Here is a 72,089-nt window from a genome sequence, read left to right on the forward strand (position 1 = left end):
AACAGAAAAGCGGCCTACACGGTCGGGAATCGAAACCGCGACCTTGTGCTCGAGCCCGCTCGTCGCGAACGTTTGCCATTTGAGCAAAACGTCCCAAAAGATTTCCCGCCAAATTAGTTGGTGTATAGGCCACGTGAAACACACCTCCCCAGAGGGCTCGTTCGCTGGGAGGAGGTGTTGCTGCGGAGGCTTCGAGTTGTGGTGGCGTTATTCCCAGCAGTTACTCACGCTTGGCCTGCCCGTAACTACGCCCAGTTTGCAGACACCTGTCCCTTCTGTGTGACTCCTGTGCCAGAAGCAGACCTTGAACACCTGTTGTGGACTTGTTCAGGTCTTAGAAACCGCAAAATCCAACACCTCCGAGGCACAGGGCTCCATCCTGGGAGACCCCCGATCTTAAAGGGACCCTGCAACACTTGCCATCGACTACTAGTGATGTATTTTGGGATAACGTCTATTGTCCCAGAAATCTCCTCCCACAAGAATTATGAAAATCCGTTCAAAATTAACGAAACTACGCGCGATGAGAAATCGCGCATAATCTTTCCCTCTCAACTCGAGCGCGGACAAGGCGACGAAAGCTGCGCGCTCTCTCCCGGAGAAGGGGGCGGCTCACGGTGTTCTCTTCGGCGGCCTTCGATATATCACATACCGGGTAGTTTTCTCCTTTTCTCCGCAACGCGGAGGCGCCTATTTCCGGTCTGGTGCCACAAAAAAGCAGGCATGGGTTCCTGCTCGCAAGTGCGCGCTCGGGCTCGTAGGGCATTTTTGAAGCAATAAACGTTTGTAGTCGAGTGGTCCCGTTGAAAGGGAAGTATTGAGCTCATCACTCAAACTCCGCGCGCACTCAAAACACAAAAAAGAACGGCAAAATTGTGCCTATTGGTTCAGGCATAGAAGAGGTTCGTACACAGCGATGACGACGACGGAAATGGGAGAATCTAGCCGCGAAGTTGACCACTGACAGCCGATCGGGCAGCCATGGCCTATGTGACGTCCCTTAGGCCATGCATAATGAGGACAACTGAAGAGAGAGCGGTTTGTTTTTCCGCGTCTTTCACATCGATTTGCGCGCTCATCGCTTCACGTGCACGTGTAATATTTGGCTCAGGTATTCCTGGCAGTGTAATCTAAACGTCGCGCAGGTTTACTTGTACTGCTCAAAGAGTGTTGCAGGGTCCCTTTAAGCATTGAATATGGGGACCCCAGTACCGGTCTTTTCTTGGCTTTCTGCGTGCAACTGGTGCAATGTTGTACCTACATATAAACTTCTTTTTTATGCCCTAGGGCAATCTATCGCATTAAAAAGAGAAAAAAACCATCACTTATTATTTAGATCTCTAATTAGATAACACAATATGTGCTGATTATGTTCTCTTCGTTTGGTTGCTTGCATTTTCAAAAGAGGGAACGAGCCAAATTTCAAGACTGAGTCCTGCAAGCCAATTAGCAACCTTTGCCATTCCGACAACTGTGACAATGAATATGACCTTTGGCGTAAGCCATTGAGAAACACGGACTTCGACGGAAACCTGACCGATATTCTGGCATTCGGTGGATTTATCCCACTATCAATCGCTCTCTGTACACGGTTCTAATATTCCTCGTGACGGCGTGGTGTCCCTAAAGCGGGTTTCACGAGACGGAGAAGCCCTCTCTTTCTGGCACGCGGGACCCGCTCACGTGACCGGTTTTGGCTACGCCCCTCAGTGGGGATCGCCCGCGGATGCGCCGGGAAAGAAAATGCATCCGCGTGTTTTCACTCGATGGTGGTGGCCCTCGGCCGGGAATGGAACCTCTTTCCCGGCGCTGTCGTCTGCTAGTCACTCCGCGTAGCTCCGCACGTGTGGATGCGCCGCCAAGCTGAATAATCCGCTCACGGGCTGCTGACGTCACATATCCGTCCGCCTCCACGTGCCTCTTCCTCCCTCGTGTGAATCCCGCTTATCGAGCGTTCGGTTACGCGATTCGCAAATTGTGAACGTGGCTTCGTTTGATGGCGTCCGACAACTATCAGCCTGAATTCGGCAGGCCGCCACTGCTTTGGAAAAATGCTAACAAAGAAGGGCAACGAGCGTTCCCGGAGATAACTTGCAACGCGCGTGACTCTAGACGCATGGTGATTTAATCAGGTGGCTACGTGCAAGGTTGGGTTTTGCGAAGCAAACGAATCTTAGTTGTCCTGCTCGTCAAAGTATTTAACTTTGCATGGTTTTTAGGTCCTCACAAGACTGTGTCTTTGATCGTGCTTGTATAAAATGTTGCCGTTGTGTATTGAGGTAGTTTTGTTAATAAATATTTTAAAACGGCCTACCCTTCAATGCAGAAAAGTGCTGTCTGTGCTGTTCCATATGATATCCCTTGAATGCTGTGAATGAATTTTTTATGTTATTATAACGCCCTCCCTCCCCACCTTCCCGCCCCACCTGCAGCCGACGCTCATGCTCTGGCGATGGCGATGGATCACACCCCACCCGTGATTATTGTCGGAGTGTGACCCAGCGCCAGTGAGAAAAAGTGCGTTCGCATGAAGCACTCGAATTCAGATTTGGGTACATTCGATGAGATGTAGATTACAAATTAAGATTTCATCGTTTCTGCACAACCTCAGTCGACTTTGCCTGATTGCAGTTGAAATGCCTATCCCACTCGCTTCGCACACACTATTCCAGTGTATCCGTTCACATTGTAATACGCATCCGACCACGTTTGCGAATGACGCAACAAAGGCACCTCGTTAAAAAGGAAGTCGTAAGTCAGATCCCTCGAGTGCAAAACTAAGGATGGAAAATTGAAAGTAGCAAGTGCAATCCATTGCGGTTCTTCTAACATCACTGCAATCTTTACTGAAAAACACGCGCGGGGAGAAAGAACGTGCTTCGCATTGCTCGCGGACGCCGTTATCATACATTATGCGGCTTGAGCTCCACACGAGGAGTTTGAATGAGCGCAGGTTCTAGACAGAGCGGGCTTGACCTGGTTTGGGAAGTGAGCTTGAGTATTCTCTTACCGCACATTGTTCATGCTACGTGGAGACGTCGCAAGTCCCACATAAATCCGCAGAGGAAATGTTACGTTAACGAACCGGTCACGCTTACCTCTACCCGAGCACCCGCGTGTATGAATTCTGACGAATCGTCATGGGGTGCGAGCTGCTGCAGGCGGAGGATTTCCGGGTAGTGGGCCTTTTCCGCTTCTCATGACCAGGTGACTCAGTCTGATGACGGGGTAAACCTACCCACTCCCTGTGGGTCGACCTAGCCTTGATGGCTTGCCAAGTCGATTCAGACGATTAAAAAACCCTCGCCTCAAATCAAAACGCGTTCGTCGAATCTATTTAGCTATAGGGGAAATGTTGCTATGTATGGCAAGGCAGTAGCGACTGTGAAGTATCGGTTTGGGACTGTCCATTTCATCAAACGTTCAAAGGCGGCCCTTGCATGACAAAAAGCATTAAATAAAAACGGCAATTTTATGCACAGTGCCCAGCGAAATCTAAAACGTATCCCGCTACTGTTATTTAAGTAGATGTGGGTTCATGTATCTACTTGCAATATTTTTGCCTTGTAACTGATTGTCTTTGGCCTGATGTCCTGTTTTCGTTTCGGCATTTTAGACTCCCAAGTTGATACCGATACATGTTCCCTCCATACGCCAACCTACGACATTTGCTGGTTCTTTGAGGAGCGGGCTACTTTTGTTGTCTGTTACGCTTGCTCTGCCGGTTAACCATTGATGCAGGTTAAGGCCATCCTCATTGTCAGATAGGGGTGTGCGAGCTGGCGTCCGTATATGTGCGAGATGGCGTCCTCTACTGTCTCGAGGCCACTGGTTGGCTTCAACTTATTAGGTTGAAGCAGGCTGTGTCTGGCACGCACCAGTCGTAGGCATATGTCGTACACTGGGTCTAACACTATTAGGGATGCTTTTGTGGCGGAACGATGCGTCTCACACGGTTATTATTAGAACCAATACGTACTACATGCCAGTATCTTATCAGTTGTGCGATAGTACTAGTACTATCAGAATATTTAGTTTATCCTACCCTTTATTGTATCACTATTGAAAGGTTGAATGAATTAAAGTTGAGTTCGTCGTCAGTTACACCACGGAATCTGCGCTCTTCTTTACAGGTACAATTCTTTACCGAAGTGTAACAGAAGGGGTGGACAAAATCCATGCCGTCTAGAGAACGTCGTTGATGAGTTCTTGACACAGTCACCCAGTGTACTTTCTATAGGCGATTTCGCAGTGACATTCTCTTTAACCAGACTGGCGAGATGGCATCGTTGTGAGTTTGTGCACCTGGATAATAGGCGTGCGAACCTGAGTTCGAAAACCTAAGCGCCGGTTCTTTTGTTAAAGTTGTTTTTGTTATTGTGGATGTGGTTTTATTTTAAATAGCGTATCTTGCTAACACGGATATTTATTCATAAAATCGCTGTGGATTATAAATGTGATTTTGGCTTGTTTTGTTGTCTTAAGACAGTTTCAGCTATCGTTTTTCGGCGCCTTCGTGGGCTTTTTAGGGGAAGGGAACAGTACCAGCTGTTCACATGTCAGCAGTTTGTGCTGGCCGACCTAGATTCGGTAAGCATATGTGAACGGTATTTCCTTCCAATAAAATCAGTAAGAAGCCTTTTCGTCTGCGCATATTGTTGTCGCTTTCAACCCAGTTGGCCACATCACCAACATACAGAGAGAAATAGATGCGGGTGCAGTATTTCCCCAAGAATTCAGGAGAAGAATAAAAAATATTGTAGCTCAGCACGCCACCTTCAGGCACCACATTTTCTCGAAATAATTTCTTGGGTAGAACATTTCGCTCTTCTTGTAAGTTGTCTTTCATCCGTATAGCATGATTTCCCAAACTCAATACGCCGCACATCACGAATGGTACGTTGAGGACATTCCCTCTCAAAGGATGTCTGCAGATCGAATGAAGGCATAAAACAGCGCTGCTGGTGTACAACAGCATCTTTGACGAAAAATCTGGTAGCTACTAAGTAGTCTATTTGGGACCTACCAGAATTAAAACGTGCCTGGCGATTGCCAACGCTGCGATGGCAATCCGAGAGATGATTAATCCGAGAGATGATTAATCCAAGAGATGATTAATCGTCTTACTACAGAATTCACGTGAAAATAACTGAGATTGGCCAAAGTCTTCTTGCAAGCATCGGCTCTTTCCCTTAGTTTTAAGTATGCTATAACATATTTTCTTTCCTGGCAGTTGTAAACTGCCCGGCACTTCGTATGAACTTAATCAAACGGAAGCGAACAAAAAAAACTAAGGCAACACCCTAATTCCAAAGAAATCAAGGTACACATATCCTTACAGCATCTAGCTCAGACAGCCCCAATTGCTTACATTTGTTCACAGCTCGTACTGATCCCGTCCTAAAATGGAGACTAAGGTGTAGAAAAACAAAAGCTCAAACGGCCCAAGGAGAACAAGACAACCCAAAACCACATTTGTAATATCCAAGGTTTCCCAAATAGGATATTCGCGGTACCAAAATACGGTACTTTGAACAAAAGAACAACGATAACAACAACAAAGGTACAATAACAAAATACGGCATTTATTGATTTCGTATTAAGCTTCGCACGCCCAGCAGCCAGGGACGCATCCTCTCACCACGACGCCTGAGAGCAATTTCGTGAAAAACAGTGTCACAAATGTCAAAAGAGAACCGCTCCCTTAGCGGACACGCTGTGTCACTCGGCTGGGCGTAGTAACAAGCATTTATGCGGGACTTGGCGCGTGTTCGCTGTTCATATGCCGTAGAGGAACGTGCGTGGCTTTGTGCACCCTTAACAAAAGAAGCTATTAAAGCAGGTAAAGAGCACCCGTGGTGTAAAAACCAACCTAAGAGACCGCAAAAAAACCCCAAAACAAGCAAAGAAACTCTAATTAAGAAAAAGAACAATCAAACACATATGGCTACCGCGTCTAGCCTTGCTGACACCATTGACACCGACATTCAAATGACAAGACCAACCAACTTGCTAAAAGATGTTTTTAAACACTCCACAAAAATTGCCCATAGCAGTATAAAAGAACCCAACGACAAAAATCTGCACAAAGAAGACCTAATATAGACCGTGCTACAATGTCGGACACCACCGCTGTAGCGAGGCCGTTTGTCGGCGGAAAGAAAGCAGAGGAGGATCTTTCGAAGGGTGAGACAGCGGAACGAAACCATCATAATGTGCTGGCTCGGGGCTACACAACCGCGCGACAGAAGTGCAGACTCCAAAACAATTTGGCATGTGAGCTTAGTGATTCCTATATATACCGATTTAAACTAGTTAGCTTTGGAAGTTCGAGCTATTGATCAGATCCACTTGGCCCTTTCGCATTTTTTAAATCCTCTTAAAACACCTCCGAATTGGTATTTACTCATTTAAAAACGGAGTCCCCTTCACGGGAATCAGTTCGCAGAAGGTTGCGTTTCTTTAGCTGCCAGATGCCTCTACGTTTTTTTTTCCCGCCCTACAAACCAATCCTTAACGTATCTTTGCCGTATGCTCACTTAATTCCGTCAGGTCCGGGTTACCGAGCAGGTGCTGTCAAAAAAGTTAATCAAGCCATGCGAATAAAGCGAGCAATGGAAGCAAAGCAGCGCCAAAACAGGCCTCAAACATGTGTTGCTAAAGCAACAAGGACCATCGAAAAAAGCCTGCACAGCAACAAGGACCATTGTGTGTACATATTTGGTGTTGTGAATTGGAAGAAATTATGTTTTGTCAGTAAACATTTTGGAACCCTAAAGGTTAGGCCATGTTGCATCGAATCATGACAACATAGCACGTATGCATACAGCTCCCTCGGTTCAGTGCTTGATTCAGAAACTTCTAAAAGGAATGTAACAACCTGAATTTCATAGCTGTTTATCTGGGTACAAGTTTTAGAATACCTCCTTTCACTCTTGGAAATTGAAAAGGTTGCTGCCTGCCGGCTTCCTATCATTGTTGCCAGTATACTTGGGGCAGAGTTCTATCGAGGGCGCTGTCAGCAAACGATTTAGGCCTAAGTTACTCCTCCGAATGTCCTTTCATTTGAGATTGAGAGTTTATACACCACAATATTAGAATGTCTGCTGCATTAAAAAAAGGCGCTGCAGTTTCCGCTGTTGCTTTATATTTTGTATATGGTTTCAACTCAAGGTAGTCATTTACCGCAGTGGCGCACTGACCACGCTTAGCCCAATGACGCGGCCTTGTGCTCGGCCACGGTTGCTGCTATTGAAATGGAAACCAAAAGCGAAAATTCCCGTGTGCCGAGATTACAATTCGCGATAAAGGTCACCAGGTGGTCGCAATTACTCTTAAGCCCTCCACAAGGGAGGGCCTCATAGCTCAAGGGTAGCAGCGCATCAAAGCGCACCCTAAAATGAATTCTACGCCGTTGAGATAGTAACTTCAGAAGCAGCAATTTCGTTCTTACTGTAGTACCGTTGTATTATGCCACTAAGTATGTTTAAAAACTGGTGCATAGCTTCGACCCATATTAAACTGCGCTAGGTTAGTTTTACCAGCTGTCAAACATGGGTGTAATCGCAAGTGGCCTTTTTTAGTACCACGGCAGGATTTGTACCTTAAAAAAAATCTTCATTATTATTATTGCTTTGGAAAATACAAATAATAGTAACATAGACTTGTTGTTAGCTCTATGACAACACGCTGGCCGTGATGCGTAGTACAAAATTGCATAGTACAAAAATTAGGTTGCTTTTAGTGATGCCCGTAATACAGACAACTCCAAATGGGCTCCCTGCGGCTAAATGCACATTCGTGTAAAGCGCCCGGGAAGGCAGTGCGGAAATAGAGGAAGCTTTACGGAGAGTTGCTGATTCAGTGCGGTCTTCACAGAATATATAATCTCAATTATCTATACAGCAAAATATCATGATAAAACTGCATATTACGGGCGACGTAAAGGAGAAAAACTCTGTTACTTATCTAACTTCGCCCGTGTATCCTAGTTTCGTGTCACCAACAAGAGCTTATAATAAATAAAAAAAGAACACGCCAATGTATTGCAGAAATTCGAAACAAAAGTAGAGAATAATAGGGCTAAGAAGAAAGAATTGCGCGGCGGTCTGTGGTTGTTTTTTTAAGGTCAGTTATGCCCTATGCCTTTGTTCCAGATGAGGCCCATTGGTGGAATTCTGGTACACAACACAGAAAGAATGAAGCATCGAAACAAGAGAACCCATCCACACATGAGCGAACACAAGTTGCGGCTATATTACAGCAGAGCGCAAATCCGACGTGGAAATGGTACATTTGCCGCATAAGTGAACCATGAGGATGTGGCAGCCCAAGCGGACCACCCCTACACCACGGAAGCGCAGAATCCAGGAGAATTCGGCGTGCCCCGGAGCTGGTGCAGGAAAGGGTACCACGGCTTAGGACTGCTATCCGCTCATCTTCCCGTACTCTGTCCTGTAGAGGTTGCGGAATTTCTTGACACGATCGAAGGGACCTCCGGGAAGGCACTGTGACGTGAAGTCTGTCAGGTGTACGTTCCACAAGAACCAGGTGAAGTTTGACCGGATGTTCTTTTCGCTCATTATGCGTTTGGCCTGGGGCGAAAGAAGGAATTGATTTGAAGCTTACATCGCAGAATAGCCGAAAGATCTCAGCAACTCCGTACAGTGCCGTGTTTCAGTCGCAAGTTTAGTAGCTATCGTCACGTGTGTTGAGCACACAATGGAAAAGCAAAGAAACGCTACAGCATGTTTGTATGCAAGGTGCTGGCGAAAGCTATATTCCAAGCAAAGCAGGGTCATTGATAGATTTTTCCGCATTTCGTTATTTGGCAAAATATACAAATTGTACTCCTGGAACAGTGTCCCTTAGGAGTGTTGAAGGGTCTGGAGTCACCCTGACTCCTCTGGTATTGTTAATATTGAAAAGCCGCAGACTACTAGGTCTCTGTTCCCTTAGAAAAACGGCTATGAAAGCAAACATAAATCGGCTGGAGGGGTCAAAGCGAGTAATTCTGAGAGAACACCCGTGAAAACATCCGAGGTAAAACGCTATGTAATTGCCCACTTTCCTCCTATTCTGTTTGTCCAATTTCTCAGTGACACGTTGTTATGACTGTGTTTTTACTTACCAAAATGTTATTCAAGAATTCAAGTGTATCTCGAACTTAAAGCACCACAAATTGTGTTCGATTGCTCTTTCCTAACACACCACTACTAATAGTTCAAATTTATAATTATTACATTATGTGAAGTTTTTGTAGTGCAAAAATTCCTGCAACTGGAATCAGTGAAGCTATGTTGAAGAAAGGGTAGATAAAGGCGGAGTCAACATTTATAAAAAAAATTCTACTCTAAAATCAAATGCTCTTTGTTTCCATCACCACAACGATATCACAGTGATCAATAATAAAAGCAGTGGTGGCGACAGCATTTTGGGTATTTTGAGCTTTCGAGTTTTCAGTTTAGTTATTTTCGAAAACGAAGCGTCTCTTTCAAACCAGTTCTGTTGTTTTTACCAAACACTTGCAAGAGTATTGATTCAAACGGTAGTAGCACAGAAAAAACATAACCAACAAAGAAAAAAAATTTTGGCATCTTAAAATACTCACACCACTTTGCGTTACGAATTCGTGTTCGCAGAGGTTAGCTACTCGTGAGAAAATAAAGGTGATTTACGTGCATTGCTTCTAGAAGTCTTAAGAAAGAACTATAACGCAAGTGGCCTTTCCAAGTTCAATACCTTTGTTTCTAGGAGCTCGAAAGTGTTCCAAGTTCTCAGTATGGTTGGAGGGCCCCGACTAATGTCAAACACTGCATCTTCGATGGTCACAGTCGCTGTAGGTGGCTGGCACACCTGAAAAAGGGCATACACAAAATAAAGTACAAATATTGCCTTGCGGCTTTAAAATTACGTCAATAATGAATGAACAATAAAAAATGATAACGATTTCAAGAGGATGCGTGGTTTTGGTCGTGATTGCCAATATCTTTGCGTTCTGGGCAGTGGTATCAAGGAGCCGTGGGTTTACGGCCTCAAATTATTGCGCTGCATTGCTCGTTCAGATCAATAAGACCGGCTACACGAAGGTAAGTGCACCAGCGCGCTGAGAATAGGAGGAGGAACGTGTTTCTGTGGCTACTTAAACAGATAATTGCCTGTCGGACGTCTCGTATGTCTGTCCTGTATTAAGACTTGCGGAATAAAACTTGTTTGTATAGCAATCCTTCTCTACATCCGTAGATGTGTAAACGCACTCAATCTTGCCAGCATTGTTCGGGAAAAATACAGCATTACGGCTACACTTCACTACGCCTATACTTCAATACGCATAACATCCAGACTGCAATACATGTGGTATTTGAAATAACCTTTTCAATAAATGCAGATACGACTACTTTGTTATCGCCATATTAACAAAAAATAGGCGTTAAAACGTGCTGCACTGCAACACCCAAATAGCGCTCGCGCGATGCTGGATCTCGTGTGACGGTTTCAAGTTTAATTGGAAAAGAAGGTTTAATAAAAGGGGCGAGCAGTGGAACGCGGAAAAATTGAATTGACTTTGGAAAACCTTCGAGAATGGAATAACATCACAGAGGTGAGGTGGAGGGGCGACTGGTATTTACGTGGAACGGGCGGCAGAAGGCTATCGGGATTTGACGATATTTGCCGCAAATTCAAGAAATACGTGTCGAGTTGTTTTTTATAGCTGCTCGCATTCGCCAAGACTATATTCCTGCAATAGCCTGGACCAGTGCATGGTTTAGGTGATGCTCACGAAGCAAATGCTCGGCATAACAAAAAAACACAGTGAAGCAGTTTTCACTGCCTGTATATACACTTTGACAAGGTGTATGCCACGTGTCAAGGGCAATTCCTTGAGAAGGGATGTACCAAGAACCTCATGAAAAGAGAACAAAGCCAGGGAAAATGAACTGCGCGCCAGGAACGGACAATCCACGAGCACCGCGACGGAGCACCACGGCATCATGACCAAATATGGTACTGAAATGGGGAGCCAATCCCAGAATGCCCTGAAGGAGCCCAGCGGTGTTGTGAGAAAATACAGAAGTGAAAAGGGAGAGATCCAATCCGGTAGTACCGCAATGGAGCCCAGAAAATGTAAAAGCGAGGAGTCCAAAGAAAGGAGAAGGAAGAAACAAGGAACCGCGAGGCGGAAGCAGTATCCGAGCTTCAGGAAGCAGGCAGAGTTACAGGGCCAGGCCACCGGCAGAAGCGGGCCGACCTCGAATCGGCTGTGGAGTTCTTGTCACAGCACCAATCTGCGTATTGGTGGCCCCAGCAGCGACGGTCGGGAACCTGCGGCCAGCGCTCACACCCCGTCGACTTTCCCTTCGACAACCCGCAAGGCTACGTTCGGCATCCCCCTGGGTACATCCGGTGGTTGTGGCCGCCAGAATGGTAGCCTCCGAGGAACCATTTCGCGACGAGCGGTGCCAAGGCTGTCAACACAAAAACAGCGTGGAGACACCGGCCCCTCTAAGAGAGGACTACAGCTACCCCCGTGTCACGACCACGCAACGGGTACGCCACGCCAGCACCGACGACCGAGATAGGCCACTCCAGTAGGGACACAGTTTGTAGAGGACAACTAGGTGCTAGTAGCGACAATTGATAGGACATGATGACGTATTATTAGGTGATGGATAGGGTTTCTTGCTTTCTGGCGGTGGGAGGCAGCCCCTGGTTTGGTTTGAATTGTATTTTGTTACATTTAATTAGCGGTTTTATGGTTGATCAGTTTGGTGCTGTGTATTATTTGGGTCGTTTACTTCACGTTTTTCCGTGTGTACAGAACAAATGCGCGTTTTCTTAAACCCACCAACTGCTCTCTTGCGTTCATCTTTGTAAGCTAGTCGACGCACATCACCCTGACACTGGAAAGCTAAGCTAATAAGAATACACAAACATTACAACATCCAGAAAGAAGGACAGCCTGAATTATCCGTAGTATCCAAAATACTATCTCCTCAAATATTTCGGGGCAAAATTCCTTATAATCACTGTTACGAGATCAGGGGGAAGTAAAGCGAGAACAAACGTCAGATGTTGTGTACTTATCTTATTTGTTAAAATTTGGTTGTATTTATGTCCAATTCTCGCACGTAATACCAAGTTTTCCATTTCTTTTCGATTGGAAATATAAAGTTAAAATTCGAAGGTATATTTTACAAGTTACACAACTGAGGTACTGGAAGGGTCACCATTCTAAAAGTCCATGTAAAAGAGGTGGAGAATTTCTTACGTTGCGCTTTCAGCTGGTGTTTATGTAAGCTGCGTGGCAGAAATTCATTCCACGCAATATGGATAGTTTAATAAAGTGTGAGCATCAGGGATGTGCATTGAGACTGTTCCCGGTGAACCTGGCATCATCATCATCCATTCTGGTTACCAACGGGTATGCTCCTCAATCACTCACAGCTAGCCGCCCATCGTTATTATCATCTGCGGATAATCATCTTCATCCTGGGTTCGGCCTCCTCGGAACGGTCGGAGTCAGTAGCTCATAAACGCGGCCTCAAGGAACAACCCGTCTCTCTCAAGTGGTGGAGGTTGCTTTTCGCCCCACTGTCTACCTCTCGCCGTCGCACCACTGGAGCTCCGTTCCGGTCGGAGTTTGCTTCTGCCCACCACCCCCATGCAGCACGAGAGCAGCCAGTCGGGCAGCACTGCTGCGGCCCCGGTCCAGCCAGTTTTTGCCCTCACCGGCCGTGAGCGCGAACCTCCGTTTTTCTCTGGTCTCCGCGGTGACGATGTTGAAGACTGGTTTGAACAGTTCAACCGGGAAAGCGCATTCAACCGATGGGACGGCAAATTGAAACTTCAGATCGTCTCATTTTCTCTGATCGAAGTGGCGAAGACCTGGTTCCGCAATAGTGAGAAAGACATGTCTGATTGGGCCTACATTGTCTCAGAGCAGCGTCGTATTTTTGGGACGTCCTCGAACAGGTCGGATGAAGCCAAAAGGCAACTGGCGGTCCGTGTGCAGCTCCCGAACGAGGCATACGCGTCGTACATCGAAGATGTCATCGCACTGTGCCGTCGGGCTGACAGTAACATGTTCGAAACAGACCAAGTGCAGCACATCATGAAAGGGATCGCCCCTTTCGCCTTTAATGCTCTGGTGGTTGAAAACCCTACCACCATTGCGGATGTACGCACGATCTGCCAGCGTTTGGACCACCTGCAGTCTATTCGCCTCCAACATGATTGTACGCGTTCTTGCTCCCTTCCGGATTCAGAGCTTCGTACTCTAATCCGAACAATCCTACGAGAGGAGCTACAGCAGCGTGACACTACCTGCTCCCGGAACACTCACGTACAAGGCCGTGGGCTGCGTGACTTAATAAAAGAGGAGCTAGCGTGCATGACCGACGTTCCACAGCCTTGTCCTGCTACTACGCACGTCCATTCGTACTCCGAAGCTGTTACGAGACCATCCCAGCCCATGGAGCGAATTCCTTCTCCTACTACTCATGGCCACTTGACGGCTATTTCTGCGCCTTCGCCGTCGCTCCCTCCATTCCTAGCGTGGCGACCACCGCGTCCAGCAAGCGAGCGACCAGTGTGTTATTACTGTGGCATCAGAGGGCACATTTCGCGGTTTTGTCGGTGACACCAGCTGGCCGAACGCCGGCGCTATGCACCGTATGAGCGGTACGCCTACTTTGGATACGCCCCTCTTCAGCTCCTGTACTCGCCACCCTTGTCTCCCTGTGTGATGATCTCAGTGTTCGGTGGTGTGAAGCACGAGACGTGCACACAGAGTCAATGACGACAGAGTCGCAATATGAAGGTGAAGCGTAGATGCAGTATATTACAGAGAGCGGGAGCACGGGGATATTCAGAACGGGACGGAAAAAGAACAGAACAAAATTGAGAAATAAAAAAATGAAACACCAAGGGAGAGGAAAGCGTGAATAAGTCCTTCCTTGTCGCAGTTCGGTGGCGATTCGTAAGACGAAGCACAAGCGTGAAGAAAATCAGAACAGTCTCACTCGTGCAGTCCGTTGTGACTCTGTCGCGAGTGGCTCGATGCCTCCACGCTGACTGGAACGAAGGCGAAGCCACCTGGCGCAGCGAAAACATCAGGACAGGGATCCTGGCGCTGTTGCCCGGTGCAGTAACGGATCCGGCTGGAGACCAGGAGGTACCTGGCGATGTCCCGGCGCGGTAACACGGGCGCCGTCGATGGGTGTATTCGCAGCTGATGCAGGCGCACCCCGAACGCTCGTCCGCCCAGAGCCCGGTCGCGTTCCTCCTCCTCTTCCTCTTCACTGGGGGCGCATACCCATTAGCGAGTGATTGCCCTCGTCTCCTTCCGCTACTGTCTTTTCTGCGCCGGTTTCCTCCCTGGAGCTCATCACACTACCCCCGGCTTTAGAAAGTGTTTTAGGGTGACGCCACACACACACTTTCAGAAGACTCCGGTGGGCAAAGGGTGCTGCAGGAAAAGAAAATAAAGCACTGTTCGCACAGTCAAGAGATTTCGCGACCCGGCCGTAAGCATCGTCTGGAGTCCACGACACCTCAGTGCAGAGACGCCAAAACAAGGACAAAAACTTTGACTTCAGAACGTAGATGCTTCTCTTCGACGTGGCCTGTATGTGCAGTATGGGCTTGTTGTTTTGCTTGAAAACAGGCTTTCAGTTACGCACAGGCCAACGATAGGCACCTCTCTCGAAAGAGCAATGCCCCCTTCGCTTTTCGGATTTCCCGTCTTGCATCGCTGACAGGTACTAAGAAATCGTCGGAGGTCGGCGTCAATGTTTGGCCAATAAAACTCCCGGAGGATACTTTTAGATGTTTTTGAAAATCCATGATGACCTGAAATTCCTTCATGAGCCTTCCTCATGACCGCGTGTCTGAAAGGATGCGGAATAACAAGTTGCTGAATGAAGCGGCCAGATGGTAAAGCGTACCGATGGTACAGCAGCCCCTTTTGCCAAACAAACTTGCAGGGGTTCTCTTTATCGAAAGAGGACTCTGCCGACGCCATCTTCATGCAGTTGTCTAGCGTCTTGTCCAACTGCTGCTGTTGGCGCATCTCTTTTGTTGTAACACCGGCGAACATGATGGGACTTGCTGGCCGGTTATGCTGTGCCTTGTGATGTACGTGGCTGGTGTTCTTGTCGGCCGAAGGAAGATGTGCTTCACCACCGAGCAACGCTGGAGTCGCGGGATGTCTTGGTTGCTGTGGCTTCCATGCGGGGTTAGGGCTATTCCGGTCCCTAACGCCTGGTACGTTTCCAAGTGTGAGGTCGTACAAGGGATTAGCCATGCATTTGGCCAGGACATTTCCAGTGAAGTAAGGTGTATCCACGTGGAGGGAAGCCTCTTCAAGTCTCCTTGTGGTATTGTCCACAAAACGGACGGTTGATGCACGGCCTGTAAGGCAACTATCCGGGACGAGGTCTCGTCGCACGATGACGGCGTTGCTGCCGGTGTCTCTCAGAACGGAAACTTGTCCGTAGATCTCACCGGTTACAACAGGCATACGCCTTGCAGCACTTTTCATTTGGAACTGGTGTTGCTTTTTACGCTGGGAACGTGTTAAGGCCAATGTGCCTTCACTACCATGGTGCTGTTGCGGTATGTCGCGACGACACTTCTCAATAGCGCAAGCCGACACCTGCTCTTTATCAGGAGGCTTAGAGCGGCAGCTGTCTGCGTGATGCCCTTGTTTTCCGCAGCTTCCGCAGTAGATGTTCAGGCCTACTACCCTGCAGTGTTGCGCGCTGTGCCCAGTCTTTCCACATAAAAAACAGGTGGGAGCTCTCTTGGAACGGAGGTCTGCATGTGGCTCTTTCTTTTCATCCCTGACCTTTCCCAAGTTTGTCAGGGCTTGGGCTTCAAGGAAGCGGTCGCAAGCTTCAGCCATTTCTTTGGTCGACTTGCAGTCCCTTTCCCTAATGAAAATGGCCAGCTGGGATGCGCAGCACTTGGAGAATTGCTCCGCGATCATCTTGTCGCGCAATGCTTCGAATGTCTTGGGAACCCGAGACGTTTCGAGCCATCGGTCGAAATAACCGGAAAGTCGCTTTGCGAACTGAGTTCCGGTTTCGCCGTCCTCAGCTTTTGCCTGGCGGAATTTGTCATTGTACCCTTGAGGGGTAAAACGAAACCGCTGAAGGAGCGCCAGCTTGACTTTTTGGTAGTCGAGAGAATCTTCTGGCGTCATCCTCCCGATGACGGAGAGCGCGTCTCCGGTGAGGCATGTGCTCAATCCGACGGCCCATTTATCCTCCGGCCATTTTTGAGCTGCAGCGACCCTCTCGAACCTTAGGAGGTATGCGTCCAGGTCGTCTCTGCGCACATCAAAAGGGGGGATAAAGGTTTGCGGGCTCGTCGACATGACAGGCACGGGGTTAGGTTGGGCTGCCACGGAGACCTCAGCTTGTGGGTTGTTTTGTGCGCCCTCCTGTAGCCTTAAACTGAGTCTCAGGCTCTCCTGCTTAGCGCGTTCCAACTCTGCTGCGGCCTTCAGAGCTTCCCGTTCGGCCGCCCTCTCATCGCGCAACCGAGCCTGCTCCGACTTAACCCATTCCCGCAGCTCTGCATCGCGGAGTCCCAGCTCCTTTCCGCTGGCCACTAACTTTTCCACCTCCATGTCGGTTCTCTGTCTCCACGCCTCTTGGACAAGCCTCGTGACCTCTTCGAGATGTTATTGAAGAGGTCCTGTCGCGGACGCCAATTGGGATGATCTCAGGGTTCGGTGGTGTGAACCACGAGACGTGCTCTCGGAGTCAATGACGACAGAGTCGCAATATGAAGGTGAAGCGTAGATGCAGTATAATACAGAGAGCAGGAGCACGGGGATATTCAGAACAGGACGGAAAAAGAACAGAACAAAATTTAGAAATAAAAGAACGAAACACCAAGGGAGACGAAAGCGTGAATAAGTCCTTCCTTGTCACAGTTCGGTGGCGATTCGTAAGACGAAGCACAAGCGTGAAGAAAACCAGAACAGTCTCACTCGTGCAGTCCATTGTGACTCTGTCGCGAGTGGCTCGATGACTCCACGCTGACTGGAACGAAGGCGAAGCCACCAGGCGCAGCGAAAACGTCAGGACAGGGATCCCGGCGCTGTTGCCCGGTGCAGTAACGGATCCGGCTGGTGACCAGGAGGTACCTGGCGATGTCCCGGCGCGGTCACACGGGCGCCGTCGATGGGTGTATTCGCAGCTGATGCAGGCGCACCCCGAACGCTCGTCCGCCCAAGAGCCCGGTCGCGTTCCTTTTCCTCTTCCTCTTCTCTGGGGGCGCATACCCATTAGCGAGTGATTGCCCTCGTCTCCTTCCGCTACTGTCTTTTCTGCGCCGGTTTCCTTCCTGGAGCTCATCACACCCTGCATCAGCTCCCTGCATCAGCTCTTGCGCACCAACGTGCCCTTTATATTGACGGATGATTGACAAGCCGCATTTGAAGCTCTGAAAGATTCACTTACCTCTGACCCCGTCCTGTGTCATTTTGACGACTCAGCGCCTACTATATTACACACTGATGCCAGTGGGTGTGGCATTGGTTTCGTTCTTCTCCAGCGCGATGCTCAGCTTCGAGAAAGAGTCGTAGCGTATGCCAGTCGTTCGCTGACGCCCGCTGAGAAGAATTACACCATCACGGAACAGGAATGCCTCGCTGTCGTCTGGCCTATTCAAAAGTTTCGCCCGTACCTCTATGGTCGTCATTTCACCATCGTTACGGATCACCATGACCTCTGTTCGCTATCCACGATGAAAAACATATCTGGGCGCCTCGGCCGATGGATACTGCGTTTGCAGCAGTTTGACTTCACGGTTACATTCAAGTCCGGCAAAATGCATTCGGATGCGGATGCCCTTTCGCTATGCCGTTATCCTCCCCGTCGCAAGCTGCATCTTCCGGGCCACGGCCACAACGTTTACTCATGGCACCCCTCAACCGTGCTGCAGTAGAGACGGCCACCTAGCTTCCTTCGCTTCAGCGGGCCGATACATACTGCCGATCTTTAATGGACTACCTGAGTGGCTTGGCGCGACCACCCAATAGCCGGCTGCGACGCCAACTGAACAACTTTGGGGTCATTGATGGCGTGCTCTACCGCGCCAATCATCATCCTTCCGGTCATAAATGGGTGCCTGTCATTCCTCGTCAGCTCCGCCTTCGCCTACTCGAGGCTTTTCACGATTACGCAACAGCTGGGCAACTTGGCTTCCAGAAGACTTATGACCGTGTTCGGAGTCGATTTTTCTGGCCCGGCCTCTCCACGATCGTCGCCAAGTACGTCGCCTCTTGCACGTTGTGTCATAAGCGCAAGCGACAAACGACACCTCCTGCCGGTTTTCTGCAGCCGGTTCCTTGCCCTTCTGTTCCATTCGACACAGTAGGCATAGACCTGTAGGGGCCGTTACCTTTAACATCGACTGCATGTCGCTGGGTCGTGACTGCTGTCGATCACTTGACCAGGTACGCAGAGACCGCTCCTTTACAGTCCGGGTGTGCTCACGAAGTCGCCGACTTCCTCCTGCGCAACATTATCCTGCGACATGGAGCGCCTCGGGTTTGCTCAGTCACCGCAGCAAGACGTTTCTTTCACAAATAGTTGCAGAAGTTCTTCGCACTGCCAATAGCATCCACAAAATTTGTTCTAGCTACCATCCGCAGACGAATGGACTTACTGAACGGTTCCACCGCACGCTCTCTGATATGATCTACATGTACGTCAGCCCCGACCACCGAAATTGGGACATCATTCTTCCCTTCGTTACATTTGCTTATAATACCGCTGTCCAGCGCACCACTGGTTACTCGCCCTTCTTTCTCGTTTTCGGCCGCCTCCCCTCTTTTGCGCTCCATACCGTTTTTTTCTCTGCCCCAGTCTCCGCTACTTCGCCACTTTATGAACAATACATCGATCGGATCGCCCATTATCGACGTATGGCGAAACAAAACATAGATGCGAGCCAGCAAGACCGAAAGGGCAGATATGACGACACCCATCGCACCGTTAAGTTCTCGAAAGGTGAAGAGGTCCTGCTTTGGACACCTGTTAGAAAACTAGGACTTTGCGAGAAGTTCATGCACCGGTACATTGGTCCGTACGTCGTCATCGACCAGACTTCTCCAGTCAATTATTTCGTGTCACCAGTTAACCCTTCTTCAGACCGTCGCTGTCGTGGGACAGAGGTAGTGCACGTCTCCCGCTCGAAACCGTTCAACCATCGCCAAACGTAACCTTCTGCTGGCAGGTGCCCGATTTCAGCCGCGGGGGGGGGAAGTGTGAGCATCAGGGATGTACATTGAGACTTTTCCCCGTGAACCTGGCATCACCATCATCCATTCTGGTCAGCAAGGGGTAGGCTCCTCAATCACTCATAGCTAGCCGCCCATCATGATTATCATCTGCGGATAATCATCTTCATCGTGGGTTCGGCCTCCTTGGAACGGTCGGAGTCAGAAGCTAATAAACGCGGCCTCAAGGAACAACCCGTCTCTCTCATAAGAAATAAAAAAAACAGGACGGTTTTCTAGTACCATTCATAAAACCGAAGCTTGAGAAACATTATTCCCGTAGGCCCATTTTTCTCCATAAAGATGGAAACATTCAGCATAGTACGGACAAATATTTAGTGCGGCAGCGATTCAGATGCTGGCGCTGAAGAACACGCAAACATAGTGGCATACCTACAAACTTCGCAATGTTCAGTTTCGAAGCTCATGCTGACCCTATGCAGTTGGGAACAGCAGTCCACTGTTTGGGAAAGGGGGTAACATTTTCAATTGGTTTGGCCGACATTCACTGCTACTCGAGAGTTTTCATTCCTCATTAAAGGCATATACTTGCACAAGCTCGTAACCGCGATTTTACACCCACGACGATGATTTCGACGCGTCTTCGTAGGTGTAAACGCGGAACGTCAATCTTCTTCGGAGTAACCTGACAATGATTTGCCTGGTAATAACGTGGGCGTAAAGTAAAATGTACGACTGGCTTGAGGTCACATGTGATTCGCTTCCCCAGGGGGAGACTGCGCCTTTTATCTACATTGTTTTTTTTTGTTTGGAGAGTACTTACCTCCGAGTAAGGAAGGAAAGTGGCACCGTTGCACTTCTTGTTCACTGCGCGTTGCACGTTCCGGTAAACGGCATGCATCAGGTATCTGGCCACACCCATTTGCAAAGATATGGCCACTGTCCTTGAGTAGTTGAAATTGCGCGCTTCCTTCGGTATATATTCCAAGGCACGTATCTGCAGCACGCGGTCGCCTTAGATCAAACTTGCAATTTGATCAATCTCGTACTTTTATTGATTTTGTGTGCAGTCATTTATTAGTACACGATGGAAGGTACCCTGAAACATTTTGTGTGCTCATCAAGCGTAGTGAGAAGGAAATTTACCAACATGCCCAGGGGCATACACGAGTCAGATGTTACTCCTCTACGCAACGTAACGACTGGTGTACACATTTTTGTTCTTTTTCTATCGAATATTTGTTTTGTTATTTTTGCTCGTGTTAAACGCCGCACAACAAAAATAAGCGCAATAGCGGATTTTCTTTCTGCTGCACAGTGTGAAGACAAATGCACCACTTCCCTTAAATGCGCTTGAAAAGGAAAGCCATTATTAAGAAAGGTATCAAGCAAGTTTTCCAGCCAATCGAATGCTGCGCATCGAACGTCGATACTCACTAGCCGGTTCACCATGCGCCGCTTCAATGAACGCCGTTTGATTGAAGAAGATTTCATCTGAACATTTTACAGAGTCGTGGAGTGCACATTATAGCAGATAATTTGTCGTGCATGGTCAGAAAATAACCTGATAATTGTTCTTCCGCTAACTACGACCATCCGGCTGAACGGGTTTGATGTTTAATTGCTGTGTTCGAGCATGTACTTGTGTATATTTATTTGCCTCGAAATGTGTACGGGTGTTTGCAGAAGCTTAAACAGCATAAACATTGTAAGGTTACTCTGATTTTTTGGCCTCTGTCCGACAACTATGTTATTTGTGGCTTTGCAGTCATCAGAGAATTCGAGGAGTACATCACATTGCTTAACATCTGCAGCTACCAGGTGTTCCAAGAACTGAAAGAGGAGTTGCCATCAGCTCCGAGGTGTCGTTATGCTTTTTGGAGATGATTTACGTAATGGAAAAGCCATGCCATACTCCTGGTATACTGATGTTCTACGCGCCACTTTGGTATTCCTTATCTTCGGTCGGTGAGATTTGAAAGTACAAGGGGTGCCAGAAAGCAATAAATCAATAAAACGCTGGTACAGAGGCTTCAGAAGTTGTCGGAATCGCACATCCTGGATGCCTGCCATTCTAAGCTGATTGCAGATTGTTTCAAATAGCCGTGGGAAGCACTTTTAGGAATCAAGCTACCGTGAAAGTACAGACAGGCTGTGTTATCCAAAATAGGACTCTAATAACCGGTGAAATAGGCCAGTAATTAACGTTTAGACGTCGATTTCGGACCAGCTAATACAATAATGGCGCTCTTTTACGCTTTTATGGCACTGCGATACGTATATCTACAGCTCATTCGTTCCTTGTAAAATATTCATTGCAATTTCTTTGAGCCGGTTATGAATTTTATGTGCTTCCTACCGATGCCTGCTTGTTGGTAAAAATGCTTTGTAAGAAAACGGTTTCAGAACTCCGAAAAAAGAGTCAATATAAAGGCGAACTTGTGTAAATGTAACGCAAATAGTAGGACGACGGCAGCAGGTTTAATCCGCTGCACATATCCGGTAATCGGATAATTGCTCTTAAAGTGAAATGGCGAAGATTGTGCCTAAAAAACGCGTATTTTCTTTGCACCCGAGAAATTTATAAAGTATGTAATTCTTCATACAGGCCTTCGATACGAACGGAATCAAGATTTTCGAGCAGCAATACTTATTTATCAGCACCAAAGCTTTTAAGCGACATTCTATGAATGATAGATGGCTTCGAAATAACTGCGATTGATGAAACTATGTTCGATGCATTGTCTTCTACCAACAATGCAGCACCGAGAAACCTACAAAATGAAGTTCTGTGGTGGCTTTAACTAAGACTGTAACAGCGCTACGAGCAGTAGGAAAATAAAGGAGCTTCTCAGTCTTAGCGCTTACACTTTTTAAAAAATACGAAAGGACTAATGACCTGTTTTGAAAAATATATGACCCTTCTCGTACCTCTTCACATCTCCTTGATGATGAACTCGCTTTTTAGTGTGAATGGAAAACCGACAAGGCTTGCAGTTCTCTCCCGCCTACTTCTGATGTTTTCTGCGGTGTATACTGGCGAGCCGTAAAGGGTATCAAATTTTACCCTCGAATTTGAGAGAATACCGAGTGAACTCCAGGCGACCACAATACGTGCAATGAACCACAGTTATTCAATATATACCGGTTGGAAAACTCTTTATATACTTCACGTATCAAAAGAAGGTCCAAGGTTGACCCCCATGCACTGAGGTTATGCAGGGGAAAGTTGACGGATGCGCCAAATGTGGACACCAAGTTGAAAGAGTAATGAGCTCTTCTCGCTTTCTTCGCATTGGACCCGGCCGGCGTGGAGAACGATCCACTAGTCCTGGCTCTCCGAATCCGCACTCATAGTAGTTATAATTAAGATTGTTTGCACTACTAGTGGAACACAATTGTTTTTCGGCTTCTTCGCGTTCCTCCAGCTCGATTGCAGCGCTGATTAAGGCGTGGTCAGCTTTGGTTTGTTTGTTTCTTTGTTTTATCTTGCATTGCAGCTGTTTCTTGCGGCCGTGGACTCGGCGATTCGAGCTCGAAGCGGTCAAAGTCGCCTGCGGGTCTCGCATTCGTCGCTGGTTGCCTGTCCGTGTGTTAGGTAAAGTAGATCACAGCAATAGTCATGGCGAGCTGCTGGGACATTCTTTACGATGGAGGAGTTTGTAGGATGGTATTGGCGAGGGCCTAGGGCGTGTAAGGCAACCTTGCGTTATTTTCACCAGAAAATGAAGTGTTGCTATAATTCTTTATTAGCCAACCATTTTCTGTTATTTTAACACAACATATATTATCTTTAAGTGTCCCACAACATGCATTCTTTTTTTGTTGCTTACCGCCTTTACAAAAATGGCCATAAAACAGGGACCTGGTCAACTAGTTTTCGGGTACATATTCTATGACTTAGTGGAGATATGAGTGACTGAATGGAATCTAGGCAAGAAGGCACTGAACGCGCTGCTGTAAGTTAAGTAGTGGTATGCGATATAATGATGTGAAATTGCAGAAGGCATCATCATCCACCAAGCTGTGAAATAAATGCTGTCCGTGTCAAGGAAGCAGCCGTATTTGTTCGTATAACGTATGCACGTGTTCAGTATTGAATATAGTTACGTGACAGCACGACCCCCAAAATGAACCATGTAAAATGCGACCAATGGATTGACACAATTTCCGAAACGCCGGCCAAGACAGAGCTCAAGCACGATGAGTTTCCAGCACACCTACACCTTCATCCGGATGTTGGGCCCACAAACATCTCCTTTCCATGACAATATTATCCATTTCAGTTAGTACATTTATTAGCTCAAATATATGCGCAAGATTCTGGATGTTACTAACCAAGTGCTTCTTACTCTTTCAACTCGTTTTCTGCATTAAGTAGCGGGGGTGTTTCTGAGAGAGCCCGCACCGTGCTGCAGGTAACGCCCTCACCCAACCCCTTCGTTCCATGCAGAACTTAACAGTGCCAAGCTTGCTGAAGAATGCATGCGTGCCCCAACCACTATACGTATATCCACTGAACGGCTTTGCGCGGCTGTCCAACCGCCTCCGTAATTGGGGTCACACTTAAACTGTTTAAGTGGTTCAGTGATGCACGAGTATTGGAGAAGCAGAAACTCTGACAAATCATCCGCTCGTTTGCAGCTATAAGCAACAACCCTTACTTTTATGGCAAGATTACGAAAACTAAACGCTGAAACATTCGGTTTTGGCTGAAAAATCACACCCCTAATTTTTTTGCCATGGTTGGAAGAGAAAGGGCGTTATTCTTTATCAAAAGAAAGCATTTCTTCGAAGCAGTGGGTTACATTGCGCAGACGGATGGAGATAAAAGTGGCGCGTTATTGAAACCGGCATGACTTCCAAGCTTGATCTTTTCAAGTCGAAGAAACGCGAGTGAGGTGTACACCTATTCTTATTTACAAACAACTTCGCATCTGGCATCGATGGTACAACGCCGCTTCCGATAAACACATCGCCCCTGAAGTGATTGAGTTGTAGCTTTTATTATTAATTTCACATTAGGAACAGAGTTTCTGCACAAACATTGAAACTCTCACGAGTTAGCCCAATTCACAAAGGTGGCGACGATGATCGGTGGTGCAATGACAGGCCAATGTCTGGCCTGACTGTCTTTTCAAAAATATTTGAAGATTTAACGCGCACTATACTAACAAACCTGTAGAAAACACCGAAGGTTATTTCACTGTATCAGTACGGCTCTAAAAAACAAGCCATAACAGTAGGCTCTACTTAATACTAAGAAGATTAACAGAAAATATAGATGGGAAAAATAGCCCTCGGGTTACTCTTAGATCTAAAAACACATTGGCTCTATCAATAAAAAAAATATTGCTGATAATGTTCTTCAGAAGGGAAAATAGTTTGGGCGTGTTGGTTCAAAGTCACATGGAAAACAAGCGCTAAATGAAAACACGGGACGAGGAGTAGCGCTTGTCCCGTCTACTCCTCGTCCCGTGTTTTTATTTAGCGCTTGTTTTCCGTGTGTTGCTGATAATGCCTAAATGAAAGTTTAGGAATACGCCGAGTAGGGGCTGAACAAATAAGAAGCTATTTAAGTAATAGTGAGCACTTTGTTGAATATATTGGCGTTTCATCTGGTGTATTCGAAATAGGGTGTATGCCAGGATCGTGGTGTTTTGCAACGATCAAACCTGGGCCCATAGATATTTTGATACGTTGGCTGATATTCCAGACCTACCATATACACCCCCAATAGCCATGCATGCAAATGACACGAACATGTCCTTCTCCGGTAGCAGTGTAATCGATCTCCGGTATGACGTAGATAGATATTTAAAAAATGTAAAATTGGCGGCACGAAAATAACTTACAGTTACACGCATTTAACACTATCATTTTTAAACCAAGCAATAGCAAGATAGATTAAGGCATTCATTTTGAACACAAAAATTTAGAAGTATGTTTTTATGAATTACCTTGGGAGACTGATGTAGAAAACTCAGGCGACGAAATTAAAAAAAAATGGCGTTCTCCACATATTAGTTTTTTTATTATTTTGGCTAAAAAAACTGCTTTGTACCACTCTTGTCTATTGGAAGCTTTGTTACGGATTATTACAGTTGGAAACAAAAAATAAAAGAATTTGCAAACGGTTGATTGTTTACAAAGAGTTCTCCATATATTTGCCACATTTCACAGTCACTATTCTGGCTCTAGAACGGGACCACTATTTCTTCAGTACGGTTAGCTTAAACTTGACCAAATTATCTTTAAGAATATTTTACTAGTTGTACACAAAGAAAATATGCATGGCAAATAGCGACGCAAACAGAATATAGTCTTTCTGATATGCCAAAATAGATACACTGAAATTACGAACGAACGGTGGTAGGCAGTCTTTTCTGTTTGAATACACCGACATACTACAGCAAGTTGAGGACAAGATTGATTTCAAATACAGAAGAAACAAATTGAAACGCCAGGTTATTTATTACCTCTTAAGTCAGAATTTCTGCTTTAAAGGCTAGAGCTGCACATGTTTAGACTTGTTTTCTGCGGAGGCTTTGTGGTTGTGTGTATATTCGAAACGCAGTCAACGTGTATTCCGATGCTGGAATATTACTTCATTTTTCATCGCTCTTACGTACTCTAACGTGCTTAATTGTACCTTTCCCTTACTGCTCTATTGTCTACTGTCCCACATGTTCTTTGTATCGGTTATTACTCAAACATTTGGTTTTCATTTTCTCAAATTTGCTTACTCATTGAACTGTGTCGAAGGGGGCTTTTGTAGCCTTTACGAACAGCTTGCGTCCTCCTACTCCTAAGCAAATAAAATCTTAAAATTCGTTTCTGTTTGTAAATTTAGGTAACCTAAGCGGCCAGATAAGCATTACATAGGGGCGGAATTAGTTGAAGGCCGACGAAACATACAATATTGGAAAAGAAAAGAATCAACGCAATAAAAGTAACATTGGAATACGATAAAAGAACAAAAAGTATACAATAAGATTGCCAAATACAGCGTTACACATAGGATCTCAATACAGTAAGTGTAAAACTGACAGGAGATCTGGAAGTTCATTAGCCGGAACAAACATTTACAGCCTAAACACAATAATTATGATAACGACAAGTGACAAAAATTTTAAATACCTGAAAATGCAAAGAGTGCGTTCTTGAAAGAAGAGGTGTCTGTTTGATCCACTATGGTACTTGGCAAAGAATCCTATTCATTGATCGCCAATACAAAGGGTGATTTCTAATATTTGTTTGTTCCGGCAAACATTTGGATACCTTGGTGAGCGTTCTCGGCGCGTGCGGATATATAGGATGCCCTAATGATGATTTTGCAAGCCAATTGTGTAGGATGACGGTACAGGATGTTAAAAAAGTTTATCTTGAAAACTGCCTGCGTTGGGTGAGAGGGGAGACATAACATTGGTCCTTCAAGGCCGATACTCTGGCACCCTGAGTACGCCGACATAATGAAGCACGCGGCCTTGTTCTGTACTGATTCAAGCATGATATTCAAACATCTGATGTGGTTGCGAAATCTTTTGCCCATATTCTAGGGAAGAACGGATAAGGGTATTGCGCGCTTGAAGCCATGTCTCCGAATTAGCTAAGCAAAGTCGACGCTTGAGCAGGCCGAGCTTTTTATACGCTTTTGGTGTGATTTTTTTCTATATGGCGGACCCAGTTAAAGTCGGAGGTGAATGTAATTCAAGGATCGTTAAAGAATGAAACTGATTCAATTTTGGCATGTCTATAATTGTGAGCTCATAATTTTTCCATTAAAAAAATCGCACATTTTTAAATTTTTCTACATTTATTTTCATCAGCCATTTTTTGTATTCTTCAGTTAAAGTAAATAAATCATGCCGGAGTGGAGAAACTTCATGGGAAGTAACTATTCCTCTGTAAATTAATCGTCTTCGGCAAAAAGACGAAATGATGAGTAAGCGTTGCACCCTATCTTGTTTATATGAAATAGAAACGGTAAAGGGCCGAGTACCTACCCGTGGAGGACTTTTGTTGAGACACCCACAGGGTTGGAGACGTGTTCGCTTTATCATACATATTAACAACGTTTTGTTAAAGTAGTTGCGAATCAAGTGGGTCGTATTTGATTCCAGATTTATGTTATACGTTTTAAGCATTACGAGCTCATGTGGAACCCAATTGAAAGCCTTAGGCAAATCGACAAAAATGGATCGGTAAAAAACAATCTAGGCTGCCAAATGTGGAGATGAGTGACCAGCTCAAAAAGTTGTGTCTGACCTAAACAATCTTTGCTCAATCTGTGTTGGTTGTTTATAAAGAACTTATTCTGGGCAAGGTTGGTTACCACATGCGTGAAGAGAATATGTTCTAGTAACTTGCAGCTCATTGAAGTAAGTGAAATAGGCTTATAGTAAAGGGTTCAGACCGATCGCCGGATTTGAACAATGGTAGTGCATAGGCGAATTTCCACTGGTACGGCAAGCAACCTGAATCTGGGGTTTTTAAAATAACAACGAAAGCAGGTAAGCTGAGTAAGGACCAGTTATTTACAAGAGCGTCGTTGTTATGCCGTCAGGCCTGGGAAGCTAGGTGGTCGATAGCGCTAGCCATGCAATGGGCTGTAATTACAATGGGCAGATGAATTGCAGCTATGTTTCGTTGCGACCTCCAAAGAGTCACTGAAAAGCAGCTCGGTAGTGAAAACTTGGGCAAAGGCTCTGTAAATTCATCGTCACATTCGTGCAATGATAACTTGTTCCCGGTATCATTTTCTTCACTCCGGAACAACACCAACAACTAAAAAGATGAAGGCGCTTTTTCGCCGATTGTGGCACCTAAGGATTTTGCCTTCTATAAAATAATATTCAAATAGCGTCGGGAGTGACGCTACTTGCTTAGACAAGCTGCCATATACAAAATTGAATAGGTCTCACAAGACATTGAGTATATAGTTTAGTGTAGTACTTAAGTGCCGCGACTCAATATTGCGTCATAAGAATGCATTCTTATACGACGTACGGTGGATTCGTGACTATAGATGAAGTAAGGTTGACCTAATTCACGCGTTTCGTCTTTTTGCTTAGAGACCTGTCTTTAGGATTTACTCAGGGCAGTGGGAGGGCTTTCAGCATATAATTGCAGGGGTAGGTAATACTGACAAGCAAAGCATGTTTTCGGGTGTACTATATATGTTGGACTAAAGAAGTTGATTTACAAAGCATCCCTTCTCATGGAAACGAAGAAAAACTAAAGGTGGAAATTGATAAGGTGGCATTGGTATTTGTAAGCTGTCTCGAGTAAAGCCGCTTAGAATGCGGTGATACGCGTACCTGCACGGAGGTTCGCAGTTTTGTCTCTACATTGCTCGGTGGTCTTGAAAGGAGCGCCAAATTTAAAAAAAGCGGTATGTGAAACAGAAACGTTAGAAAAACTGAGAAAAGGAACAGCGATAGGCGCTCGTCTGGCTTTTTCCTGTACGTTGAGTGCCTTAGATTTGGATATGGCTGTTATATTCACAGGCTGTCACGAAGAGGAAATCAGAAGCCGTGCTATTATTCTAGGGGCCCCTTTTCAGTGGTTTTACGTTTTCCTTTTTATCAGAGTCAGAGAGCTGACAACACGAAATTATGCTTTCGTGTTTTGCACGTGACCCTACAGGAAACTTACCAGTCTGGGCAAGTCGTTCGCGGGCCACGCCTGACAAGGGGGCGGATCAGAATCCGTGTAGGCGACATTCAGCAGCACCATGATGTCGGTATCTCCCCTGCAGCAAATGAAAGTGTGAAATCACGTAAGCGGTGCTTCATTCAAAATAAATGTCCTTGCGGTGTAAAGCTCATATCCTCATAAAGTACGGCAATTTTGCAGCCAGAGCAATTAAAGGTTGTCGGTCTAGGATGAGGATTTTTAAACCGCCCTGCGAAAAGACAAAAGGCACATTGCCTACCACAAATGAGTGTGGAGGTGTCTTACAGTGAGCTAAAAATATGTTGGTGGAACAGCACTAGCGACGACTTAACTTTCTTATAAACCCGAAGTGTCTGCGTTTTACAGCAGAGGTATAAAGCAGTTTTAGCAGGTACAGTTGACTACAGTTACGACGAATTCGGTACAAATTACACACTCTCCCGGAAGGGAACTATGTGGTGATGCAAAGCATGCGTTGACGAGCGGCATCCGGATCTGCTTGCCGACGTTGGCGTGCCGAAGCGGATTCGTTTTCTCGCAGTGTGGGATCCGCTGCTCGACGCTGGCGTTTCGAAGCGGCTACACTTTCTCGAAGTTTGGCATCCGCTGCTCCACGTCGACATTTCGAAGCGGCGTCGCGTTGAAGAACGCCATCTGGATCCACTGCTCGGCGTCGACGTTTGCAATCTGTATCTCGAGCTCTCCTCTGCGGAGTTTTGTCTTCAGAGGTGCTCTCAGTTCTCGGAGTGAGCTGGCTGGCGCTGGTTGAAGGTGTGCCAGCCAGGTCGCTGACAGAATTGTTGGCGTCCATTAGGTTCATCGGAAAAGCAGCAACTGAGGGAGTGGCGCACGGACATGAGGAGAGCAGGAGCTGCGCGCGCGCTATCGCACAGCCGGTGGGGAGAGAAGGAGACTAAGAGCAGCGCGCGCGCTATCGCACAGCTTGTGGGCAGAGGTGCGGACGGACACCGACGGACATAGCCCCTAGCAAGAGATGATTTGCATCTAAAAAGTAAACCTCAGTGTTAGGACGGACAATGTTCTTGCGCTCCTGCGACATACACATTGCAAAAAAATAGAGACACATTTTAATTCGCAACACTTTGGCAGCCGCTACTTGTGTCTAATTGCAGTGACGGTGTGGGCGTTGTAACCGAGCGATCGAAGACTGAAATATCACGACGGAGGAAAGTAGGATGAAAGTGTGAGAGGGAGGGCAGTATGCTGAGGCTGAACGAGGCCCTTGTTGGAGCGTGTAGCGGAAGTGTGGGGGGCAGGGCAGAGCACGTTGCAATGGCATCATCGCTTTCAAGTCCTGCTCCTCACACTTTGCCCCTCGTCACCCTTGCGGAGCGCCTTCTCTCTCACAGTTTCCGCAGGCGCTCTTCTTGCATTCGTGGATTATCCAAGCAACGTGTCATTTCGAAGGTAGGATCAAACGCAATTTTCAGCAACATGCTCAGTGGTGGCAACGCGCGCTGAGATAAGTAGTGTAGCGCGCACCGCCGTGCATTCGATGATCACGTTATCACTTCCTGAGGCGTAGCATAGATGCGCAATGACCGAAAAGCGTGCATCTCCGCTGCGCAATAATTTCGCAATATAAAGCTTGTAATCGTAACTGCTTTTTCCTGGTCGCTAAAAAGGCGTAGTTTCATGTACAACTAAAATATAACGTTGATTTTAGTGCACTCTCGAGGAATATGGTCCTACGAAAACCTCAACTGCTCTTTTTAAGGTACAGTTTTTAAGGAAAATGTTATATCGAGTATGAGAACGGCAATAATTAAACGTACAGTGACAAAGCACAAAGCCAATTCTGCTGAGATTTTTTGCACACGGCTAAAAGATGGATCTGAGTGCAACAGCCCTTATGTTTACTGAACCTTTTGAATGGAGATAACTTGCTTTTGCGAAGTTAAAAGTATTGAATAGCTACAACTCTGTCAAAAGTGCTGTGAACTGAACACTATTTTCGCACATGGCCCAGCAGCCAATCCAGCACGTTTTTTGTTTAATATTGTTAGAAAGCCTGTCACACTCGCACCGGGTGCTTTCGGGTTAAGTTTTGTTTTCGCCCGCGCATAGACGGTCCCTAACTTTCAGAATTTTTTAGTTTGTTCGACTCTGGAATAGCGCCTTGCTTCCTTTTGGTATTCCGCCTGTGATTATTCCGTTATTGTATTGTGAAGACAGTACAATCCCTTAAAATGTCGTCGTGCTGCGCTATTGACAGCAGCAAACCTAAATTTCTGCATCAGAATAAAGTCCACTATTCTCACTTTAAGTAAAATATTCGAGCAATCACTTCAACACGACATCTTACAGCCGAACGGAAAATAGTCAATGGAGTTGCGTAACCTAGCTCCTGTAACAGACATTCTCCACACAAATATCAACCAGTTTTACTGATCCATAGTTTGTAAACTATTCAAGCATGTAGTGTTTATACAAATTTTCTAAGTTTGGAATCAAACATTTTTCATCCTCTTAACATGGTTTTCCCAGAATATTCCCAAGTTAAACAGTCTAATCCCCCTTCATTGATCTCGTGCGGTTTTTACTGTTTTTTTTCTACGTACTTCTGTCAGAACGTCGATGAGTTGGCGTTTTTTGCCAATATAAATGTCTGTTCTTTCCAAATAAAATTCAGTTGCCAGTAGCGCGTCGCCCTGTGTTTTTTTTTGCGTGTCATCGTTTCTTCGCCTTATTCCCAAAATGTATCCCCAACTCGCCCAAGTTTCAATTTTGTTGAATAGGAATCGCGTGCAGACTGCTTGACTAGAAGTATTGGTAAGGGAGAGGAGAACAGATCATGTGATAAGGAACGTTGGCGAAAGGTGTAATACCAATATAAATGCACCGAACGCAAACAAGAGATATTGCCCACGGGGTAGGGGTTGCTCAAATAGCGACTAATATTGTTATACAAGAAATTGGAATATACATGCTCACGACCATTCCATTCACGGGCAAAAAATCGAAAGTTATTCAAATAATTGCTGCAGCAAACAACGAAAGGGCGGGAAAGATGCGCCAAAATATATGTGCGGGTTCTTGCCCATAATGCACGGCAGCGACAATGTCGAATAAAAGGAGAAACAGATTAGGTTAGGCAAAAGACAAGTTACGTAAAAGCAAAATAAACACAAATGAGGAGAGTGCAATGATAAAAACACCACTTTCGATTAAGCCGACGCAGGTTGTTCAATAAAACTGCGTTCGATAAAACGGGCATTTCTCACATAAAATGGCGTTATATAAAATGGCGTTTTATAAACAGTCAAGGAATTACTATAAAAACTCCTCCCCTTCCGCGAGCTTAGAACAGTGCATCGTGGGGTCTTGGAAAAACTTTTTTATGCCCGTGCTAGAGCACCGTTGAAATCAAGCCAGTGCCCTGATTCCTATACGATCGCTATTCTCTACTAGCCATGGATTATTCAAGGTAAGCTTTACTTTGGATTTTCATTGTCGGAATGCAGGCTACTCCGCAGCAAGTCACTCGTCTACCATGTCACCTGAACAAGACGAATGGCCGTTCTTAGGTACCTTCACCAATAAAACAACTGATACTAGTGGTGTGGATCCCGTTTGCGGATTTCAAGGCAGAATTACACTTCGCAGTATTCACGGTAGTCAGTACTTAATGCATGACCTTTGTTCGCAGAGTTTTGCTAGGGTTGAGATGATAGTTCTTTAGAATGTGCGTCTTTGTCGAATGGTTTCTTCGGTAAACACTATTCTGATTGAGTGAGAAAGCCGTACTTCAGACAACCATCAATTTCGGAAAGTTGAAAAAGCAACAGCTGGTGCAGATTTCGAAAGTTGCGCTGTGATGATTCGCCCTTGCACAGGGTAAGTCCGAAGCACTGCGCGCTGAACAGTAAAAACGGGTCTTTCAATACCCGTTCTCTTCATGTTATTGGGCCGTCGATGTCACGCGTCAAGCGGTGCAGGGCAGTGCACTGACAGTTAAAATTCCAAAGATGAGAAGTGCTGCATAATGATGTGCGTTGTCATGGGAGAATGGTTTACCTCAACACGTAACACATCTTGGTGTCAAACTTATAGCAGCACTAGGTAATCACACGAAGTGGGCATGCAAGCAGTTAAACAAAGGATTCTCCAGCAATGTCCAAATACTTAAAATGGCATTCACTATTCCACTTTCTAGTTTAGCCAATACTCACCTGCCGAAGGAATCCATGGCTTTTTTCAGATTAAAACCTACAGGAGTGTTGCTAAAGCTGCCGATTCCATAAAATAGTTTGTTTTTCTCTCGGTTTTGACCAAGTACTGACCGGAAGTTCTGAAAAGAATAAGTGTGGTTAGGCATCAGGTCAAGCAATATCCCATCTGCAATTCGTCTACGCATGTTTGTTCTGTCTTTGTGGCCTTTCCGGTCTAAACTATATCCAAAGGCACAAAAGGTTCACAATACGCTATACTGCCGTCAGTACTTCAGAGTATCTCGCCTTTTCTTTTGCTGCTATTGCATTCCGTTTGAAATGGTCTGTAAGTAAAACAAACACGTTCTCTATTTTACTCTATTCTACTTCAAAGTTGTGGAGATCGGGTTGAAATGTAAGTTTAGAGTTTTGCAAGGTATGAGACTTTTGGAACAAACCTAAATTCAGGCACCTCACCGAATTAACGAAAATCGTCCGGCATCTTGCATGCCACGCGATTAGCGTGTTACCCTTTGGTGTGTTTTTGTTGTTTTTATGGAGAATGTGTTGACTTGTGTTAGGGATTTGAAAGGCTGCTGCAGGTGACTTATTTGTTCCTTTTTGTGTTTTTCCCGGCAGTACGCCGGAAGGGGACCGCTGTAGGACTGCTGTTCCCCAAGCTAGTGATCAGCACCGATTCCCTGTTTTGACGGATGCTTCCCCTAGGTTACTTTGTGAAGCCGGCCAACGAGTGCGTCTCTAATATCAACTGACGGTGACGGCAGTTCTTGTGGAATCTCGAAGAGGAAGGATATGCGCCTCCAGCCAATGGAGATATACGCTCCCGGCAGAGCTAAATTAGCTGCGAGCTCTTTCGATGGGTCGGGGTTTTAAATGGGGAAACGGGTGGTGGTGTACGTACGGACCACAGTAGGGGGGGTGTGCGTGAACTTTTAACAGGTCTACGGCTGTGGCCAAAGCGGCGTAAGTGAATCGACGAGGCACTTTTCAACGAGGCACCCTAGGTCCTGGAATTCGATTGCGTGCGTGAAGTGTTGACGAAGAACGGAAGTGTGTCTTTGTGGCACATAAAAGCTGGTTGAATCGTAGAAACAATGTTTTTAATATGACAGTTCCGAGCTTTGCTTCTTGAACGCAGCGTTTTTCTATCTGCTTGCGCATTCGTTCACGGGTGTTTATTAATAACTTAACATTTGTGCACGAGAATGATACTGTATCAGGTGAAACTTTGTGTACGAAACTTTAATTGAATGTTCTGTGGCCAATCGCTGGCTTAGTGAGCAATAATTGCTAGGCCTTGCTTACTCGCTGTTGCTACATCAGTTCGGTTGTTGGGTTTTTATGGTAAAACCAAAAAATTTGGTGGTTGAGGGAGAGGGGAGCCACGCTTGATGCGGCAACTACCCGAAATCTTTTCTCTGATGGGCGCTATCAGTTGCAAATGTTTCGGGTACACAAATTGTACATTTTTGGACCTTAAAGTGAAGTTTCATCGCCATTGGTGCATGTGAACGAGGCAGGAATGACGTTCATCATCTTTGACTATAGATGTTGTTCCACCATCATCATCATACACAGAATAAGTAGGTACACGGCTGGAGGAAGGCCCATCCAATTGGCTTCAGACAGCTTCTGTTCTGGTCTGCTCAAATCCATGATTTGCCTCCGAATTTCGTTATTCCGTCCATCCATCAAGTTACTGGCCTTCCCCTTCTTCTACACCCGTACCGCGGTACCCAGTCTGTTTGCGTGGTGGTCAACCCGTTGTCAGTGTGCCTGAGTACATGTCCTGTCCTAGTTAATCTTTTCTTTATTCGAAAGATGAAATCTGGTCTATTCTGTTCCCTCTTTCAAAAAGCTCGTTTGCTGTCCGTAAGTGTTACTTCTGTCGCTATTTGTTGCATTCTCCGTTCACCCTACGTAACTTGGCTTTGCAGTTTAGTAATGAGTTATGTTGGCGCACATTATGTCAACACGGGTAGGGTGATTTGTGGTATATTCTCCTTTGAGTTATCAGGCTAGCTTGGGTTTCAATACGTAGGACAGTCTGCCCAGTGCACGCAAGCAGATGCGTTTCCTGCGTCAGATTTCTTCTAGTTTGGAGCAGCACTAATACTGTTACCCGTCGATTTGTGAGTGAAGATGACGAAGACGAGGGACGTTTTTTGGGGCTCTTGAAAGAAGACGAAGGTCCGGTCAGATTCCCGCCTGTGTTGCTATCTACAGTAAATACTGAGAATAGGGTGAATACGTTGTGTTCCCTATTTTATCCTCGTAACATCTTTTGGTGGAGTGTGCGGACTCATTCCCCTCCGGAGCTTCAGCTCGGCGTCGTCTCTCCTTGGTCCCAAGGGTGCAGTTGGGGTTCCAAGCTCTAGCAGCCATTACGGAGCTACGCAGCGTGCACACATATTCTGTGACAACCATGGAGCAAGGCACTCAAACATCCCCGTCAATGGCTCTACCTCCCATCGTCCTCTCCCAGCCGCGTGACCCCAGCAGCGTATTATCGGAGCCATTCTCCGGCTCCGATAGCATCGACGTTGACGACTTGCTGAAGATGTATGAACGCGTCAGGCTTCACAAAAGGTGGGACCAGACAATCATGTTAGCCAATGGTATTGTTACTTAAAATAGCCCGCACTTGTCTGGTACGATACAAACGAAGCGACCATCACAAGTTGGGACGAGTTCAAAGAGGAGCTCAGGAAATTGCTCGGCCAGTCTACGGGTCGCCAGATTGCTGCAAAAACGAGCTTGCTTCCCGAGCCCAGTCTGCGACGGAACCCTGCGTTTTGTACATACTAGACGTCCTGGATTAATGCCAGAAGGTTGATGGCAACATTCCCGAGTCAGGAAAAGTCGGCAACGTGCCTAAGGGCATTGCCGACGATGCTTTCAATTTCCTTGTCTTTAGGAACTGCGCAACTGTGGATGCAATGACTGCTGAATGCCGACGCTTCGAGGAGGCAATGAGCCGCCGGATCGGTCAGTACTTCGCCCGCCTACCGAATACCGCCCCTACATCGACGTGTAGGGAACAGCCCCTACGACATACCGAAGTGTCCCCCGTCTCTGGCATTAACACGACTTATCCGCCATGAGGTCGAAGCCATGTCCCTTGCTACTTGGCCACCGTATCTGGCTGGACCTGACGCCGATACTGTGCCACTTATTCAGATGGTCGTCCGTCAAGAAATCGACAACTTGGTCGCCCGGTCTATTTGCGCTTTTCATCATACCGACAACTGTAATCCTTGCCCCCGCCAACCTACCAGGCGTGAGTATTACTGTCCTCATGCCCGCAGTCCCGCAGAATGGCGCACAGCTGACGACCGACCAATCTGCTTCCGCTGCCGCGGCGTCGGACACATCTCCCCCTACTGCCGCAACCACTGGTACTCGCCTCTACGTTCTGGTTTTCTGAATTATCGGCCTTTTGGAAGTCCCTCGCATTGATTTCCGTCCAACCAGGCGCAAGACTCCTTCCCTGCGGATGCGTCAACGTCCCCACCTAGCCGCTCCCCTTCCCTTCACCGCCGCCAGTCACCTTCACCGCAAGCTCGCCGCTCGCCTTCCGCCGCCCATCGTCGAAAAACGCAATGGTGCAGGGCGAAGAGGTAGCACTGCATCGAGGACCACACCGTCAAATCTTCTGTCGACTGAATCTACCCGACCCAATCTTATCAATGTAAAATTCGATGACGTCCTAGTTCAAGCATTAGTTGACACAGGCACGCACGTATCTGTTGTGACTGCAAGACTTCGCAAAAATTGAAGAAAATAATGACGCCAGCGCCACCTCGCCTGGTGCGTGTCGCCTATAAAAGAGTCCCTCCTATACTGGGCCTGTGCACTGTACGCGTAACAATAGACGATCGTCCCATTTTTGTTTTGTCCATGTGCTGCCGCAATGTCCCCATGACCTCATACTGGTCCTGGACTTTCTGGAAGAACACACTGCCCTCATTGACTGTGCTTCAGGTTTCGTGCTCCTTGAACTTCCGCAAGCAGCTACAATGGTCGACTACTCGCGATGCCGCCTCCGCTCTAAGAAATTCGTTAGGTTATGGCCACGAGCTGCCACATGCGTGCGTTTCTCACCTTGTCGCCCGGTTGAAGACGGGGATTATATCATCTCGCCAATCATGGACATTTTGCTCGCACGTGACGTGAACCTTCCTCATATCGTACTGACTGTACAAAATAACCAAATTTGCATCGCTGTTCTCAGTTTTGGCCGCATTCCCCAAATCCTCCCAATTCGAATCTCTATTCCAACACTTCCGCACTTGAAATGCTCAGATATCATCAGTTTGTCTGCGTCCACGTCCCCATCATCTCTTCATGGTCCACACACTGCTGGGTCTCCGGACGACCCATTGACCAAATTATCCCAGCAGATCTCCCGTCTTCACAAGCGGGAGACCTTCGCCGCGTGTTGACCGTTTATCGTGACATTTTAAATCTCGGCAATCGTCCCTTAGGGCAGACCACTCTAGTGAGACACCGCATTAACACGGCGCCGGCAACGCAACCCCCATCCGTCGATGCCCTTACCATGTGCCTGTAAGCGAACGCCGAGTAATTTAACAGGAAGTTGACAAGACGCTAGCGAAAGACATTATCGAAACTTCATTTAGCTCAAGGTTGTCGCCAGTCGTCTTACCGAAGAAAAAGGATTACACCTGGAGATTCTGTAAAGATTATCGGCACCCGAAAAACATAACCAAAAAAGACGTTCACCCGTTGCCCAGCATCGATGATGCTCTCGATTCGCTTCACGGTGCTCAATATTTCTCATCGATCGACCTGCGTTCAGGATATTGGCAAATTACTGTTGACGACATGGACCCTGAGAAGACCGCTTTTACTACACGAGACGGACTTTACCAGTTTAAAGTCATGCCTTTGAGGTTATGCAATGCTCTAGCAACCTTCAAGCGCATGATGGACTCGCTCCTTTATGGCCTTAAGTGGCATACGTGGTTGTGCTGTCCTGATAATACTGTTTTCCCCCATCATTGGAAAGCCACCTCCAGTGCCTCTCCGCAGTTCTGGAGATTTTCCGTTGCGCCGACCTTCCACTTAACCCATCAAAGTGTCATTTCGGATGGCGACAGCTTACCATCCTTGATCAACTCGTTGACGCCACTGGTATTCAGCCCGACCCTGCTAAAATCCGTGCCGTCAAAGATTTTCTACAACCTATGTCTGCAACAGATGTCCGTAGCTTCATCGGGCTGTGTTCTTACTTTCGGTGTTTCATTAAGAACTTTGCTGATGTTGCCCGATCCCTAACGGACCTACTGAAACAGAACGTTCGCTTTCCTTGGGGACCTAAGCAAGCAGAAGCTTTCTCTACTCTCATCATCCTGCTAACCACACCTCCCATCGTGGCACATTTTGACCCTTCTGTTCTTACGGAGCTCCGCACAAACGCAAGCGGCTACCGTTTCGGAGACCCCTAACGGACCTACTGAAACAGAACGTTCGCTTTCATTTGGGACCTCAGCAAGCAGAAGCTTTCTCTACTCTCATCATCCTGCTAACCACACCTCCCATTGTGGCACATTTTGACCCTTCTGCCCCTACGGAGCTCCGCTCAGACGCAAGCGGCTACCGTTTCGGACCTCTCCTCACTCAACTACAGGCCCGTCACACCCATGTGGTTGCCTATGCCAGCCGCCTTCTCTCTGTCTCTGAGCGAAACTACTCGATAACTGAACGCGAATGCCTGCCTCTTGTGTGGGACGTAGCTAAATTCCTTCCATACCAATACTGTAGAGGCTTTTTTGTGGTCACTGACCATCATGCACTGTGCTGGCTTTCGTCGTTACGAGATCCTACTGGCCGCCTCGGACGTTGGGTTCTGCGTCCGCAGGAATACACGTTCTCTGTTGTGCACAAATTAGGAAAACTACACCAAGACGCAGACTGTTTGTCCCGTTATCCCGTCGATCAGCCCGACATCATCTGCCACGACACCGACGCCGTCGTTTTTTCATCTCGAATTTGCACCATTTAGCCGATTAACATCTACGCGGCGAGTCATTTCGGTCCCTAATCGACACTCTCTCCTCTAACTTCTCGGATCCACCGTGCCGGGTTTGTCACCTCCAAGACGGTACGTTATATTGAGGAAATCTCTCGTGCGACGGACCTGAGCTCTTACCAGTCACACGAAACCAACTTCGCCTAGCCATACTTCAATAGTTCTACGATCATCCAACAGCTGGACATCTTGGCGTAGCTCGCACCTACGACCGTATCAATCATCGTTTTTTGGCCGGGTTTATACCGTTGTGTGAAACGTTACGTTAACGCCTGCGACGCGTGCCAAAGCCGCAAAACACCAACTTCTCTTCCCGCTGGGTACCTTCAACCATTGGACATGCCGTCCGAACCATTTTTTTCAGTTGATCTCGACCTCTTGGGGCAATTCCCTACATTGACCGCAGGTTACAATGGGGTTGCGGTGGCCACTGATTGTGCCATAACCCGTGCTCTTCCTACCAGCTGCGCCGCCGACGTTGCGGACTTTCTGCTCAACGACGTCAGTTTTATCCACGGAGCCCCTAAGCAGCTGCTTAGTGATCGTGGCCGCTACTTCCTTTCCTAAGTGATCGATGACATTCTCCGCTCGTGCTCGACCAAACATAAATTGGCAACCGCTTACCATTCCCAGACAAATGGCTTAACGGAGCAGCTTAATCAAACCCTGACCAACATCCCAGGCAGCACAGGGCTGTTCGGCCTAAAACAGGCCGGTGTATTTTGGCCGGTGATTTTCTGTCCGGCCGCTTTCCTGCAGCCATGTTCGGCCCATGTCCAAATGTGGGCCTTTTGGCCGTATACGGCCGTACTCCCATGGCTGTCCAACGGCCAGTGTCCGTCGGCCAGTCGACCGGCTTACGGTCATACGGCTAGATTCCAGCCGTAAAGCTCCGGCCATTCCAGAGCCACCCGTGTACGGGCGAAGTACGGCCGCCGGAGGACAGCCGAGATGCGGTCGTCCGACTTCAGCCGGACTATAGCTACCGGAAATACGGCCGTGCTACGGGCATTGGAGTTCAGCCACAGTACGTTAACTGTACTGAGGCCGGTCACTGCATGTCGCGCAAGCAGATGACTCATTCGCGCAGTGCAGAAGCAGCACAAACCCAGCATTTTGGGTCTAATGCAGCCACATCAAAGTGAGCTCGCGCGCAACCACCAGCCGTCAAGCTTTCAGCGCAGCCTTGCTTAATTACCAGCCTCAGTTGACAGCAAAATTCATTTATTAAACAGTGCTCATAAATTGTCGTTCCTTTAATTTCTGTGCCTCTTTTACTGCTGAACACAGAAAATATTCAGTTCTTTGTAGAGCTTGAATAGATGTATTGTCCAGGTCCTGATATCCTCTGTGGGGCGGCTTACCTGTAATAAACGGGTAAAGAGGAGGGGGGAGGGCAGCGGAGGCCGCATACTTTAGTGCGTTGAACTTCATAGAGATAAACTGCGCCGCTTTTAGCCAATTTCTTTTAGGGCAATATTCCGGAACACTTTCATGCTATGACTACACAAACTATTTTTATAACAGTTGCTTGACCAATTTTGATGTATATAAACTCGGCGTGAATTCCTTTACGAAGCGTGTTAGTTCTCAACAAAACACTCAGGAGCATTTATCATAACTCCTTCACAAATAGTATGTCAAGTTTTTGCCCATTTTTCTTGCAAAGACATTTTCTACTCGATCAACATTTCATGATAATCTTGCGCAGGGCTGATCCTAAGAAGGAGCGAACAGGTACTTTCATTTTCAATCTATTTTAATGTTGTTTTCATGAGTATACGTCCACACCACTTAATAGTGCAAAAGAACTTAATTTTCTTCTAATATCATACTACGTTCAAAAAATTCTAGACGCGTTGCGAATGACGCCCTGCTTCAGGTGGCTGCAGTTGTATCCCTTTGTGTTCACGCAAGGAAAGGCGTAAAATTAGAGTTACATAATTTGTTTCAAACCAATAACATAGCAATGGTAGCATGCATACAGGAAACCTTGCAAACTGCAACGAATAGGGCAATAAATATTTTATTGGTCAAGGTTGAATGCGTAGGGTTCTCAACCCGTCGGAGGCAAACTTGCGCCTCTGGAAGTTTATTTATTTATTTATTTATTTAGTTATTTATTTATTTATTTTTATTGATTTATTTATTAATTTATTTATTTATTTATTTATTTATTTGATGCCTGCTTGCCTTTGCATGCATTACAGAAGGGAGATACATAACACTAAGCACTAAATATGAGACAAAATAACAAAATAATTCTACAAAGCGCGCTGAAAATCGTCAATATAAACAGTTAATGCAATCATACGTGGAAGATAATTACACTGCAGTATTGATGTAAAATAAAATGAATCGCGCAAGGCGTCACCTTTAGAGGAAAGTTAATAATTCGCTTTAGGCTAGCAGTCCCACTTTGCGATATGTAGAATGGCGCTTGGACATACTTCTCCCCTTCTACTCCAGTTTTCGAATGATAGATATTACGAAAAAAGTTCAACCTGTGGTTTAGTCTGTGATCTTTCACGTCCTGCCATTTCAGTTTACTTTTACTTTCTCTCATGCTAAGTTGAGCGTGCCAATTACCTAATACGAATCGCACTGACATATTCTGCATGTTTTCGAGCGTATCAACCAGCTCTTTGGTGTAGGGATCCACGAAAACACAAAAGTACTCCAAGATTGAGCGCACACGAGTGAAATACGGTTGTTCTTTTCAGTTAGATGGAGGTTCACTGAAATTTCGTCTCAGAAAGCGAAAAACATATGCAGCCGTAACTTTTATGGTGTAAACCTGCCTATTTAACCTCTAACCACTCCCTAAATAAACTCCTACGTATTTATATTCCTAGACCGTTGTCACAGCAGCATAATTTTCAGTATACGTATTCAATTGGAATGAAGGTTTCCTTGCAAAGGTGCCATTAACACACTGTTTAACATCCAAAAACTTTTCTGAATCAGCACACCAGGATGTTATTAAATACGAATAAAGCTGCAGTAATACGGAATCACGTTCATTCGCTATAGTCCGGTAAACTACACAGTACTTTTGAACAAAGTTATAGAGCCAATAGTAATAACAATGCAAGAACCGATTCATTCAGTTCATAGGATGAAATGTACTACGCACAAGGTGATATGGAACACCATCATTTGCTTTTTTGCAGTCCAAGAATATACAGTCAACCACTTTCAGCTTATCTATTGCAAGAGCCAAATCGTGCGTGAACTCAACGATCTGCATTGAGCAGGAAAATCCTGACAAAATCCGTGTTTACTAGGATGCTAGCGAATATGTTTAACCAAATGAGTCATATCCCAAGAGTAGCTAAGCTCACCTTCAAACATTGGAACTAAATTAACAGCTAGGCTTCGTCAGTGACAAGGCTCTGTTGTTATCACAAATTTAAAATAATTTTTTTTCTAAATAGGCAGTCGTAAAATCCCATGAAGTAACATAGTGCAGGGCATGAAGTTGATCCTACCAATGCATGAGCGAGTCTCTTCTACGTTTATCACCAACAACATAGTGCAACATTGCTTGTCGCAGTTTAATTGTAAGCAGAATAACTTGCGCTTTTGCCCGCACTTGCCTTTCTTTGGTGGGGAGTCCTTGACATGGTGGCAGTTTAGCTCCGGCGTGGTGGCCGCTTGCTCGAAGCCCTTGAAGGCCAGTTATTTTGGTGAACCATCTTTATCTCGGATCGGACATCTCTGCCGGGTCGATGTCTCCAATGCTCTCCATTTCTTGAGGGGGCGAATAGCCTCGAGCTGATGCGTCGACGAAGCCGGCGGCAGAGGCGCGGTAGCGGCGATGACTGGCGAGGCTTAGCTCACCCGTCGGTGTGGCACAGTCTTCTTGTGGCAATAAATGACATTTCGATGGCCTAAAAGGTTCTCAGCTAATGTTCAGTGAGTCCTTGCACCTTGCCCGTTCACCGAGAACACTGATTACTGTTTGACAAACGATGTTGGTTCATTTAAAACGTAGAAACACGGAGCGGATGAAAAACGCGTCCCCGTCGTTCGGCTCCCTAACGGCTTTTTCTCCCCCCAGAAAAAAACCTGTCGTCTCCTTCCATACACGTCTGTGCATGAATTCTCGGCGCCCAGGCGCGAGCCGTTGTTCGGCTGTATGCCGTTTGCCGAAAAAATGACGTATAACCAGATACCTTACGTAGGCCGGTCTCCTCTTGAACACCGGTTGCCAAATATTCTGTGGCCATTCGCTTGCCGTAATTCGGCCGAGGACAGCTAACCGAATGAAAAACGTATATTCTGGGGCCGTACGTCGGCCGGTATCCTTCATAACACTGCTTGCCCGAAGAAAACGAATATTCTACCGCCGGGCGCGCGGTTCACCGTAGAAACAACGACTGCACGGCAGCCGCGCTCCGGCCGGTCTCCTTTCGAACACCAACTGCCGCAAGAATACGCATATTCTGTGGCCGGTCGCTTGCCGTGCTTCGGCCGATTACCGCTTCCCGAAGAAAAAACGGATGCCCTAAGGCCGTACTTCGGCCGTTCTCTTTCTCAACATCGGCAGCCGTAAGAGAACTGAATATCTGGCAGCCGGTTAGCTGCCGTTGTGCGTCCGGACACGGGCGGACGGAAAAATGCCGAAGCGATGGTTGCCGAATGTTGGCCGTTCAACGCATGATCAGTGGCTGCCAGAAACTGGATGCTGGCCGGACATGCCAGAAATCGGCCATAGACGGGCCGGTCTTGGGGCACACTTTCTGTGCCGCCTGGGATGTTATCTTTGTACGTCGCCCCCGACCACCATGATTGGGACGTTGCTCTGCCATACCTAACCTCCGCTTACAATTCCTTTTTCCACCACACTGCGGTGTATTCCCCGTTTTACCTGCTCTATGGTCGGCACCCCAATGTGCCATTGGACACTTTGGTTCCATCTGCTGCAAGCCCCACTGAATTTGCCTGCGACGCCATCGTCAATGCCGACGCCGGTCGTCAAATAGCACGCACCCGTCTCACGACATCCCAGGCCTCCAGCAAGTTTCGCTACGATAAGCATTGTTTCAAAGCCAAATTTTATCGAAGTGCCCTCGTGCGTTTTGGACACCTACGCGTCGTGTGGGCATCTCAACTAAACCCTTCCCTCGCTACTCTGGCCCTTATCGAGTCGTGCGCCAAGTCACCGACGTGACGTATGAGATATCCCCACTGCAACCGTCTCCTGCAAATCCACCTACAGACATTGTGCATGTACGTTGTCCGCCTCAAGCGATATGTTCGCCCCAGCCTAACAACTCTGCAAAGGGCGCCAGGATGGTGCCCCGTCCCGGGGGGTTATGTTACCCGTCGGTGTTGTGAGTGAAGATGACGAAGGCGATGGACGTCTTTTGGGGCTCTTGAAAGAAGGCGAAGGTGCCGTCAGATTCCAGTCTGTGTTGCTATCTATAGTAAACACTGAAAATAGGGGGAATAAGTTGTGTTCCCTCTTTTATCCTTGTAACAATATCTTGCCCCAGGTAGATGCATTCTTCTGTGCCAACTAGCGTATCGCTATATATACTGTACAAACCACTCTCCCATGTTTATTCTAGATTACTTTAGATTTTTTTCCTATTTCCTTTCAGCCCTCTCCGAACTCCATTTCCTGAAGGAGAAAGAAGTGAAGTGCCGACGTGAGTAGAAGAGGAGGTTGAGCAATGGTTGCACGATCGCACTTATTAAGTGTGTATTGTGATGTAAATAGTTGTTTTCCTTCCGAAACCGAAACATAGGGGTGCCGAAATTCCGCGGGATGAACAAATGACCGAATGTACTCAACTGTTGCGACCGATGCCTAAAGACAACTGACACCGACTTCATCATGCCATAACTACGATCACCGGCAAGGGGAGATCAAAAATACCACAAGTGAACTATTCAGGGCTCTACTATACGGACGCTGATCTCCCAAGATAAGGTTCCCATTTTTAATTCCGACACAACGAATGAATTAATTTCCGCCATTACCGAATGTTTGCTACGAGTCCCCTTTTGACTACCGTGTGACGGCGGAGAACAGGCTGCAACATAGAATCCTTTGTGACTGGCAACTTTGCTGAGAAAGAGTTTATGGACAGAGCTGAGTTTCTTGACGTCATTGTGAAAAGGAAATGAAGATTAAAGCTAGTGGCGCTGTGCCCGCGAAACGAATAGTTTGGTGCCTGTCTCAGATATGGCCATGTCGCGTTGCAGATTCTCGATCGAACCGATACATGCAACTTCCCTTGTCCCGGTGACGCATCACAAGCCAACATACCTCCTAAAGGCTCAAGCAGCAGACTCACTGCATCAACTCGTACCCAGGACCCTAGCAAAGCCCCTAGATGCACGAAATGTATCTGACACCTTCCGTCCAACGTGAACCAAACCCGCAGGGTGTGCCTGCGGAAAGGATGCATGTCTTGACGACAATAATGACCTCGAAGGAAAACGGTGTGGTGTACGTAATTTGTTAAAGCGCGCAATAGAACCAGAAGTTGGGCCATCGCTTCTAAAAACATGTCCCCAATAAATATATGGTATCGATCTTACAAGAAGGTTGCCTAACCAATGCGGCACCTAAATACAACCGCGCTGACTATTCTTACACAAGAAAATAAGGCAAGACATGAAGTTAGGATTTACATAAAGCGCATGCGTTGGTTTCGATTTGGTTCATACACAAAACGCGAACGCCAACGAGACTTCGCGCACGTACCCCACCTGGCGCACACCAGCTTCATTGACAAGACCATGAGAAAGTCCAGTTTTAGAAAAAAAAGATAAGGGTATCGATGAAAATAGGATGAAATCGTAACTCCAGATTCCGTCATTATTGGAGGTACCTGTGGAAACAAAGTCAACGAGGCTACCGTCTTCGGAAAGGATAGGACGACATAGGAAACCTCTCCCCAGCTGGAAGTACAAGCACAAGAACTGGTTGCAACGACGAGACCACGAATGCCCTGCTTTCTCTATTTTTCCCGAAGACAAAAAAGTGACAGCCGATATTGGTAGAAGGGGAAGATGAGGAACGATGGCTGTAATCAGAGGGATTCTGTGTGTGATATAATGTGAACACAGTTGTTCCCCTATCGAATGCGTCGCAGTCGAGAGACACAACAATGGTTTCCGATTGTAGGTCCTCAAGTATGTTTGAAAGTCTTCTGCAGACTCTCAGCAAGTTTGTTTCGTCTACAAACCTGGAAAGAATCATTTAGCGTTGATCATTCTACTGAGCTTCTCTTTGTGCCTACACCAAATGAGCATTCCTGAGGACATCAGTATTCCTTCGAAGCAAAGAAAAGCAGGAGGATCACAATTGTTGTCTTCGTTTTTGTTTCTGTTTGTTTCTTTTTTTCTTTTGCTTTTTTGTCTTCCTCTCTGGGTACAACACATGTTGGTATGGAGTGCTGTTTGCTGCGGAAGTACGAGTCATCCAGAATGCAAAATAGAATAAAAGAGTAAAAATTCAACCACACTAGAGACGCTGTTCGGTACACAAATGTATAGCTTCACCAGAAACTTATCTGGCTGCACTGGTATAGCAGTTGGCACACACCTCCCACGACTGACCAAAGCAAGTATACGCCTTCAGTCTCCAGCAGCAGTATTGTACCCAATCAGAGCAACGGTCAGGCTAGTGATACAGCACAGGCTGCTTATAATATATCTGTCCGAACAGTCCACCTTTGAAATTTGAACCTGGTAATGTTCAACGCACAAACCCTGCGAAGAGAGCAAAGCTTAGATGCACTATTAAAAGACTTTTCGGACGTTTATTATCACCAGACTTCTTTGGACCACTGCAGAAAAAGGCCTCTCCTTTTGACCTCCAATCACGCCTGCATTGCACTACTGGAGTCCACGTTTAACCTCAAAGTTCAGACTTTCATCCCTCCGTCGTGTAATTGGCTTTCCCATTCTTCTACACCCAACTGTTGGTACTCACTCTGTTAAATAAATTGTCCATCGGTTCTCGGTTTGTCTCAACACTTGGTCAACCGAATTTGTGTTTCTTTATTTGAACTATGGTATTTTAAATTGTAGTTTTTTCTCGAAGTCCGGTAGCTGGATTGTTGTCTCTAAGTGTTTTTTCCGGCAATGTTCGTTCCAAAGGACGTCGAGCCGACCTAAGCTTTCTTTCTAGTTGTTTAGCAAAGCGCCGCGTTTCCGCTCTGTATGTCATCACCGGTGGTATGCTATCGTTGTAGAGTTTTCTTTAGAATGCCAAAGGCTGCAGACGTTTTATTAATGGGAGCGCTCGCCGAGTGCTCCACAGCCCATTCATATTTTGCGCTGGGTTTTCTCTTGTCGCTAGCGTCAGTACAGACCATCTCCCCGAAGTAGTTATAGTCTCTTACTTCCTCTGGCGTTTCCTGTCCTGAGCTAAAGAAAACGTTCCTACCAAGCTTATTCCTCATTACTTTTGATTGATCCACACCTAATTTTAGCCCCGTGGCCTCGCTTTCAGATTTCAGCTGGTAAAGCATTCTTTGCATGGGTTCTGTAGCCGCCCTCAGCAAGACTACGTCATCCGCAAACCTAGAACGGCTCAAGTAGTCCTCTTTTATCCTTCATCCTGTTTTCTCAGTGAAGCTTTGAGAATAACCCCTCCAGATATGCTGTGAAATGGTTCAAAGAGGTGGTATATCCATTTCTTACTCCGTTTCGGTTCAGACATTTATCGCTTTGCTTGTGGAGAGTTATCCTGGCCGTACAACTTATATGTCTTGAATTCTGATGTTCTTTTTCTCTATTCGTTCGTGCTTTAGTGCTTCTAAAAGAGCAGCGCTGAATACGGAATCAAACCCTTTCTCGTAATCTTAAAATGTCATATAAAATGTTTAGTGTCATCTCCGGATTTTTCTATCCCTTCGTTGACGACATAGAGTTTATCCATGATTAAGTACCCTTTCCTAAACTCAGCCGGTCTTCTCGGTTGGTGGCTAACTATAGCTTTGGTGAACAGGTAATAAACAACTGAGAGAAGGCTGATGTGTCTGTAATTCTTTGGGTCGTTATAATCTCCCTTCTTACGAATTTTAATGATGCTTACGTTTTCTCCGGCTATGGGCACTTTTAACTTTGGGCTTTTCTAAACACTACGGTAAGCTTTTCCACTACATTAGCGCGTCCGTCCTTTGAAAGAACTATGGTTATGCGGCCCCCCCTACAGCTTTTCCTATTTTCTTGCCTTTGAGAGCCTTTCCAACTTCCTCTTTAGTTATAAGTTGGACATCGGAAGTTGAGCTCGTATTCTCAGTAGTTTCTTCTGGTCTAAAGTCGCCGGCGTACAGCCTGGTGTAGAATCATTCTCTTACGATTAATTATCTCGCCCAAGTTGTGCGTAATGTTTCACTGCTCATCACTGATATTGTAGAGCCTGCCTGTTCCAATGGCTAGTTTCACTTAGTTCTTTAAAGCGTTCCCCTATTTGCAGCGTTTCCTAGACAACTGTCATGCTATACGCAAGAATGTCCTTTGTTTTATTTATGAAAATCAGTTTTGACAGGTCGGCCAACTGAATCCGATCCACCGAACTTGACACTTTTATGTTCTTACATTCGGAAATATTTTCCTTCGCTTTCTTAGCTTCCCAGTTTGTTCTCTACACGTCACTTCTCCAAGAGCTGCTTCTAATTTACTGAGTGCCGATGTTAGGTTGTGCATTCCCCTGTCTGCGCTGACCCCGTTCTGCTTGTTCCGAAGCACGAATTGGTTTTGGAGTGTTATTTTAAACTGCTGTGATCTGGCTCTGAATGATTTTATGCGTGGTTTTCTAGTTTCAACGTGTTTCTTTCTTCCTCTTCTGCGAATAAGCCGTTGCTTGCTTCTACTCATCTTGTGATTGGTGCCCTCAATCTTACTTATCACCTGTACGTCTTGCACGATACCCGAGATGTCACTTAGAATGAAGTCAATTTCTTTTTTGGGTGTACCTTCAGAGGAACATGTTCATTAGGCTCAGAATATTTCTCTATCAAAATCCCTCCAGTGTATCTTCTGGAGTGTTTCGATTGTCTATTTTTAAATTTACCGTTCTTTATGCAGACATAATAAGGATATTATTGGGTTAAGTGAAGTTCGGGTTAAGTGAAGTGCGAAGAACCGTACCGGCTTCTCAGAGCTGATCGGGATTGTTCTGTCCTAATGAGAGGACCTCAAAAAACAAAAAAGGATGACGCCGGATTGTAAATAGACTTAGAAAGAGAAAAGATCGCGTACAAATTTCGCAGAATTAATGGAAGAGTCGCAGTCGTAATCAAGCGAAATAAGCATTACAGGTAAACGATACTACAAGCCTGCACACCAAAACCTATCTACGATAATGAAGCCGCGCAGAGTTTTACAAAGGTGTCGAACCAGCAATCAACACGGGAACAACACAGTTCACGACCACGATCGGAGGATTTACCGCAAAAATTGGTGAAAAAAAAACGGGAGAAAGGGCAGTTGGAAACTTTAAAGTGGGCTCTCGAAAAGTCTGGATAACACACTGGTGTCATTTATGTACGGGAATAACCGGATGGCCATGACAACATTCTTCTACAAATGAAAGAATAGAAAATAGGCATTGCCAATGTCCAATGTTTCAACAAAACTGAAGTTAACGTCTTTTTAATTGACAGCCCAGATGTTATGCAGTACGTAGAGGTGCTAGGCAAGATTTGGAGAAATGTAGATAGCACAGTTAGATGCGAAGTACAAACCTCAAAATAAAAACAGACTCCAGAAAACCTAGAGACCCACTGTGAAGTCAGAGCCAGGGCGCAAACACTATAGAACAGCCCTGCAAAAAAAATGTGTGGCTCTAAACGAGGAGAATGCGGACCGTATGAACAGGCTCAATAACAACCTAACAAAGGCAATCAAATATTTGACAAAAAAACACCCGCATTTCCCCGAAGGGGAGCATGGGGAAGTGCACATGCACGGGTGATGCTATGAGGGGGAGTTATGTTGAACTGTGTTGGCATTCGCCCGTTAGTTGCATTTAACACCCCCGCGTGATCAAGTGGGGATTCACACACCCCGTTAGTCGTTCTCTGGAAATCTTGGTGAATTAAAGTGTATGTTCGAGGAGATCACACACACACGCAAGTAAAGTGAAACGACAGTATTCTTTATTCAGCACTTGTTGGTGTTGTCGTTGTAGTTGACGGTCATTATGACCGCCTTGTGGTCACTGAAATGTACGGTCAAGAGTTGTTGCAAGACCGCGCGTATCAGACAGTTCCTCGCAAAGGCCACGTCGATGTAGCTGCCGTTGATGGTGGTGGGAGCCTCTAGCGGTAGGCACGTCATGGAGTGGTTGGCGAGCATGTATTCCATTAACCACTCGCCGCCCTTTCGCACGTCCACGTTAAAGTCCCCAACAACCACGACCGGGTCCGAGGGCTTTACGCGCCTGGCCACACTCTCCATCGCCGCGTCCACGTATTCGACGACGTCGTCGCGCGAGATGTTTGGCGCGAGGTAGAGGGTGACGACCACGATTCCGTCGCCCGAGTACGCGTCGGTGTAGACGGCACTGCACGGCGGCTCGTCCCTGACCGGCGCCGTGGACACGGAGTGCGACACGAGGTTAGCGTAGACGTGACCGACGAGGTAGACGCCGCAGTACTCGCCCCGACTTCCGCTCCTGGCGATGCAGCAGTCGTCGATGGGGAAGTGGGAATGCACGGGTGATGCGAAAGAATTGTTCTTGGCCAATCGCCCTAAGTGGGTATGTGCCAAAGAAATTAGGAACTCTTCTTGGCCAATCGCCCTAAGTGGGTATGTGGTGCGGATGGACGGACGGCGGTGGACGCGTGATTCAGGGTCGCTTAAGAAGGGCATTCGCACTTAAAACTGGACTAGAAGCAGCACATATGAGGCCGACTTTATTGTTACAAGTCAGTCGGCTGAGTCACTACGACGAACACAGGGCGTTTCTGGGCTCTGCAACGAAGACGAGGATCATCTCGGATTCCGGCCTATGTGGCTCTGTGCTGTAAATGCTGTAAATACTGTGAATACATAGTGTACTCTGATCTTTTATCCTCGTAACATCTCTTGGTTGAGGGTGCAGATTTGCTCTCCTCCTGCGCCCATCTCTGCATCATCTCTCCCTGGATGCAAGCGTCCAGATGGCGTACCAAGCTGTACCAACCATTACGCAAGTACGCCGCGAACGCACGTGTTGTGTGAATAGCATTGGCCATGTTGGACAATTCTATTTAGGGAGCGGAGATCTGGTTATTGTCCTCGTTGTTTTCCTTGAGAAGTTGCTCCGCTCTGGCTGAGGGGTTGGATTAGAGCTTGTATTAGGTGAGTCAGAGGAGATCATGGCCCAGGTAACTTGTGGTCTGTGCGGGGATCGGTTTTCGCTGATGCTATTCTTGCGTTCCCAGGGTGCCGATTTTTCTCTTCTTAACCTTACAATCCTTTTCCTGCCTGGGCTCCTTCCACGAGAGTGTGATTCTCGGAATTTGGCAGGCCGGAGTGGGAGTTTCTTCCTATATTCCTTGCTCCCCGAAAGATGCGCTTCCGCACACTGAGCATCTCGGTTCACAACACTGGTTTGTGTAGGGAAGGGGGCCACAGCGAGCACACATGGGTGTTTCGAGGACGGGGCAAACATCCGTCCTGTGCTTGGTGCTTCGGCATCAGCTGCAATTAAGGGCAGATTTCACAAAGGGGAAGCAGCGGAGATCCCCTCCTTGGCGAAAAATATACGGGGCAGTCTTTTTCACGAAAAAGTCAGGAGAGTTGAGTCGGATTTGAACATTCTGCGAGCTTGCATGAGTCTGGCGTCGTGGCCGCAATTACTCGGAGCCGGTATCGAAGGGACGCCATGAATAGCTCCACGTACCGAGGCGTGGGGAACGTTTCATAAGCTCGCACGTCGTACACTTTGCCGCCGAGGCGAAGCACGGTGAGCGTGGCTTATGTAGCTTGCGTGTAGCTTTTTTTGTGGTTTGCGTTCGTACGCAGGGCTCTTAATGACTTGTATACAGTTTCCCACGCGTATATATTTACATGTGCATTCTCCTAATCCGACTATTTCCGCCATCGCTTGGTCGCCTTATTCTGGTACGTTTTTTCTGCTTGCTTTCTCACAAGAACCAGAGAAATTATGACGTGCACATAAAACATTCAGAAACCGCGTCATACTCGTGTATGAGAATGGCGTTGTAAACTAGCAAAGGAAGAAGAGGTGGGCTCAAAAGGAAGGAAGACTTACCTTGGCTCCAGCATAGGCCTCGTTATACCTTCGTAGAAAATCAGGGCCATTTACTTTTTGATATACATTGAGGATTCCAAAATGCTGCACCTGCGCCGTTTTTATCAAATTCTTTATCCATTGACTGACATCCGGATCCGCAGGCTGACTTCTGTGGAATTTGCTGCATGCCGGACGATAGTTAGCATTAGTTGACAGACATACACGCTAGGAATGGACGTTTTTCTAGCCCTAAGAAACTATTTCTTGGTTTGAATGGAAAGAGCGATGTCCCAGGGTAAACCAAGTGGGGAGATGGTTTCCATTGTTGTTTCACGGGCCTAGTTCGGCTTAAATCCGCATGTCGTCCAAGAAGTCAATTGTTGCGCATTTTGCAAAAGCCTGGCTTGACAACAGTAAGCGCTTCGCAATTTGCTTATTAATTTCGTCTTACGTTGCGTGCTAATCACTATGTATTGAATCCGCCAATCGTAAAGACTGCTATGATATCTCTGTAATGCCGACCCATATTGGGGGCGTACACATCTACAATGAAAAGAAAGTCCCAGCGTTTTTGCTGACACTGCAAGGGGGCTCTCGTTCCAAATGAAGTGTAGATACCGCTTTAGATACTTGGCCTCTGCATGGCAGCGTTTCCTGACGTGAAAGTACTACTCTTTTTCAGTTCCACGACGATATTACTGTGACCGCACAACTCCTTCCCCTCTGATTATCCTGATAACGGCGAACAAGAGGGGTTTTAGGAAATATTCAGGGAGGCCATGATCATAAACTTTGCAATGTCTTTTGTCCTGTGACTGCTCTAACTTACCAAACATTATTTAAGCGTTCGCGGTGTTTACCAACACGTCATGAGGCGAGTTTCCGATCGTTGCCTGGAAGTTTGGAAGTGCAGTTTAACGTGGTCTCGTATTTTTGGTTTATTGATTGTGGTCGATCAGTTTTAAACCTGCGTTTGGAGGTGTAGCAATTGATTCCTTTGCTAAGTCTAAACTCAAACCATGTAAGAATGAAAGTAGAACCATCAATATATATATAGATATATATATATATATATATATATATATATATATATATATATATATATATATATATATATATATATATATATATATATATATATATATATATATATATATATATATATACAGAAAGATAGGTCGGCAATCTACAACGTCAAAGGAGGCATAGGGGTGTGGTTAGGCTCTTTTGTTTTTTTAACTACGGTAATGAAAATGACATTTTTTTAATTTAAATTTTCTTTCTTTCCTCCGAATGTTTAAAAAAAATGTGACGAGGATCAAAGGAGGAGCAGCATGAAAGGTGAGCGAGAAATCGAAGGGCGACAGTTACTCGGTAAATGCTGACGAATGACTCTCATCTATAGCCGACATTTGCAACGAAAGGAGCAGACACGTGGCCATATTCGATTTATGAATTCCGTTATCCGTGCAACCGGTTCATGCGCGGCGGGAAAAATTGCATGTAAGGAACGTGACACAATAGCAGTACCAATAGACTTCAAGGCCAGTTCGGCTATTAACATAAAAAGTCATTTAAAACAGTTTAGAAAAAAAAACGCGCCTGTGCAAACATTTAACCCGCCTCTGCGTTCACTCCCTTTACATATATGAGTGCCAGAAACGGTGCAACAAGGTAGGGATATACTTGCTCCGTCAGTATCCTTTCCTTCTTAATGCAGCCGTTTAAATTTTTACCGTTTTTACACTAAAAAGCTAGCTCGTGCATACAGCTTTACCCTCATTTCTAGCTATAAAGAAATGCCTCTGCTGTTTGGTGGGTGTACATTTGCCCTATCTGAACTTTTGCTAAAATGCTGTGTACGTAAGAGACCAAAACCTTCTCTCTCAAGGGACATAGACATGGGTAGGGTACAGCACTTTTCCCACGTTATTTGTAGCGGCCATGTTCGAAGCTCGCGAAGACAACATACATGTTAACAAAAGTGCCATGCAGCAAGCGCGACGTGGACGAAAGAGTACAAGGCAGAGTGCGTCATAAACAATAAATGGCATGCGAATTTTTTGACCACGCGTTTCGAGCAGATCTCGGGCCAAGGCCGTTATCTACCCCGGATATTGGTATTAGAAAAGCAAAGGTACTGCGTGACAACACCCTGAAAGGCGCATCTGCTCTACTCGTGACTATATAGACAAGGCTGTTGAGTAAAGCGCGTTGGTTTACGCTGAAGAATAAACATCTTTTTTTTTCGCGTACCTTCTGTGTACTCCGAATTCAGCTTTGTTTTGCGCAAAGAATATGGTAAGGAGGAAAAAGTTCTCTGTGGAAAATGTTGTCAACACAAAAACCGTGCGTGCATTTGCACTGCTCGTTTAAATTTCATGGACACAGGCCTTGTGAGCCAAAAATTCTGAGAGGCACTCAAATCAACTTAGGCGCTTCAACGGCAACAGTTGTACAACTTCTCCCGGCAAAATCTTTCACTGTTTTCTACTGAATCCTGTTTGCAACATTTCTTGCGGAACGGATGTCTCCCGCTACGATCGAACAGTACGCGTCAAGTGGTACACCAAGCACCGACTAAAAATTTTCACCGCATTCAGAGATTATCAGCGTGCGTGCACGCCTGCTACAAAAGTCGTCGAAAGATATGTTCTGCCTCCCTTGCTATGTAATTTTCTCTCTTCTCACCCAGCCCACTATCCACCGTGACGTACCTCTCAGGTGTGTGCCCACCAACGACAAACGCAATAGACGTTTGCTGAATTAAACTTAATAATTGCGCGTTCGCCCTGCTGGCGCATCTCGTGCTAATTGTAGCGCTGCTGCTGGAGCATCAGTTCGAGGTTCCAACCATGAGGTGCAGGCTCGTTCGGAGCCAGTTTTCTTTTACTATTAGGTGGGTACAATATTATACCGAAACACGTTTTTCTTTTTCTTGTCGCAGAAGTTGTGCACGCGTCTCTTTTCAAATAAAAGAACACTGCTTGTGTCGGGTGTGTCGGCCCAGCTATCCTGAGTGCTTTAGTTTTGTGAACGATGATGAAAAGTATGAAGTATGCTTCCAAGTATAATGGTTCCGAAATATTTTGATTATATTGTTCCGTGGCAAATACACGTACGTTGGAGCTATTTATAAATCAGAATAAACTGGAAAGCACTGGATAAGGCAGCAGCGTGAGTTTGGGGCCAAGCGTTGTCGTTCTCGTTGTCTTCCATCATCGGCGCGGCGCACACCGCATGTTTCTCGCGAACAGGGATTACCCCGTCACATGACCCCCGGCGGAACAGGCACCGTCTCGGTGCTGTCTAAGGAGAACCGGTCTGCGGGGGTTGATATGCCTTGAGGCGGGCGATATGTACAACACTTGTAGGCGGGACAGTAGATGCCGAGACCCAAGTAGAAACGGTAGGAGCAACCTCATACGACACATCTGTGACGCGACGCACCACTTTGTATGGACCAGAATAGGGTTCGAGCAGTTTTTCGGACAGCCCAACACGACGTGCAGGGTACTAGAGCAGGACGAGGGAGCCCAGAGTAAAGTGGACCGTGCGGTGACGTTCGTCGTACTGTGTCTTTTGTGAGACTTGCGAAGCAACGAGGTTGTCCCGAGCCAGTTTACGAGCTTGATGGGCGCGAATGATAGCATCGCGTGCGTACTCACAGGAGCAGGTGGGAAGGAGCGAGTCCACAGGCAGAGCCGGTTCACGGCCAAACAATAGATAAAATGGGAAGAAACCGGACGTGTAATGGCGGGAGGTGTTGTACGCGAAACTTACGAATGGTAATGCAAGGTCCCAGTCTCGTTGATCAGAAGACACGTACATAGACAGCATGTTGGTCAGCGTCCGGTTTAAGCGTTCAGTGAGGCCATTAGTTTGCGAGTGATAGGCCGTGGCGAGCTTGTGTTTTGTCGAGCAAGAGTGGAGGATATTGTCGATAACTTTGGACAGAAAGTTTTACCGCGGTCAGTTAGAAGCTGGCGGGGAGCGCCGTGGTGCAGAAGGACGTCGTAGAGAACAAAGTCAGCGACGTCAGTCACGCAGCTTGTTGTAAGGGCGCGGGTGATGGCGTACCGCTTCGTGTAATCTGTCGCAACGGTGACCCAGCGGTTTCCGACCAACGACAGCGGTAAGGGACCAAGTAAATCGAGACCCGCCCGGAAGAATGGCTCATGGGGAATGTCGATGGGTTGAACTTTTCCGGAAGGAAGTGTGGAAGGCTTTTTTTCGACGCTGGCAGCGGTCACACGAGGCAACGTAGTGGCATACAGTTCGGTAAAGGCCAGGCCAGAAGAGCCTACGCCGCACTCGATCATAAGTTCTAGTTATCCTTAAGTGGCCGACGGTGGGTACGTCGTGTAGCTGGTACAGGACGGTCGAACGCAGGTGGCTGGGCACAACGATGAGGAGGTCCGGACCATCAGAACGGAAGTTTTGGCGGTATAAGACGCCATTTCATAGTGTGAAGTTGCGCGTGCAAGAATCGGGTGATGAAGACGTCAGGCGTTGAATGAGATAATGGAGCGACGGGTCACGGCGCTGCTCGTCACCGATGTGGAGAAAGTCAGGTATTGCGAACACGCAAGCGACATCAGCAGGTGGGGTGGCCTCAGGGGGCTTAACAGGGTGACGTCAGAGGGTGTCAGCGCCTTTATGCAAGCGACCCGACTTATAGGTGACGGAAAACGTGTATTCCTGCAGACGTAATGCCCAGTGACCAAGCCGTCCATGGGGGTCTCTCACGTTGGTGAGCCAGCACAACGCACGGTGATCTGTGATGACTGTAAAATGTCTGCCGTACAAGAAGGAACGAAATTTTGCGAGGGCCCAGACAAGAGCAAGGCACTCGCACTCTGTAATTAAATAGTTGCGCTCGGACTTGAACAGCAAACGGCTGTAGTACGCAATCACGCGGTTTTGACCGGCTTGCGATTGGGCCAATACGGCGCCGATCCCGTGGCCGCTTGTGTCGGTACACACTTCGGTTGGAGCGGAAGCGAAGAAGTGTCCCAAAATTTGTGATGACGTTAGGAGGGAAATCAAAGTGCTGAATGCTTGGGCTTGATCGGGACCCCATGTAAAAGTGGCACCATTCTTCAAAAGTTCTGTGAGAGGACTAGCTACGTGTGCAAAATTTTCTATAAAACGGCGAAAATAGGAGCAAAGTCCGACACAGCTGCGGACATCGTGAGTCGAGCGCGGCACGGGGAAATCGGTGACAGCTCGAACTTTGTCAGGGTCAGGCTGAACTCCAGAGGCATCGACCAGGTCTCCAAGAATAGTTATCTTGCGGTGGCCAAAGCGACACTTCTTCGAATTTAATTGGAGATCAGCGCGTCTAAATAGTTCAAGGATATCTGACAGGCGCCCCAGGTGTGTCTCAAATGTGGGTGAGAAGACGATGACGCCATCTAGATAACATAAGCGCGTGGTCCACTTAAAACCGCACAGAAGAGAGTCCATCATTCTGTAGAATGTGGTCAGAGCATTGCACAGACAAAATGGCATTACCCGGAATTGGTAAAGGCCATCAGGGGTCACGAATGCAGACTTTTCAAGGTCTTTTTCCTCAACGGCTATCTGCCAGTAACCAGGTCTGAGGTCAATCGACGAAAAGTGTCTGGCACCATGCAGGCAGTCGAGAGCGTCGTCAATGCGCGGAAGCGGATAGACATCTTTTCTCGTGATCTTGTTTAAATGCCGATAGTCCACGCAAAAACGCCACTCTTTCTTCTTGACTTAAACGACAGGGGATGCCCACGGACTAGAAGACGGTTCAATGGTGTCCTTGCTGAGCTATTTCTCGACCTCTTGTTGGATCACGAGGCATTGAATCACAGGAGGGGATGCAGCACTGCCTTCGCACCAGTGCTGCATCCCCAGTGATAATGCGGTGCTTCACAGCGTGTGTCGTACTCAGGGGACGGCTGCGTAAATCAGAGATATCTTTATGGGACGTCAAGATATAACAAAGAGCGTCGGCGTCCATTTTCGAAAGATCGGGTGCTATCATCGCTGCGACTTCATTCGCTGGGAGTGATGACTGCAGGGTGGGACCCAAACAAGGCGTCACGGGCTCTAACGGGGTAGTGGCGGTATGGGCTTCCAAAGGGCACAGTGATGAAAGTGCCATTCCTTTCGGTAAAACGTGAGGGAAGGAAGATAAGTTGAGGAATGGGAGACAGGTCATGTTGTAAACAATTGTTACTATAGTGTGCGGCATAGTAACATTGCGTGTCAAAAGCTCATCCAGAATAGGTGAAATGACGTAGTCACCGCTTGCAACAGGGGATGACGGGGATAAGGAGATGTAGCTAACAGCGTTTGGGGGCAAACGAACGTGTTCGGTGTTGCAACAGCGAAGCTGGGTTGCGTCGGAAGAAGGAGGGAGAGGAAACTGGAGGCGGAGGAGTCCCGTAGAACAGTTGATAAGAGCGGTATGCTCAGAGAGAAAATGAAGGTCCACAATGAGGTCGTGAGGACAGTGTTCGAGTATGGTAAACAGAACGGCTGTTTCTTGGTCAGCGATGCGTATGCGAGCTGTGCACATTCCGACGACCGGAGTCGTGCTGCCGTCGGCGACTTGAACTACACGGGACGTTGTCGGCGTAAGTACTTTGTGGAGACGGCGACGAAGGCTCGAACTCATAACGGAAATCTGGGCACCCCTGTCAATAAGAGCTCGCACTACAACTCAATCGACAAGGACTTCAAGTAAATTGTGTATAGTCGGCAAAGTCACTAGAGAATTTACTGCCCGGGTCGTTGATGCAGCGTCACCTCCTTGAGCTGCATGAATTAGTGTTCCAGAAGGGGTCGAGAGTAATCGGCAATGGAGGAGGGGCGGCGAGGCTGCGGTGATCGGGACTGGCGGTGTTGCTGCGATGGCGATCGGTTCAATCTGGTGTTGGGACTGGTTGAGTTGGGCGGGTTGAAGTCAGTGCAAGAAGAAGCAGTTTTGCCGGTCAAGGGAGTAGCCAAAGGGTGGTCGAGGACTGTAGTTGGCGTAGCCGTTGCGGAAGGACGGGATCCTGCAGTTGCGACAGTACCGGGCAATGTGGCCGACTCCAGAGCAAGTGAAACCAATCGGTTTGTCGTCCGGGGTACGCCACTCAGCGGGGTTCCGGCGGGGGTAGCGTGGAGGAGGATGGTCGATTTTGGGACCGGGAGACGTAAAGTGTCATTTGAAAGTAGAGCCAATCGCGCACGCACAGTGAAGGCCGAGGTGGGCTATTTCGTCGAGGACAATGGCTTGGATGGCGGAAACGGTGTGGAGCTCGTTCCGATCGGGCCCGTATGACACCGCAGTAGTAGAAGCCATAGCCTCCAGTTCTCGGCGCAAGATTTTCTTTATATCTGCCGACGGCGGAACGGGTCCTTGTAGGCGTGAAATACGGGCTGCTGGACTTCCATCTTCACATGAAGATGTGGCTGCTGTGTGCGGAAGCCTTGTGAAGTTGTGGGCGATACGGCGTGCTTTGGCCTCTTCGAATCGGCGACATTCCGTAATGATGAACTCCACTGTGGCACATTATTTGCACATAAGAAAGTAGAATGCGTCATCCACAATGCCCTCTCAGTATGTGGCCTACTCTATCGGACTCCGCCATGGTACAGTCAGCCTTCGAGCAAAGGGCGAACACGTCCTGGATATAGGCGACGTAAGATTCGGTCGACGTCTGGCCGCGTGATGCAAGCTCTTTTCGGGCAGCAAGCTGATGGCCGATAGGTTTTCCGAATACATCTCGCAGCTTCGGTTTGAACACTTCCCAACTGGTCATTTCGGTCTCGTGCGTCTCAAACCACATGCGCGCGGGACTTTCTCCTTTCAGGTAGGAAACCGCATTCACCAGCATGATGGTAGGGTCCCACCTGTTGTGAGCGCTGCCACGCTCAAAGAGGCTGAGCCAGCCGTCGACATCAACGTCGTTTCTTCCGGTAACAGGCCAGGCTCCCGAGGATGAGACACGATGACGAGGGGTGTCGTCGACGCGGCCACTCCATCAGTCGGCATGGTTACACGAGGAACGGAGCGTCCACTACGAAGCTCCGTGGTGGGTGAAGCAGGTGGAGCACGCCCGGGCGAGGGTACGGGATGAGGTTTTGACTCGAACTCTGCAACCTCCACCAAGTATGTTACGTGGTAAAGACACCTATGTTAGAGCTATTTATAAGCCAGAATAAACTGGGAAGCACTGGATAACGCAGCAGCGTGAGTCCGTGGCCAAGCGTTGTCGTTCTCGTCGTCTTCCATCATCGGCGCAGGGCCCCCGGCATGTTTGGCGTGAACAGGGATTGCCCCGCACAATATTAACGCCTCGTTCAAAATACTATGTTCAAGTATATGATCTTTAAAACTAGTCAAAGGCAAGTACCCTCCGTTCCTGCTTTCACGATTGATACCAATCTTATCGCTGCTTGTAACTGTGTGTCGTTTCTTGGCGTTTTACTGTACTCTAACCTAAAATTTAATTCTCATATCAACCATATCAAGAAAAAACTGCATACGGTATTAGGGCCCTAATTAAAGCTCGTACGTTTTTCTCACATGATGCGCTTTTATCACTTTACTTTTCTTTCATTCATAGTCATTTAAATTACGGGATCGTAGCATGGGGCAACACCTATCATTGTCGTACATCATCAGCCCAACATATCCAAAATCAATCAATTCGCATTATCACCAGGAGCCATCCTCAGTCCAATTCCCAGGATTTATTGCGCCATTATAATGTGTTACCAATCAACAAGTTGTTTCAGTATAATTTAAGCATAATATTTTTTAAGTCTCTATGTTCGCAACTACATTTCAAATTTGTCGACCCAAAATTCTAATTAAACAAGAAAACCACTAGATTTGCCTCATATAACAATTTTCTGCTACCACGTGTTTTAACTAATTACGGCAAAATGACTTCAACTTTCACAGCCATATCAATTTGGAATAGTCTACCAGCTGCTGTTAAATCCACTAAATGCGTGTCTTCATTTAAATCATCCTTGAAAAACCATCTGTTGTCTTATTAATTGTGTTTCTATTGCTTATTCGTTTTCTTGTTAGTCTTTCCCATTGTATAATTGATATGACGACCTTGTACACCTACCTCGTGCTTTTTCTGCTTCTATGGTTTCCTCAAATTCTTGTAGTTCTTTTTATGTTGCAATTCCGATACATTTCCAATTGAAATTTTTTCTACTATTTATTGTTGTTTCGGATCATAATTGCTTGTCGCTGTTTATTGTTTGCTGCCTGAAATTTAATCAGTGATTACCCCTGTTGTTAACTTATCGAGGGTCCCGGCACAGTCTTCGACTTTGGGACCCTTGTCTGTAAAATTTTGTACTGTTGTAACACTTGCCTACTGCATTTTAATAAACTTCTTCATCTTCTTCTTCTTCTTCTTCTTCTTCTATAGGCCGTCCTGCTGAATTGAAGAATAGATAAACAGATGGACAGACAACATTTATGCATGGATGCATGCATGCATACATACATACATACATACATACATACATACGCACGTACGTACGCACGTATATACATACATACATACACCAGACACAGGTAGACATACCAACCGAAATTCTCACGTTTAAGTCCACCAAAATTCTATAATGTTGTCTTCCAAATCATAGTCGTCTTCTAAAATTCATTAAAATAGGTAAAGTGCTGGAGTCTACATATTTCAATATGAAAAGATCTATCTTGCCGCTGGAAGAAATATTGTTCCAGCGATGAATTTGTGTGCACAATTGGAGTGGACTTCAGTAGAATAATGTAAGCTTGCTCTAATCAAGCTGGCTTTCTCATATGCGTGCTCAACGGTGAAATGTGGCCTCCTACTGAGGGAGTATCGTTGCAGCCCCACTTTACACTATCCATAAGTGGCTCCTTTTTACCGAATCGTATACAGAACTTACCACGCCCGGCGTCTCTATCTTCCTCGCACTTGGCCTTACTGCGCGCTCTACCAACACCCTCTAAAAATGTCCATAATCTGAGTTGTTCCCGTGATCCCACACGAAAGGTCGCCTTAGTACAACTTAATAGCGCTGTTAAGGGCGGGTGTGGCACAGATGCACCATGCGGAAATATTTTGTCTTGGAACATTGACGCGATGAATATATACGAGAAAAATGTTTATTTACAAAATCTTGTTTTTTGTGTGTCTGTGCTAGACCGGGTGCAGTGTATGTATTCGTTGTGAAGAGTTGCGGCTGTCTTTTTTTTTACTTATCAGCAGCGTCAAAAAGTTTGTTGTTAAGTTTGCCACAAAAGTTCTTCAGCAAAAATTTTGTGAAGAACCGCAAGATGTGTTTTAGCACAGCTTCTCTCCTGTGACCATTCCAACAGGCGTCAAAATCAAATTGTTTTTCGATGCCAAGCAGTTGCAGATTCAGCTTCATGACGACTTGGAGCCCTTCGAGCATTAGAAGCACTCCTGGCGGCGTAGCGAGCGGATCTATAACAACGTAGCTGTGAGAAGCAGCGTTTACTGCAAATATCCATTGGTACACCCATCTCCTATGTTCAACTGCTTGAAGATATCGTAGTGTTAATGAGCGGCAGACGATGTCATCTTCTTGTTATCAGTCAATACGTCACCTCATTTCTTGCTGTTGAACTTTTTGGGCACCCATAGACTGCGCATCCCTCAAATTGGATCAGGCTAGGAATGGCGTCCTGTACCTTCGACGCAGTCTTACTGCTTACACGCCTGTTGCAGCCGGAGAGCATTGCGCCGGACCGCTTCTATACGCATTCCCGGTGCTGGTCAGTGGAAACCGTTGGCAAAGCCCGCAGCAGGCGGAGCTTTTTCCGCTTCATAAATCTCCCTCATGGAAACGTGGTACTGCGCACTTGTCATGTGTGTATGCTTCCTGAAGCGGCCTTCTACGCAGTCGGTCTGAATCATTCCAAAAATGATAATGACATCTGAAGTTCGTATATGCTCCACCTGGCGATCTCCACAAGCACGTAGCCATCTACGCGTGGTGCTCCTTCGTCAGGGTACCTTTGTCGAGGCCTCTGCGTTCTCCTGCAGCCTTGTCCCAAGTGTCCACAAGAAGTCGATTTCTGGATCGTTATCAATACAAAACCCAGTTCTTGGAACTTGTCTCGTAGCCTGCTTCCCTTCAACGCAGTTTTTACGTTTGAAATTTTCCACCACCTGAGGACGATTTCAATGAAAGTAGAAGTGGTGTCAAAAGAGAAGAGGTCTTGCTTGGTTCCAAGAACAAGCCACACCTCAGGTAAAAAATCATTGAATATTTGGACCGTGAGCTTTACTTTTTCTTTGTATCCTTCAATATTCCAAGAGTAGACCTGTTTTCTGGAAAGCCCATGCCAATGTTTCAACAGTTAATCGCACTATTTGCTGTGAAGGTCTCTAATTGCTGCAAGTGACGTTGATTGCGTGCGCTCTGGTTGTGCCCTGTCTGTTTAAATTTCAGGGAAATAGAAGCAAATTTGGTCATTCTCGTGGTTCATCTAGTTAGTTCGTATGCATTTAAGTATGTTTACGGGGCCATGACGAAGAACAGCGGCCTTCAAGGGTGTGAAGGTTGTTTGCATTTTGAAGAAGGCGATGCGAAGAGGGAGGTCACTTTTTGATCAGAGAGCTGTTATTAGGACGCACACGACCCGGTAACCCAACTTTTTACTCCGCAAATCACATATTTCAGCGTCTTCTATAGGGTCCCCGCGTCTAGCCGGTGCACTGACACGATGCGCGCAACTTCTTTGAATTTTCACGGGAGGCTGCGCTCAATGAAAATGAGGGCACTGTTTGGAGTATCTTTTCGTTAAGCGCAACGCCCGTAATCTTACCTCCTTTACAATCAATGTTGGGTTTTGTGTGTATCTCGTCTACCATTACAGTGATGCCAAGCTACTTTTCGTTTAGGTAAGAAATGTTCTCGCCAAGTAACTTAGGAATGTTTTGCTGTAATGCTCTTGTTGAGGGCTCATATCACATTTCTTCATGTGATTGTCATAAGACCTGATTGCCATAAGACGTGGCAATGATGTTCCCATGGCTGCATATTTAAGCATGCGAATGGGAAGCTATCGTGAAGAGATTGCAGAAAAACACCATGAAAATAGCACACTGCCGTCTGCATTATGTCTTTGATATGTATAAAGTGACCTGCGTTTTCAGAAAAAGAGGGCAGTCAGCCCTATCTTCTGCATCAGACGTGAACAACTGATCGAGCAGTAAACAGCCTCAAAAATTTTGACGAATAAGTAGGACTGTGGTCACCCTGCCACTTCTCGATCCCTTCAGGAGTTTCCTGATATTCCTTTTACTGACAGTAGTTTCGGGAACGCAGACATTTGCGCTTAGCGTTTTTATGGCCGTTTTTACTAAATGTGCGTCACAATCAAGTCGCCTGTCACAATGAATATTTTCACCACGGCGCTTCAACATCGTCGATGTATATCAGCAGAAGCCTTTAATTTTCCTCGATTACGTGCCATAGCTTCATGCTTTGCCTCCTCGAGTTTCTGGTTAGTCCGCTTAAGTAATTACCTTTCCCCTCAGAACGAGCACAGTCAAGCGCCTCGTTGGATTCAGCGATGGATTTGTCAGGGTGGCATTCTCCACGACATGCCACTTGAAGTCTGCTCCTTCCCTCTTCGTAGCTTCCCTAATAATGTAGCCTTCACCATTCGGAAACTTCGAAGATGCAGCGTCCGGGCGAAGGCGCACATAAGCTAGCGGCACTGTGATGGTGCGACCAGTTTCTTGATCTGTATGCTTAGTTACTCGAATAATAACCTCATCCGCGAAGTGAAGTTCACGTAACTAGAAAAAAAGTTTAGCTCCAATAAGAAAACCCGTCCTTTCTTGACATACAAAACTGCAGCTTGTGAGCCAGTTACACGTGCATGTGTATCCTCTTGCAATGAACCGGCAATTCTGTGCCACAATAAAATAAGCTTAAGCAGGAATTACCGGTGGAAGAGCGGTTTTTTCGCGGCACCGCGCGTATCCAGGCATTCCTCAGCCTTTCCTCCCTCGAGGACGTGAGAACGTGAACACGTGTACTTTCGTGTTGCGGGTGTCGTTGCCTTCATAACGTGGTACACAACACTTGAACGCCATGTCAGCCTCCTTACTTTGACACTGCAGTCGCAGACTCAAAAGCACTCACAAGAACGCGCAAAAAGCGCGGCGGTTTCGCTCCGCTAATTTGGGATATGCAAAGCAAAAGCATGGCTGAGTCTGGTTAAGTTTTGGTTTTGCTTGATTAACCTTTGATTCAGCTGTATTGCCGACCAAATCTCAAAGCCGTTTGGTTCCGTGACGCGCTCACAGAAGGATGCCGAGCAAACGCGGCGTTCATTAATGGCGAACGCACCGCTCCTCTTCGCCGGGAGGGAGACGAGTCAGGTTGCCTGGAACGACCCCGCACCGCATGCATGGGAGGCTGCGGTAGTGGTTGGCTGTCTTGGACGCAGCGGTGGTGGCGACCGCTATCGGCACCCGCAGGGGCCAGGAGCGGGCCCGGCGAATCACGCGAAGCGCTTCGACGAGTTTGTCGCCGGGGGCGTCTCTCCTGTCCGAGGGTGATTTGTGCACCCTCCACGAAACCACTCGACGAAAGTAGTAAAGCTTTGCTTTAAAATGAGCTACGCTACGGCGAAGATATGCGCGTTCAGAAAGACGCGCCAGGAAATGCCCAAACGGTGGGGCAGTACGGTAACCATGCAGCCGGGCGTGCCGTGCTGCGAAATCACCGTCAGTGGTGCGCAGGAGAACGAAGCCGCTGAGCTCGTCTAACGCCCTGAGCAGCCGTCCAATTAGCTGAAGCAACGCGATTCCAAAACGTGCAGTACTGAATTCTTCTCCGGTTTAGTTGGTCTTGGCCCTACAACAGCAACCTGTGCGTCGCACAGGTGGCGGCTGAAGAGCCTCCGCCGTAATTGGCGTTGGCCCGCTAGAATAGAATGTAGCGGCCTCATCCCACTAATCGCGAGTCCTTAATCTTAACGCAGAGATACCTCCACTGTCCTTAAAGTTCAGTTTAACAAATCCCCAGTACAGCTGAAGGTAAAAGCTTTAAATTATACCCGAGCCCCAGCGGAGCAGTGAGCCAGCTTCGCTGAATATTGTCTTCCTATTGCGAAAAAGCCGTATATATTGCGGTTTATGTCATTTCTTCGTGCGAAATACTTTGACCGGAAGTCTGCCCGCACATCACATGATAGCTTCTCCAGAATCTCTCCGTTGGTAGTTTCATTGTGTTCTTCTGACGTCAGCGATATGACACGCGATATGACGTAAGCGCAGCCCGCCACAGTCGAACTCTAGTTCCGTGTCTTGCACGTGTGCCTATGTAGCGTGTTGGCAACACACAAAACTTCGTCTGAAGACTCGGGCTTTATTCCCTTAGTAATAAGGCACCCACTTGTTTTGAAACCACTTGATTTACTTGCAGCGACACTTTATTTATGTACTCATAGTTACGGAATAAATTTATGACAGTGCTTAGGACCCTAGCCATTTGACTAGTAGCGGGTCGAATGCAAAATACGATATATTTGTAGGGACAGAAAGTATATTCCTTAACAAATTCCACGAAAATGAACATCTCATAAAATGAAACACACAAGAACCCAGCACCACCTATCATTTTACGTCATATGATAAAATAGAATATTCAATATATTCATAAGTTACCACAGACTACACTATCATCATTTATTTCTGTTTAATTCAGGAAGTTTGAGAGCTTGATGGAAATTAAATTTATTCTTGACGTTATAGGGCATACTGTTTCATAAATCTGTGCAAAATAATTGGGTTTAATCTTCGTCAGTAGCTGTTAGGACAACTGGTTGAATAAATCGGTTATTAGTGCCAGGTCTGGTGGTACCACGAGCAGGAGAGAAGAAAGAAGGACGTAAACGCCTGGAGGTTAACCAAGTGCGGAGCCCGGTTCGCTACCATCGAGTGGGAGAGTGGGGTTCTGGGGTTAAAAGGGAGGGAAAGAGAAAGAAAGAAATAGGAGCGCAAGACGGTAATTATAGTCCCGTTAGGCCCTACAGTCGTTCATTCAAAGTTGTTTCGCTCAGAAAACGTAGAAGTGCTTGCGTCGCCCTCTACAAAATCAATGGTAGATTCCGATGACCAAGGTTAGTTTCGATTGTAAATCGTCGAGTGTCAAATCAGCTGAGCACGCTGGCAAGCATGCTTCTTGCCGAGAAGTATTTCGGGCAGCAACACCGCACATGAGTTATTGTCTCTTCCCCCCTACGGGCGTCGCAGCGGGCGCTGCTGGTCATCCCCGCGTAAAAGAAGCAGGCTTTCGTAAAGGCCACTCCTAACCACCGTCGGCAACGCAAAGTCGACTGGGGTCGACACAAACAATGCACTTAGATACAGAAACGGGGATTTGAAAAGTCGGGTGTGTTCTATTGCTTCATGTTAATCCTACGTACAAAGGAACGAAGCGTCCTCGCGGAATCGTTGTTGAAAGCGGAAGTAGATATACATATAGTAAAGAGTAGCGAATCGCTATTTTGTGCCAAGTGTTGAAATTTTTGTGCAATTTTTTGCTTGAACCCCGGGGTAAAGGGTGATATTCGTGTCAAATGAAAAAGAGTTGTGGTAGGTTCATTATTATTTTAAAAATTTATGATTCGCAGGGCGCGTTAATCTATGAGAGTGACCTCTTAGTATAAAAATTCAATCAACTTTACCGACTTCAACATACAAATTAACCCAACTTGGAGTCTTGACAGCGGGCGGGCTTTTGTGCTGACCAACTATGAACCACCTTTTCGTAAACGATGGGTTAAAATTTTCCTCAAAAACGAGGCGTAGCTGGATCTTCCACAGCCTTATCCCACAACAAATGGTGCTGGGCTATGAAAGTAAAAAATAAGCAGTTCGGATTCACGTCAAATTACGTCAGGTTCTTGTAATAGCTTTTATTTATCGGTGGTTGTGAAGGGGAATTTCGGAAAATTGGGTCGCAATAAAAATGAAAAAGTTGTTTTCATTCAATACGTATGTCCCGTGATTTTAGTCGCCATTTCTGTCTTGTTGATAATATTCACTTGAAACCTATTTCTCCGAAGCGTGAGGCGTGAGCTTCGGAGAAACCTATTTCTCCGAAGCTCCGAAGCAAACCAAACCATGGCACCTAGACTCTAATCCGAGTACATTACACGCCCCAATACCAGAACGTTACCAGTAATAAACCGAGAGTTCAGCTTCTGTTCGCTGGGGGCCGGTGAACGTAACTGCACGGTAGTAGAACAAGTCCATGCCTACCAAAGAACTTGTTCCTGTGACACTATCACTTGAACAGTATTTGTTCGGCCTGCCAAAGTGCACTAAAACGTAAATACACGAAAGGAACATATGGCCACACGCAAAGTGTCTCTACGATTGCGCTTTTAAAATCACCTAAGCGTGCTTAACGGCCCCAATAATTTCTCATGTCACTATCTGAACAGTCGCACCGCCATCAATATAAAGAGGGAAATGACAACAGTAAGGCATGTGCTGTCACCGTGGTGCCGTAAACGCCGCTGCACAAGAAATATCGTATTTTCGCTCGTATAACGCGCGCCAGAAGTGCCAAAATATCAGTGGCAAATAGGGGTACGGATAATACGCGGGAATATTTATTTAGGGCATCTTACCGGCAATGCGCCTTGTGCTGTGAAGCTCCTACTCCGTAACACTGGCTAAGCTTTCCATTTCAGCTATTGCGCAAAACAAAGAACAAAGAAAAAAAATTACACCATCTTCCCGTGGGGAACCCTGATGAGGATGCGAAGCATCGTGGCGGTTCCGTGTGGTTCCATTGTGTTGCCGTTACGTTGAGTGGTCTGGTTTTTACTAGCGCCAGAGGGAGTTCCGCGTCCGGGTCCACACCGGTGGCAAAGGCACGCAAGTGCTGTTGTGTTACGGTGAGTACGCGGTGGTTCTCGAGGCGCCGAAACTCGTTCATTATGTTCTTGTCGATGTTGCCTCTGTGGTAGAATCGGTAGTCTCCGTCAGCTTTGGTAAGGTAAAGGTTGTTGACATTGGTGCACCGGCTGAGAGCAATGTACACGCCCTCCTCTTCGCAGCTTTGTGTTCTCGTTCTTCTTCTTCGGCGGTTTTCCTACGGGAAGATAACGACGGTGGTTGAACGCGAACCAACCTATCTCGCGATGGATCCTTTGGTTGGCCAATCCCTAGGAGCACCCTGCCACAATCAGCATCAGAGGCGCTGCGGACGGGGCTGGTTGAGCTGCAAGGCGCGTGGTGCTTCCCGCCACAGCTTTCCCACGGGAAATTCAGCATCCCCCTCTATAGTTTCAGTTCGTCGTTTCCGTTGACGTTCAGCTTCGCGTGCCTTCGTTGTATCAGTAGCTTCTTGACGTAGTTTGAATGAGTCAAGGTCATAAGGCGCGTTCGTAGCACTTGCTCCTGTCCCGGATTTGTAGCGTAGTGGGAAGAGCAGCGCGTACCTCCCGTTGCGGCCAGAGTCGTGGGATCGAAACCGGGCGCCGCTAACTATCTCTTTTTTTATAGTGTAGTATTGCGGAGCTGTGGGTGTGTAAGGAGGAGAGTTGCGCATGCGCAGTGAGCGTGTGGACGGCGCCGCCATCAATGACGCAGGACCAGGCTAGCCTAAGAAATTCTCCGCATTTAAAAACAAAGACGAGCGCACTCAAGCGGAATTTCATTCGTGAATGGGGATTTTCGCCTTGCAGTCAGTGAATTCTACCTGCTAAATATACGCTCTTTCTATCTACGCGTTATGTTAGTGTTGCTTGACCAGTAGCTTTGGTGAGGCCTTTCATGTATGAAATGTGCGGGCAGTACGCGTTGATTTTTTTCTATACCTGCGGGCTGAAAGTTGAGGCGCAGATTACATAAAGCGGTGGGTTATCCGAGCAAAAATACGGTATGTTGTTTTCTGTAGGTTTCGTTGTGCGCGTAGTTTAATTTGGACATGCTCTCAGAAGCTCAGAGTAGTTATAAATCTCTGCTGTGATCCTACCGTCGCCGAGTGGAATGGCATAAATTTCCTTTCTCTCAGTTTAAACACAGAGAAAACCACTGAAGGAAAATAAGGGTTCAGGCTAGGTTTATTAATTTTAACCGGAGCGTGCCTAGGACGGTATAAATGAAGAGCCAACACACACCTTGCACTGACTGCAAATGAAAGCGTTTACATGTAGGAAGCAATAGAAACAGGAAGCCTGCTCCACGACGAAAGCCGACAACGGAAAGACGCACCATATTTACAAAACAATTATAAGCTCGTCGTCCCGATACCGGTAACGAGAGTACGCTAGCTCCACTTAAGAAGTTTCTGTTGAGTAAACAGCGCTTTTTTCAGACAAGACAACAGACGGGGCGCTGTCGCTGTCAGTACTACTCTTGTGGTTTGCGTAGTATGACTATTCGGCTAGTGCATGGGTGGGTGCGCAGGTGTGATGTGTGCGTGTGTGTGCTTCTCTGTGTGTGCATTTTGTATGCATGTGTGTGCGTAAGTGTGTATGCATGAATATGCGTTCGTGTGTGTGTGCGTGGGTGTGTGTGTGTGAGAGAGAGAGAGTGCGCGCTTGTGTGTGTTATGGTGTGTGAGCGTATGTGTGAGCGTATGTGTGCGCGCTTGTGTGCATGTGTGTGTGAGCGAGGGTGTGTCGCGTGCAGCATCCTTCGCTGCAGCGTCATACGCCGTATGGATACACACCTGAACGACCGCCGCTAGGTTACCGTGTCATGCCATACGTGACTTCGTTACGCGGGAAACGGACCACCTTGCGCTTTCCGTGTGACGTTATTAGCACGCAAGAATGGTTACGACAACACGTTCGCTGACACCTCCTGGAATTCGGCCTTTTTTGGATTACCAGGTCGCATCGGCGCCTTTCGAGCAGTCTCCATAATCGGGGAGCAGAGCAGAGGGGTTGCGAGGATGATTCGAGCGGCGCACGCACCCCACCAGGCCGAGCCGTACAACCGCGCCAAAAATCGGCCATGCTGGTAAAACACGAATGCTAGTCATTGCCTCAGAAATCGGCTCGCTTCAAAGACTCCACATAATTATGTACTTGGTGTATTTACCCTACGCCGTTACTCAGAAGCGTTGGAAAACAACACCATGCTAATGCGGCCCTTACACCCTTCACATTGCGCAAATGGTTCCACTATCAGTCTTAAATCTCAACATGCTGCTCCTTATTTCATCCAAATTCATGAGACCTCAGTCCTAACTTGGCACTGCGCAGCTTTTGCATTTTCTCGTTTTTCTCTGCTCTGAGATGTGCCTCCTAGTTTCGTTTCACTTGTTCACCTGTTTTCTGGTGTCCCCCTTACTAATACCCTAATGCTCTACATGTACTAAGTGTTTCTGAATTAGGAGTTGACTAGCAAGACTAGCGTGAGGGGGGATCGATACTCCCCCTATCAATGTGTATCGCTTCCCCATCAAAGAGAGTTTATTCAAATTCCACTTCCTCTACCAGCACCCATGAGGCTCCTGCCATCGGTTCGGTCTGATTTAGACAGAGTAACAGTACAAAGTATCCCATTTTCATCAGACAAAGTCGAACAGAGTGCCGGACACACGGGAAAAACATATTAGGTAACTTCACGTTTTACTGTGTCTTGCTGCATCCGCAGACTCAAAACGAGCTGTGGTGCAGTTGTCAGTCTACTTAAACTAAAT

At 46.8% G+C, this 72,089-nt stretch overlaps 1 protein-coding gene across 2 annotated transcripts; it reads right to left on the reverse strand.

Moving 5' to 3' along the window:
- Positions 1–7,760: 7,760 nt before the first annotated feature.
- LOC144149169 (uncharacterized) lies at positions 7,761–29,766 on the reverse strand. Of its 2 annotated transcripts, XM_077680701.1 has the most exons (5): positions 29,370–29,766; positions 28,913–29,009; positions 20,079–20,252; positions 9,742–9,855; positions 7,761–8,594 (listed from the first exon to the last, which is right to left on the reverse strand). In XM_077680701.1, the coding sequence occupies exons 1-5, from the start codon at positions 29,420–29,422 to the stop codon at positions 8,427–8,429; spliced, it is 606 nt and encodes a 201-aa protein (XP_077536827.1). In that variant the 5' UTR covers positions 29,423–29,766; the 3' UTR covers positions 7,761–8,426. The 2 variants fall into 2 exon arrangements, with proteins under 2 accessions (XP_077536827.1, XP_077536828.1); XM_077680702.1 differs by lacking the exon at positions 20,079–20,252 and having other exon boundaries at positions 7,769–8,594; positions 29,370–29,765.
- Between the last annotated feature and the right edge of the window lie 42,323 nt (positions 29,767–72,089).

The sequence above is a fragment of the Haemaphysalis longicornis genome, unplaced genomic scaffold (genome assembly GCF_048455015.1).
Source record: "Haemaphysalis longicornis isolate Haplotype H1 unplaced genomic scaffold, Haemaphysalis longicornis Haplotype H1 scaffold_8, whole genome shotgun sequence".
Taxonomy (NCBI): Eukaryota; Metazoa; Arthropoda; class Arachnida; order Ixodida; family Ixodidae; genus Haemaphysalis; species Haemaphysalis longicornis.

Excerpts from the sequence above, each read along its gene's own strand:
- LOC144149169 (XM_077680701.1), bottom strand. The coding sequence starts at position 29,422 with ATGCCGCTCGTCAACGCATGCTTTGCATCACCACATAGTTCCCTTCCG. Across the intron at positions 29,010-29,369 it reads CATAGTTCCCTTCCGGGAGA|GGGAGATACCGACATCATGG; the intron begins GTGTGTAATTTG and ends CATTTGCTGCAG. Across the intron at positions 9,856-20,078 it reads CTTTCCTTCCTTACTCGGAG|GTGTGCCAGCCACCTACAGC; the intron begins GTAAGTACTCTC and ends GCCCTTTTTCAG.